Here is a 68837-nt window from a genome sequence, read left to right as displayed (position 1 = left end):
CTCTGAGCTGCAGGGAGCTGCTCCCCTGGCTGTTTCTCCTGGCAGAGCAGGGCTGATCTGCCGTGGCTGAGGGAGGCTGATAAGAGCATTATCTGGAGGTACAGGCAGGATGGAGCGAGGCAAAATCCTTCTCCTCGTTCCTAAAGAAGGGGAAAGGCCAGGCCAGGCCAGGCTGGGTGTTGCACAAATCCATCTACACATGGATGCAGCTGGTATTTTACCTGGGTGAGGATCATTCCAGCGCACACCGGTGGTCTTGTCCTTCCAGAGTTTATTTTCCAGCTGCATCATTTGGAGAACTTTAATTGCCCCATGATTAAGTGACTTTTGATTTCCCTCTCATCAAACGTAATCTCATTTGCTCCTTCTCCTTTCCCTTTCTTTCTTTTTCTTCCCCCCCACCCCCCACCCCTCCTGTAAATTGAATTAACATTCCATCTAATTACTCAGCCACTTCTCTAATTGCTGAAGGGACTGCTGGTTGTTGTGCTCATTTAATTAATTGAGACCCGCAATATTTAATGAGGAAGAGGATTTATTGGCTGGGGAGTTGGTGTGCAGGAGAGGGAGGTGGATGCCAGCCCAGCGGGATAGAAAAGGCTGGATCTTAAATCTTAAATTCCACCCCCCCCCCTTTTTTTTTGAGGTATAAATATGGTGGGGGGGGGGAAACCAACACTTTCCCTGCTGGTTCAGTTGCCGTTCTGGGCGGATCTTTTTTAATGCAAATATCTGGATTAAAACGCGTCATGTCCAGAGGGTGAATCCCCTCCACAGGTGACCCTTGGGATGCTCTCCTGTCCCTGCAGCAGCACCCGCGTTCCCAGCGTGCTGCTGACCCTCTCCGAAATCCCGGGGGCAGGAGCGGGGTGGGCTCCCGGTGCCAGCGCTGGGAAGGGTTGGCAGTGCTGGCCCCGGGGAAGGCAGCGCTGCGAACAGAGGCGCATTCAGGAGGGAGATAACAGCTCCTGCTGCCTGCCCTGGGGGCAGGTGGCTTTGGCTGCGCTCCCGTGGGGGATTTAAGGGATTCCGTTGTGTTTTGCATTTCTGTTGACTGGGAGCAGCCCATTCCTGTGCCTCCAAAGGAGGCTCCATGCGATTGGATGTGAGGAAGGAGCTTGGCACAGTGAGGGTGGGGAGGCCCTGGCGCGGAGTGCCCAGAGAAGCTGTCCCATCCCTGGAAGTGTCCAAGGCCAGGTTGGAGAGGCTTGGAGCAGCCTGGGGTAGTGGAAGATGTCCCTGATTCCTCTATCCTGATGCTCCAGGCCCTTCTCTCCAACTCCTTCCCATCCCTCTGGTGCAAAACCTGCCCCTGTGCAAGGCTCTGCTCTGGGCTGATGCTTCCACATGTTGCCATCATTTCCATATTCCCTCACACCCCCAGCCAGCCAGACGACCCAAATGTTTTATCTGCAGCCTTGCCAGGCATCTGGAAGTTCCAGGCATCCCCATTTCCGTGGCAGAGGCTTTTATAAAAGCTTTGAAGTGAAGCCCCAGCAGCTCTCCCAGCGCTGGCAGCGGTCGGAGGCCGGACTGGGCTGGCAGCTCCAAACCTTCAGCTGGAGCTGGAGTCACAGGATGGCTCCGTAATGTGGGATGGCCCCGCTCAGAGCCCAGTTTTTTGGAGGATTTTACCAGGCTGGAATGTGATGGAGGGGGAGGAGTGAGCAGAGCTCCGGGGCTGAGCCCTCCCGAGCCCCCAGGGGCAGGTGAGCGCTCCCGTCCTGCCTTGCCAGGAGCAATTCCCGAGGACATTTCCTAAAGTTCTTCTCCCCTGGATGTGGTCACAGATCCAATCCTGTCCCTCTTGCAGCACAGGGGATGAAGCTGCAAGAGCAGATCCTGGGGTTCCCCGTGGCTGGGGGTGGCAGAACAAGGATTATTCCTGGTGGGAACCTTCCAAAAGGAGCCCGCGTGCAGCTGGGGCGTTCCTGGTGGAATCGAGAGAGCTCAGATGACGCTCTGAGCATCCCTGCTCTGCCAGGGTGGGCACTGGAAGGAGTTTGGGCATTTGGGGGTCAGGGCAGTGTCCTGGGGGTCAGGGCAGTGTCCTGGGGGTCAGCACTGTTCCCAGAGCCAGCAGCTATTTTGGAAAAGACCTCAGGAAGGCCGGCTCTGCTCTGGATCCCATGGATCCCACTCCTTGAGCATCAGCATTCACCCCTTCCCCAGCAGGCGCTGCTCCAAGAGCAAGCATCACTCGCCTCTGAGAAAATGAGGCTGCTGAAATCCGGTGTAAAATGTCCTTGGATCTGCTGCTGATGGGGAACATCTGGTGCGTGACCTTAACGCCCGAGGAGGTGTGAAACGACCCTGCGGAGAGATCCCGGCAGCAGGCAGGATGCTGTACAGTGGCTGTGACAGCTCCGGAGCACAGCCCTGGGCAAAATCCCCGCGATTTTGATTTTGGGGGCTGCCCGATGGCCGAGCTCAGGTGGAAGTGGGAGAAATGCAGGCGGTGTGACAGCGCTTCTGTGCTTGCCTCACCTCTTTCAGCTCCCCATGGCTCTTTTCTTTTAAAATCTCTGTATCCCCATCCCTTCCAAACATCCCAACAGGACGGGCACACAGGGAGAAGGTGCAGGACACCATGATCCTGGAAATCCCATCTGTTCCTCTGCCTAAACGTTGCTTTTGGGGACTCCGTTTATTAGAGCTTGAACTTTGCATCTGTTCACAGTGCAGCGTGTGGCTCCAAGGAAAGAGATGGATCTGGAAAAAGGCAGAGCCACGGCTCTCCTGCATGCCAGAGTGTGCCCAGGGCTGGAGGAAAAGGGAATCGTAAATGTCAGTTTGGGGGATGATTTCTTCAGAGCTCGATTTCGCTGACACGGAGGCACCAGGTGTGAGTTTGTGGGTTTTAAGTTGGGCAACTCCCTGGCGGCTCCCCTGGTAGGGGAGACTTTCTTGGAGTAGTTTTGTGTTAGGAACGAGAGATGTATTGGACTTTTTTGGTCTTCAGCTTCTGTTTATCGTTATGTTATTAAAATTTTAGTACGCTCTCTGTGTTAGACTCTGCGTGTAGGAAAAACAGTAGAAAAATGGCTAACAGTTTTTTGTTGCAAGGCTTTTGAAGTCTAATTAAAAACTAAGCTACCCAATTAAGAAGTGACATTTAGATTATTTTCCTTTCTAACCCAATAACTGACCCCTAAAGACCCGCAATGCGGATTTTTCTACTCAATTACAAGATACCACCCAAACCTAAGAAGAAAGAGGAAGAAGAAGAAAGAAACTTAAGACAACACCCTATATCTTCTATCTTGAACTCATCTATAACATACTAAAAATCCTAAAACCTAAATTTCTCACCCATGTGACACACGACACTACTCTCTACAATCTCTATGATATATTTCACACTTTTGTGGTTTCTGGTTTACCTCGAGGCTTTGGAAGTTTTCTCCATGAATGAGGGTCAAAGTCAGCGCTCCCCTGGGGGTCAGGACACCCCAGAGCAGACAGAGAAATGTTCCCGGTGCCCTGGGTTTTCCACACATAAAAAGAGGACGAGATTGCCTCAATCCCAAGCGGAGAGCGCTCGGAACTCACGGTGGCAGAGGAGGGGTCGCCGTGCACAGACCCCACGGCAGGAACCGCTTTCAATTAGGGATTTTTTTTTTTTTTTGGCAGGTTCCCAGTTTTGTGTCAAAAGTCTTCTTTTAGCTGGGTCAGCCTCATATGTGTAATTGAGTCCCTGCTGAGTGGCGAGGCGGGAGGGTTGTCTTTGCTGGGAGGAAGGTGGAGGACTGTTCCCCACAGGAGAATTTCCCATCCAGCTCAGAAAGCTGCCTCCGAGCTGGATTTTTCCATTATCAAAGGGAAAAAAAAATAGAAGTTTTTTGGATACCACTGGATTTGGGTTGAAAATGAATTTTTTTTTTCAAGATGTACGCCAAACAAAAAAAATAGGATTAATCCAAGGTGTCCCTCTGCCACTTATCCAGGCTGGATTCCAAGATCCAGCTGGTTTTGGCTGGTGCAGAGGGGGTGAGGCAGCCCAAGGGCAGGGAATGGGACATCCATGGATTTCTGTTGTCCCGGATATCCGTGCCCTGCTCTTGCTCCCGCAGGCTGGGCTGTGGCTGAGCTGGAGCAGGGTCTCCCCTTAGCTCCTCTTTAGCATCCACTGAAAAAAAATTTTAAAGCCTTTTTTTTATGGCCGGCAGAGCCGGCCCGGAGCCTCCCCCATCCCCGGGGATTTAAAGGAGAAAGTCATTATTTAACTGATTTTTGTTGACTCTCTGTGTAAGAGTTGCCATGGCTCTCGCCCGGCACACCTCTCCTGGCTGGAAAATCGGGGTTTGGAATGGGGAAAGAGCGAGGCAGGGCTGCTGCCGTCACCTGCGGGGCCAGGCGGGGACCCGGGGACAGCCCGGGGACAGTGCCCTGTCTCACGCCTCTCTTTGCTTTGTCGGTATTTCGCACCATTTTGTCGCAATCCCCACATTTTTATTATTATTTTTTAAATTATTATTATTATTCTCCAGCTTTTCCCAGACAGGGCTCCGGGTGTCCCGAGCTTTCACGGCCCATTAGGATGTGGGAATGACGTCCCCATGGCCGGGTCACGGCTCGGGGCTGCCGAGCAGAAGGGAATGAATTATGAGCAGCCTCGGGCCGGGCTGCAGCTTCCAGCGAGGGTGGGATTGCTCGGGATGCAGCGTTCCTGGAGATGCTGGGATGTTGGGATGCTGGGACCCCCGTCCCTGCTTGCTGGGAGCTGGAGTTGGGCTTTGCTGCTCTCCGAGGATTTTTCTCCTCGTCCACGGGCAGCCCCTAAACCCCGCTCAGCCCCTGGCACCGCTCAGCCCCCTCCTTAATTAATTTTGCAGACTCCACAGCCGGATTTGATGAAAAACATCCCACAAAAAGCCAATGAACAAGTCACCGAGCAACACTGCGGCCTCTTCTAATGATATTTTCTTTGTGGTTTTGGTTTGGAATATCTTCCTCTCAACTGAAGGAAGCCGCCTGCCTCTTGGACTGCAACGATTTGACTTTATCCCTTCATTTTCTCTCGTTCCTAAACACTCAGTTCCGGCACTTGGGACTCGCCAGGAGTTTGAAATTGGCCGTGGCACAGGAGGGTGTCGACCCCTTTCCTTTCTCTCCCTCCTTCCTTCCCATTCTTGCACCATCCTTGTTTGTGCCACCGCTGATGCACTTGCATCCCAAATTCCTTGGGATTTCACAAAGCCCAGCTCATCCCACGTGTGGCTCTTTGCAGGGACCTCTGCTGTCACCAAGAAGGATTTGTCCAGCTGGGACACGACGTCCGTGTCCAGCAGCACTTTCAGCAGGTGTCACCTCGTAGCTGCATCCTTTGGGAAAGGTCTTTTATCCAAAGGGATATGTGGGAGCCACCCCAGGCACGCTCCTTCCCTGGACCAGTCCAGCTCCCTCCAGTATGGTTGTATTTTATCTGTGGAGCTCTGCAAGGATTTTGTTCCGTCATCCTGGAATTTTTATGACTCCTTTGTGTGTATATAATGTGATTGCCCTGGAACAGAGGGAAATTAATCATAGTTCCTTTGTTAGTTTTCAGGAATTTTTAATGTCTATGTTTTTGTTCATCTGTCATGTCCAAATGTGGGGTCCATGGGCTATTTGACATTTCAAATGACTTAATTGCTTAGATTTTTTCCCCTCGGTGTTTACGGACACTTGTTCCTCGTGGGTTTTGTGTGTGACATTCCATACCATGGATTTTCCGCCTCGTTCCGATTTCTCACTCCATTCCAGTGGTTCCCAACATCCCCTCTGGATCCCCCTCACCTTGGGTCCCACCAGCCTGCAGCACATCCTTCCCTCTGCCGGGAATCCGGGGCTGTTTGGGGCTTTTTCAGGATGCTGCACAAGGAACGTGTCCGAGATGTCCCTGCACAGTGTCTGGTGCCCGGGCTGAGAGCAGCAAACACGGGGAGAGCAAAGGGGAATCTCCAGGATCAGCCTGCAAACATCCAGCCTGGAGACGCTTTAAATCCGAGTGGATCAAGGGTGGCTTGACTGGTCAAGGAGAGGCAGCCAAGCCAAACAGGAGCGGCTCCCAAACCTCCTCCACGAGCCAGAGGCTCCCAGTTACACTCTGGATTTCGTGATTTCGGTGCTGATACCAACCCAGCTAGACACAGCTGGGTGAGGGGATCGTGGAACATTCCCCAGATCCCACAGGGATCATCGAGCCAGGACGATCCCAACAATCCCACCGTGACAGGCTGACATTTTGGGCTCTGAGCAAACACCGGGGGATAGATGGAAGCTGCCTATCACCAGCCATGTTACACGCGTCATTAGCAAAACGTTAATTGAAACAAAAGTTGCAAATTGTACCAGGCTGTGCTGCCTTTGCTGCGGCTCCGTAATGGCTTCGACACTTCCTTGGGCACGTTCGCTCCTTCTCCACCGAGGCTGCTTTGCATTAAGCTGTTTGTTTAGCAGCTACTGGGCTTTTTGGCAGGACAACTGCTGCCTCCCGAGGGTTGTGGAGCAGGAGGGGGTCCCGCAGTGCTGCCCCAGAGCAGCTGGACACGTCCAGGTGAACCCTCCTCATGCCAGAGAGAAGAGCCACAGCGCCAGCGCTGCTGCCCACCCCACCAGCAGCACCCTGCAGCTCAGGCCAGGGGTCCCTGGCTCCTGCCAGGGCTGTGGGGAGCTGGAGCAGCCATGGGTCAGGCTCCTTGGGCCACTCCGGGGAAGGTGTCCTGATGGGCCAAGGTCACCCGGATCCCAGAGCCCTCGGTGAACCCCTCCAGCCCCGACATGTGCTAAAGGAAACAGTCCCAGCGTATTAATACTTGCAAAAACAAACACCGGGGAGATGGGAGAAGGAAGGAGCCAGGCATTTAGGGAGCGTTAAGTCTCTCCTCTCTAAACTCTGATCCCTCTGTTTCCTACAGCCATTGACTCCCTGAGCATCCCCGTGCCAGGAGCAGCCTCTGGAAAAGTGCCCGAGCAGGTCTGGCCCAGCCTGGCTTCACTCCAAGGGGCACCTGCACCCCTCTCAGAGCCGGATTTGCCTTTTTTTGGGGGTGTCTTCAGCATCTCCAGCACTCACATTGCAAAGCAACCTCCTGATTTCCAGATGGGAGAGCGAGGAGAGGAACCAAAACCACGGGAGACGTGGCATGGCCACGGGAGATGCTGCAGGATCAGCAGCTCGGTGAACCTCCTGGTCTCCTGCCTCTCCTCAGCACTTCTCACGGAATCCTGGAATGGTTTGACTTGGAAGGCTGGGTTGGAAGGGGCCTTAAAGGCCATTTCTTCACTGGGAGGGTTGTCCATGGTGGAGTCACCACTGAGGGATGTAAGGGATGTGCAGAAGAGGCCCTGGGGGACAGGGGTGGAGGAATGGCTGAACCTGACGATCTGAGAGGGCTTTTCCAACTTAGGCAACTCAAAGACTTCATGAATCCAACCCAAGCAATTTGGTTCTCACACAGAAAGTGAAAAATCACTGCTCATCTCCCAGGCACTCATCAGCCTGTCCCGGCTGGCATCGACCTCCAGCCTGTCCCGTGCCAGGCGCCGATCCTGCCGCACTCCCGGCGCCCTCCCTCTGTGAAACCCGGGTGGGGAAAGCCCCGATGGAAAACCCAGAGGTGACAGTGCCGGAAAGCTGCTGACGGCCCCGCCGTGCCCTGCTCAGCCCGGCCTCAAAATGCCCCCAATGATCATGGGAGGGATGCGCCCATGGCCGGGGGCGTTGGGTACCGCTGCGAGGGGAGATTTGGGCACCGAGCCCGGGCTGCCCCTTGCCCGCGGCGGGCACCGGGTCCAGGGGCAGCGCCGAGGGGTCCAAGGGTGGCAAACAGGGGGAAGGGGGTGATGCCGTGGGCAGAACCGGGGTTCGGGGCTGGTAGCACCGGGGCAGTGTCGGCGCGTCTGGCTGAGCCCGGGCGGGGCGGGACTGGCACCGGGAGGGACCGGGGCGGCACCGGGAGGGACCGGGGCGGGGCCGGGCGGCCCCGTCGGCTCCGCTGCGAGAAGCAGCCGGTGCCTCCTCCGGGGGAGCCGCGGACTCGTCTGGTTGCGGGGCGCGGGCGGCAGCGGCACCGGCACCGGGAGGCACCGGGGCGAGACGGGCACCGGCAGCGGCACCGGAGCGCAGCCCGGCTCGGGACCGGGCGGGGCGGGGGAACCGGCCGGCTCCAAACCCGCCCCTCGGCGCGGGAGGAGGCGGTGGCCGAGCCCCCCCGCCGCGCTCCAGCCCAGCCAGACCCACGCCAGCCCCGCGCCGCTCGCCCATGGCGACCCCCGGCCCCACGCGTGCCCCGGCCCCGGCACGGAGCCGCCGCTGAGCGCTGCGCACCGGCACCGGCCCGGCGTCCAGGTAAGCGCCGCGGGCGGCCCCGGCTCGGCAGCGCCGGCCCCGGGCACCTGCCCGGCCAGGGACGCTCCTGCCCCGCGGCACCGGGAGCGGCTCCGGGGGTCCCGGTGAAGCCTCTTTCCGCCGCTCTCAACCCCGGGGCTTCGCCGCTGTTTATTCCCCGCCGCCCGCGCCCGGCGGGTCGGATGCTGCCACCGCCGAACGGGGCAGAACCGGAGCCTTCGGGGTCCCCCGGGGATGGGGGGAGCGGGGGGAGCCAGCAGCGTGCCGGGGTCGGGGCGGCCTGTGCGGCCGCCGCAGGACTTTGCTTCATACTTGGAGCCCGTCCCGCCACGCAGGAACACAAACACGGCGCGGGACGGCTCCGGGAGCGCGGGAGGGAGGAGATGAGTCCTGTCTAAATATTAGTTTAAGGAACGGAAGGATCTCCAGCCGGCATCTCCAGCCCCGTCACCTTCTCCCAGCCCCGGCCGCGCCGCTGGTGCTGACCATGTCCAGAGCTCCGCTGGGGCTGGGGGGTGATTTTCCCCCCATCCTCGAGGGAAGGAATTTCCCCCTCTCGCCGCGGTCTCTCCGAAGGCTTTAACAAAACAAGGCAGACCTCGGGTGTCTTTATTGCACATATATGGTAGCTTGTAGCCAGCACTGATTTAAATCCCATCCTCGCTCCGGGAGCCGCTCCGCAATCAGGCGCCGGGTGAAGGGCACGGTTTATCCCAGCGGGAGAAGGGGCTGGTGCCTGTTGGAGGCGCCGTGTGAGTCCTGGCTGTGTGCTGAGATCCCCGATCTAAAGGCAGGATCCCAGTGGATCCCAAATTCATCCTCTCGTGGCCGCGGCTGCTCCTGGCTTTAGCGGCAGAAGCCTCTGCCTGGCACAGGGCAGAGAAACCGAGCAGGGAAGGGGCGTCTCTGTGCCGAATTTTAGGGTGTGTGAGCGCTTTTACCCTTTGGTTCCGACCCAAATCTGCCCGCTGTGGCAGCTGCAGATGCCGCACTCGGATCTGCTCCGTGCTGTGGCAGTGCCCCGGTGCGAACGCCCTCGGTGTCACCACCGGGCTCCGGGCTCGTCCTGCGCCTCCGTCCCCGCAGCTCCGGGGCTGGGGGGAAGGATTACACGTTCCCGTTCCTACATCCCGGGTTTTTAAGCAGCGCTGGGTGTCGGAGGGCCGGCTCGGGCCGGTGCTGCCCGGCGGAAGGCGCACGGGAGGTGTGGCGCATCCCGGGAACGCCGGGCTGGGCCTCCCGCTCTGCCAGCGGCCCGTGCGCGGCGGCGGCGACCTCACAGCAGGATGTGGCACCGGGGCCAGGCTCCTCCGGGCTTTTCAAGGGCAGAGCCCGGCACCTTCCAGGCCTCGTGGTTGCGCTGGAAATAAAAGGAGCTGCTCCGGTTTGCTGTGGCACAGCCCGGGGGACACGCAGGCGCAAGGGACGGGCACCCCCGGGTGACCGTGCCAAGAGTGGGTGGTGCTGGGCCCGGCTGTGGTGGCACTGGGTGCCCTCCCATGGCATTGCCATGAGTCACATCGTGCTCGGCCACCTCCCTCCTGGAGCCCCCTTGGGCCATGCCGGGCGTGGGGGCTCCAGGATGAGCTTTGGGGTTGATTCGCACCTTCGGGGGTCTGCAGGGGTGGATGTAAGATTTGCAATATCCCCTTTTTGAGGTCAGGGTACCTCTCATGAGCCCTAAACACAGCCCAGCCAATCCCAGAGCAGGTGGCACCTTGGCTGTCCCCAGTGCAGCATGGGGGGGGGTGGGGGTGGCATTCAGAGCCCTGGCTTCTCCCCACCCTGTCGTGCTGAGCCAGGCCTTGCCCTCACAGGGGTGGGTTTGGGGGGCACAAAGAGCTGGCAGCTGCCTCTTGGTGTCACCCCTGCCCGTGGAGCAGCTCATGGCACCCAGCAGGGCGAGGGAGATGCTGAGGGGAGCGGAGAAGGCCCTGTGTGGGTTGCCATCAGGAGGTGAGGAAGTACAGGACTGGTGAGGGCTTTACTGGTGTGGGTTTGTTTTACTGGTGTGGGCTTGTTTTACTGGTGTGGGCTTGTTTAACTGGTGTGGGTTTGTTTTACTGGGATCACTTGGCACCCCAGGAGCGCAGCCATGGGGATGGCCCAGATTCCTGGTCAAGGTGAGCCACCTGCTCCAGCACCACCATTAATGGCTTGGACTGGAGAAATCCCACCCAACTCAGATTTTTCTGGGATTTGGCCAGTCTGGAGTAGCATTTCCCTGTGAATCTTGGGGAAGAGGAAGAGAAGCTCCCTCCTGGCCGTGCCAGGCGTGGCGCAGCGCTGCTCTCGTGCACGGAGCATCGCGAGCGCGTCGGAGCGAAGCCGCCCCCTCTGCGCCCGCCGTGGGAAGGGAAATGCCACGAGCAGCTCCATTCCCATCTCTTCTCCCTCACGAAACCCAAAACAGGCTCACTTTGCAGCCCGGCATCCCAGAGCTAAATTGAAACAATCTCGTTGCCACCGTGGTGTTCTCCGAAAAGCGTTTCCTCCTGCCGTCGTTCAAAGGCCGCGCCAGCCCCTCGCAGGCGATGCCACTCGCATCAGCGCCGGCTTTCTGGGGTGTTTTCATTCGGATGGAACCACATTTAATTTGTTTTCCCTCAGCAGAGGCTCCCTTTGAACCGGCTCCAGGCGCAGTGTTGGAGGGGAGGGAGGCAGGGCAGCTCCGAGGGGTCGGCGGCCCCGCAGCAGGAGATATCCCAGGAGGGGAAGTTCCTCCTCCAGCATCGCTCCCAGGCTGCAATAATCCAAAGCAGGAGTTGCATTTTTCTCCGTTTCAGCAGCTTTTTTTTGCAGGGACCAGTGGTGCTTGGGCAGGGTGATGAATCCCATCCCGGAGCTCTCCCGGGCTCTGAGGATGGAGCTGATTCAGGAGCAGGGTCCTGGTTTTGTGGCTCCAGGTTTTAGGGAGTTCCTTGATTAAATCCTGGCCTGGTTTAGAGGTGGTTGTAAACCCAGCCCTGGTCCTTCCCAGTGAGAAAACCAACTTTGCTCCGTGGTTGCTGTGTCTGGGTCTTGCTGGCGATGGCAGTGATGCAGAAGTGACCAAGCCCCATGGCTTGTGGGGGCCTTTTTGCCTTTAATAATGTTCATTTTGGCTGAAGGAGCTGTCTGGGAGCCCAGGGTGTATTTATTGCTGCTGTTGTCACTCCCACCAGGGCTGTGGGATTTGCTGATGGCATCTGGTGGCCGATGGCACGGTGACACAGGGTAGACCCTGGTGCCCTGGAGTGGAGCAGGGTCTGCAAACCAAAATCCCAAATCCTTGCAGGGTCCATCCCAGTGGTTGTGCTCCCCAAGCTGTGCTGGGAGGAGCAGGCAGGGAATGCTCCCAGCAAGGTGCTGGAGCGGCTTTGTGCTTTTCCCTGGGTTTTTCCCTCTCTGCTGCCTTCCCAAAGCTGTGTCCTGGTGCAGCACAGGGGGATGCCAAGGCCAGCCCAAACCTTGGGAGTGAACCAAAGCACATTTACTGCTGAAGGTCCCAGCTGAGAACACCCATCCCATCCTCCCCGGAGGAAGGGATGGCCTCTGATTTAACAGGGCAGCTGCTGTCTTCGTTAAGTGGTGTTGGCTTATTAAAAGCACATTTTTGAGGCTTAGCAGCTCCTCAGAGCCATCTGGAGGGACGGTGCCAGCGCTGGAGGAGGACGCAGGAGGAGCAAAGCTCTACTGAGCCAGGCTGGGCACCGACAGCATCACCCTGAACCGGGGCAAAACCCCACCTGTTTGGTGTCCAGGAGAAGTCTGGGGAGGGAAAAGGAGAGGTTGGAAGGATCCAGGCAGGATTTGGGTGGTGTGAACCCTCTGAGCATGGACAGAGCTGTGTCCTGGCAAAGCATTGCTTGTGGTGGCATCTCCCTGACAGAGGAGGGATGGGGAGGAGAGGGGGAGGTTTGGACCCCACCTGTCTCCAGAAGCAGGTCATGGAATCATGGAATGGTTTGGGCTGGAAAGGACCTTGGGCAGGGACACCTCCCACTCTCCCGGGTTGTTCCAAGCCCTGGCCTTGGACACTTCCAGGGATGGGGCAGCCCCAGCTGCTCTGGGCTGTGAATCTGAGGATGGTCGATGTTTTCTGTCCCTGACCACCAGCACAGGAGCTGCAGCAGGACCAGCTGCCAGCCCCATTCCCACAGGCAGTGACAGAGAAATGCCCCAATCCGTGTTTTGCTGGAGTTCTTCAGCCGTGCCATTATCTTCCAACAGCACTTTCCTGAATTTCATGTTGCTCTGAGCAGCCTCTGGTCTGGGAAAGGTGGAAAATGGTCCTGCAGAGGTGCAGATTGTCCCTGTCTGTGCCACCTGCCCCTCCCCTCGCTGCTGGTGGCAGCTCCTCTGCAGGAGTGTGGGCAGGATTTGTGTGGCCGTGTTCCAGTTGTAATTGGTGTTTTTATGGCACCAGGAGAAACGATGCCAATCTTTTACCCACAGCTCAGCTGGGTCTGAGCTGGAGCCCTGGGAGAGGCCAGCGGGGTGGGAAGGGCAGAGTGGCCACAGCTCTCCCGCCCCACTGATATCTGAGATGGGAGCAGAGAGAAAACTTTGCTTTTTAGGAAACCATGTGGCTCTTCCCAGTGGGAAGGAGAGATCCCAGCAGTTTTTCCCTGCAGTGACAGGAGAGCTCAGGCACGTGTCCATCCCCCCGGTATCGCCATCTCCGCATGCAAAGATCCAGCTGACCCAACCTGCTGCCCCTTGGAGACCCTCCAGCTCTCCCCATCACCTCCAGCCCCATTTCTCCCAAGCATCTCCCAGTTCTGGGATCCCTCTGGCTGAAATCCCCGTTCCCAGCTCGCCGCTGTTGCCGTCCCGGGCGGAATTCCTCATCTGCTCTCTCTGCAGCAGCGCTAAGTGCTTCAATGTGTTGGCAGTTGCCGCTGGAGTCGGACGGTAAATCCTAATGGGATCCCAGTCCCTGCTCCAGCCAAAACCCACTGCAAGGGTTTAGTGCAAATTGGATTTGCAAACCTCGCTCGGGTCTCGGTGCCCTCAGCAAAGCGCCCTAATCCCCGGAGGACGAGCTGGCTCCTTCTGTGCAGCCAGGAGCCCGGGATCTGTGGGGGGAGAAGAGAGGGAAGAACAGGGGGAATTCCCAGCTCGGCATCGGCATCACCTGTGCTGCCCGCTCGGGAGGCTGCTGAGGGATGTGGGTGGATGCTCATTCCGCAGGGATGCGCCTCCCCCGGCCCAGCGCTCCTCCCGGCCCGCCCCATCCACCCTGCATCCTGCAGGAACGCTGGGTCAGGGCAGGATCTGTTTCCCCGGGGATGAGAATGGGAATTATTCAGGTGGGAGCTGATGGGATCGGGCCAGCACACCTGAGACATGTGGAAAAGGCAGTGGTGGAACCCCGGGAAAACCAGGAATTAATACCTGGAGTCCTTCAAGGTGTTTTTCCAAGGGGGAAACTGAGGCACCCTGCGGCACACTGAACTCCCCGAGGGATTTGGGGAATCCACAACGGAGGAAACCCTACAAAACAGGAAAGTGGCCAAGCTGTGCTGTGGGAGGTGACCCTGTCGTGGCAGCCCTCCTGCCTCTGGCCTATTTCTCTCTCCTTGATCCCACCGAGGGCTTTTCCTTTCTTGGGAAAAAGGAGATTTTGCCCCCAGCACAGCTGAGGCAGCTCTCAGATACCAGCGGTGTCGAAATGGGCCCAGAGCAAAGCACATCTGGGGCCTGGGCTCCGTCTCGCTGCCAAAATTTAAGCTTTTAACCCTCTTTCCCGAGGCACTGGGATTGTTCAAACAAGCCACAGTAATTAGTTTCCTCTGACAAACCACCCCTTTTTGGCATCGAGAGGTTTATTAATTCCGGGGGGGGGGGGGGGGGAGCATCGCTCCGGATCCAAAAATAATTGACATTCAGAGTCCAGGTTTTGGCACGAGAGGGAAAATTTGGGCTGGAAAAGCAGCATCAGGCGTGCAGGAGACTGGCACAGCAGCACCCAAAGGCGCCCAGCAGTGGGTGGGGGGTCCTTGGCTGGTGTTATCCCTGATTTCCTCCGTGGCCACATAAACCATTCTGGTTTTGGTGGGATTTCAAGCGATATAATTTGATTTTTTTCTGCCCTTCAGCAAAAGGGGTCTGTCTGCAGGGAGTTTTCCTGCAGTCATCCCCACCTCATTCCCCGTTTTGGTGTTATTCACCTCGAGCCACGCTCCGCTCCCGCTGCGGCCCCCGGGCAATACCCTGAGGAATTTTATCAGCAATTAATCTCTAATTACTCACCTCTTTCCGTGAAGGGCGGCTCTCGCTGCTGCTTAGACCTGACGGAATCGGCTTAGGGAGGGTTTGGGGTTGCTGCAGCCTCGGTGACCTTGGCGGGGCTGTCACACACCTTGCAGGGTCAGAGGGGACACTGGGCTGGGAGCACAAACTGGGAGCACAAACTGGGAGCACAAACTGGGAACACAAACTGGGAGCACAAACTGGGAACACAAACTGGGAACACAAACTGGGAGCACAAACTGGGAGCACAAACTGGGAGCACAAACTGGGAGCACAAACTGGGAGCACAAACTGGGAACACAAACTGGGAACACAAACTGGGAGCACAAACTGGGAACACAAACTGGGAGCACAAACTGGGAACACAAACTGGGAGCACAAACTGGGAGCACAAACTGGGAACACAAACTGGGAGCACAAACTGGGAGCACAAGCTCAGGCCACACCGCCCATGCCCACCCCACAACGACTTTTAAATGCTTTGGCTGCTTTTTAGCTGGAAAGGGAATAAATATCCCCGAAATGCTCAGGGTTTAATGCTGTCTCTCAGAGCTGGGGGGTGTCGGGGGGGCAGATCTCGGCCAGGTGTCCCCCCAGGCTCTGCACAGACACCCCCAGGTGTCCCCGAGCCGGGCTGGGTGACACTGCAGGGAGCTGTGCTGCATCAAACCACGCTTTTATTTCCTGCTGATTTATATTGCAGCTGCATTCCCAGCCTGCGGCGTGTCCCGGCGAGTGCCGGGGACGGGGATGGGGGGGGGAACCAAGGGAAGCCGAGGCTGGAGGGCAAGCAGAATCATTATCTGCCCTTGCAGGGATGAGCTGAGCCCAGCCGGAGCTGAACTGGGACTGAACTGGTCCCAGACTGGTCCCAGCAGGGGGACAGAAATCCCCGCGCTCGGCTCCGCATCCAGAGGGATTCCTCCCGCCGGGCGCCCGCTGCGGATCCCGATAATTAATGACATGAAAGCCCACGCGAGACCTCCGGGGAAGGAATCAAAGGCTCCGCTGCAGCTTCCCAGGGCATGGATTTATCCCTGCGGGCCGGCAGCTTCCCCGCATCCCACCGCCGTGCAGGATGGAGGGAACGGGGACCCCGCGGGACACGGTGAGACGGGTCAGCACCGCCCCGGTGGCTGCCCCGAGGGTTCCGTGCACAAATCCAGCCCCAAAATGCGTCTGGATGGAGCTCCTGGGGGTGGGGAGACACGGGGGGGGGGGGGGGTCGTGGCCGTGGGGTCTCTGGGTTGGGGCCACCGGAGCTGCGCTCGTGCCGGGATTTCCATCCCGGGAGATTTGGCTTCTGCCCGGGCAAATGGGCTCGGCTCGGGCACGGGATTCTCTCCCTGCCATGCAGGGGTGGCTCAAGGTGCCCCTTGGCCCTGGCACACATTGGGATTTTCCTTCCCTTTGCGCCTTTCCCTCCTGGAAGAGCTCCCGGACCCCTCTCTGGCAGGATTTGTTCTGTTCCCATTGGCTTTGGGATTTGGGAATTTGGGACAGGCACCCCAGTGCGGGGTCTGGCTGTGCTGAGGGGCTCTGAGGGGTCCTGTGCCTGCTCATTCCCAAAGATGATGCCCTTCGGTGCCTGGGATGTGGATATGGATGGCTCAGTGTCCCCAAATCCCTGCCTTGTCCTGGTGCCTCCTCCTTGGAGCTGGTTTGGCTCTGCCAAATCCAAAATGAGGGAAAATTTCAAACCAGGTTGGGCAGGACTTGGAACAGCCTGGGATAGTGGAAGGTGTGGAAGGTGTGGAAGGTGTGGAAGGTGTGGAAGGTGTCCCTGCCCGTGGCAGGGGTGCCATGGATGGGCTTTAAGGTCCCTTGCAGCCCAAACCAGTCTGGGATTCTGTGATTCTATGGACTGGTGGGAATTTGGATGTGGCCACAGCAAGAGCTGCTCCGTTGGATGGAATCTCCTCAGGCTTCCTTCTCCAACCACGACCTGGCGTGGCCACCACCCCAGCACCACGGGGCGCCCTTGGCTGATCCATCCCCATCCCACCAGCTCCGTGGGGGAGGCTCTTCCTTATGATTTCCACCGTGTTGAGGGGGTTGGGGTGGGTTTGTTGCTCTCCAGCTGTTTGGAGAGATGTAAACCAAACCCGCCGTAATTCAGCTCGAACGTAAATGTCATGGCAGCGTGGGAACGAGGGCGTTTGGCGTGTTCAGCCCGGGGGCTCTGGGAATGCTGGAGCTCCTCCTGCCCCACAACATCCCATCTCCCTCTCCACCATTCCATCTCACTCTCTCTCATCCCATCCCACCTCCCTCTCCTCCATCAAATCTCCATCTCCACCCTCCCATTTTCCTCTCCACCATCCCATCTCCTTCTCTCCCATCCCATCTCCCTCTCCTCCACTCCATCTCCCTCTCCCCCATCCCATTTCCTTCTCCCCCATCCCATCTCCCTCTCCCCCATCCCATTTCCTTCTCCCCCATCCCATTCCCCTCTCCCCCATCCCATTTCCTTCTCCCCCATCCCATTCCCCTCTCCCCCATCCCATTTCCCTCCCCTCCATCCCGTGGGTCCGGGCCCAGCTCCAGTTCCCTCACTGGGGTCACACTCCACCCCAAACCTTTCCCAGAGGAGCAGGGCTGCATCCCAGGGCTGTGACTGTGCCTGGTTTGTGGTCGGCCCTTTGTGGGGGGGACTGGGGGAAGCTGAGGAAGAGCTCTGGAGCTGCTGGGCTGGATTTCACTGAGGCAAAGCAGAACCATGTGTCCCACGCTCTGCTCTGGTTCTGCTTAGGGGGACTGGGAAGAGCTGGAGGGGGAGGAGGAGGAGCAGGGATGAGCTGAGGATGCCTCGTGGTCATTGCTGGGGTTGGCATTCAGAGCTCGAGGCTGTGCCAGCGCCGTGCTGGCAGCGCTGCCAGCGGGGATGAGGTGTCCCTTGTCCCCAGAGCAGAGCTGGAGATGGAAACAGGGGCATTTCCCCCTCCTTTGTGCACCCACTTGCTGTCAAAAGAGCAGGAAAATCCAACAGGTCCACCTGGATCAGGGTTAGGGGCTTTTATTTCCTCTCAGTGCTCCCCGTTTTGGGGCCAGTTTTGGCACTTTGAGACCAGTTTGATGCAGGGGCACTGCAGGTTCCAGTCCTCCCAGTGCAGCACCTGCCCTGGCCAGCAGTGTTGGACACACCGATGCTTTTTGGGAAGGTTCAGTCCCCAAGAAAGTATTTTGGGAGCTTGTGGTAAATTTTGGGGAAGGTCTGATGCAATTTTGGGAAGGTCTGAAGGAGTTTTGGGGGAAAATCTGAAGGAATCTTGGGGACAATATGAGGAAGTTTTTGGGGAAAATCTGAAGAAGTTTTGGGGAAAATCTGAAGGAGTTTTGAGGACAGTCTGAGGACATTTTTGGGGAAAATCTGAGGGAGTTTTTCATATGGTCTGAGGCAGTTTTGGGGAAGATCTGAGGCAGATTTGGGAACAGTCTGTCTCTCCACCACCCTCACCCTCTCCAGGACAACCCAGCCCCATCCTGTGAGCAGGACCAGGCGTTGAGCTGGAGCTGCTGCTGGAGGAGCAGCGTCCGGAGCTGCTGCCCATGGAAATTGTTTAATTCCTGCGGGATGAGTCACGAGGAGCCGGGATTTCAAAGCAGCTTGGCTCCCATGTAAGGCACTCAAATAAACAGTGTGTGGCAGGTGGAAGCTCTCTCTGATGTCCCATCAAGGCCTCCGTCTTTCCAAGTGTTTTGTGTTGCCAAAAATCCTTCGGCCACACCGTGGCTTCATCCATTCTTGAGGCTGGGCTCTGGAAAATAATGAATCAATGCCCGGAAACATGAATCGACGGAAAATTTATGGCACACTTAGAATATAATGTCTTTTGGGTCCTCTGCTTTGAAGCATCAGCGCTGAAAGTTTTGGCGTCTCCTTCTTTCAACCCTTCAGCGAGGAGGATTTAAGGAAAAAAACAATAATAAATTCACTTTTCTCCCTCACCTCATGACTCTGTGAGCTTTGAGGAATCTGTGGATATCGGAAACAAATCCCAAGAGTCTGCTGGAAAAACGGGGAGTGGGGTTGAAAAACAAGAGCGAGGGGAAAAAGTGAGAGTGTGAAAAGTGAAGGACGCCAGAGAACCCCAAACCTTCCACTTTTTGTGGGCAAAAAAATGTCTGTGGGGATGGAGTTGCTGGATTTTGATTTATCAGGAAAAACAAGTGGAAACACCGTCATCCCTGGAAGCGTCCAAGGCCAGGTTGGACAGGGCTGGTCTGGGGCTTTTTAGAGCAAAAGAAACCAACAGCAAAGCCTGGAATAACTTTGTTGTTATTGTTTTGCACACTGGAGCTGGGATTTGAGTCTTTCGAAAGGTCACAGGCGAGTGGGTGGGGGCCAGGATTTCTGGCTGCCGGAATGGGAGGCTTTTTTATGGGACGTGCAGCGAGGCTGGAACCGCTCTCCTAAAATTTTATGGGCCTGCAAGAAGCCAGAGGCCCTTTCTCAGGTGGTGGGATCGAGTGTCACAGCCCTGCTCCAGCCCCAGCCTTTTCCTCCCCCGAGCAGGACAAAGGGGGCTGAGCCCCCCTGGGTGATGGAGGTTCAGCTCAGGGGTTTGTGTGATCCCACTGCTGGTTGTTCACCGTGGAATTCGTCTCCCAAAATACCCAACCTCAGCTGTTAAAAGCTGTTTGTCCTCCTGGAGAGCAGAACAAAGTGTCCTCTCCCCCCCCAAACCCTCCCCTGGGGCTGCTGGTTTTTCACAAATCCTTCATTTCCACTGATTTTGTCCAGGAACAAACTGGGCTTTTCCTGGTCCTGCACCACTGAGCACTGATCCTGCTGGGAAGGGTTTGGATGCCAGGGAATTTTTAGTGCCTGTTCCCTGCTCCTGCTCTTATTTCCAGGGTGAAATCTGAGCTGAAGGCACCTGACTATCATGGAATTCCAGAATGGGAATTTAAATATCCGGTCTCACCCCCTGCCGTGGGCAGGGACACCTTCCACTGTCCCAGGCTGCTCTAAGCCCCATCCAGCCTGGCCTTGGACACTTCCAGGGATCCAGGGGCAGCCTCAGCTTCTCTGGGAAATTCATTCCTGGGCCTCATCACCCTCCCAGCCAGAATTTCATCCCAATATCCAACCTATCCCTGCCCTCTGGCAGTGGGAAGCTGTTCCCTGTGTCCCATCACCATTCCCACAGTGTCCTGTCAGGATGATGAACGTGGATGTGAACACACCTGGCATCCTCCATCCTCCTGCATCCTCCTGCATCATCCTCCATCTTCCTCCATCCTTCTGCATCATCCTCCATCCTCCTTCATCTTCCTTCATCCTCCTGAATCATCCTCCATCCTCTCCCATCCTCCTCCATCCTCTTCCATCCTCCTCCATCCTCCTCCATCCTCTCCCATCCTCCTCCATCCTCATCCATCATTCTTCATCATCCTCCATCCTCTCCCATCCCTCTCCATCTTCCTCCATCCATCCTCCATCCATCCTCCATCCATCCTCCATCCATCCTCCAGCATCCTCCATCACTCTCCTGCAGGATGGGGAGCCCGGCTCTCCCTTGGCTTGATGGGATGAGACCTGGTAGCAGACGGGGCTGGCACCACTCCCCTCCAGTGCTCCCAGTGCTCCCAGTGCTCCCAGCGCTCCCAGCGCTCCCAGTGCTCCCAGTGCTCCCAGTGCTCCCAGCGCTCCCAGTGCTCCCAGCACTCCCAGCGCTCCCAGCGCTCCCAGCGCTCCCAGCGCTCCCAGTGCTCCCAGCACTCCCAGCGCTCCCAGTGCTCCCGGCGCTCCCAGTGCCACCAGTGCTACCAGTGCCCCCAGTGCTCCCAGTGCCCCCAGTGCTCCCAGTGCCCCCAGTGCTCCCGGTGCTCCCAGTGCTCCCAGTGCTACCAGTGCCCCCAGTGCTCCCAGTGCTCCCAGTGCTACCAGTGCTCCCAGCGCTCCCAGTGCTCCCAGTGCTCCCGGTGCTCCCAGTGCTCCCAGTGCTACCAGTGCCCCCAGTGCTCCCAGTGCCCCCAGTGCTCCCGGTGCTCCCAGTGCTCCCAGCGCTCCCAGTGCTCCCGGTGCTCCCAGCGCTCCCAGCGCTCCCAGTGCTCCCAGCGCTCCCAGTGCTCCCGGCGCTCCCAGTGCTCCCAGTGCTCCCAGTGCTCCCAGTGCTCCCAGCGCTCCCAGTGCTCCCAGTGCTCCCAGCACTCCCAGTGCTCCCAGTGCTCCCAGTGCTCCCAGTGCTCCCAGTGCTCCCAGCGCTCCCGGCGCTCCCAGTGCTCCCAGTGCTCCCAGTGCTCCCAGCACTCCCAGTGCTCCCAGTGCTCCCAGTGCTCCCAGCGCTCCCAGTGCTCCCAGTGCTCCCAGTGCTCCCAGCAGCCTCTCCCAGCTCCCATTCCCGGTGTCCAGGCCAGCGCCGCCGCTCCAGACCCGCTGGGATTCCATCCTCTTCCCTCCTTATAAGGCCAAACGATTCTTTTTCTGTCTTGGCATTGTTTATAACGTTGAAAATGTTTAGACTCTGGCTGGGTCCTGCAATGATCCTGTAACCTACAGGGTACCTCATTCCTGTTGGTGGACAGGGAATTATCTGCATCCCATAAAATCAAGGGATGTGGTGATGAGGGGGCGGTCACAGCCCTTCATGGTGTTTTCTACAATAAAAATAAAAGCAAACCTGTCGAATTCCAGTTTAAAACAAAAATTTCCCCCCCAGTAAATACTATAAAAGTGGGATTGTGTTTTTCTCTTTTTGTCCTTTTTTTCCCCTTTCTTTTTGTTTTTTTTTTTTTAACATCCCCCCACCCCCGAAAATTTATTTTAAAAGGAAAAATATTTGGAGTTTGCAAGGAGCTGAAAAAAAATATAGGAGCCAAGAGGTGGAAGGACAGGGACATCAAACCCATCAGAGCCAGGGGCTCCTCCTGCTGCTCTCTGCTTCCCAAGGGAACGCGCCGGGGAAGAGGTGTCCCAGGTGTCCCCAGGTGTCCCCAGGTGTCCCCAGGTGTCCCCAGGTGTCCCCAGGTGTCCCTGGGGTGACAGGAGTGTCCCTGTCCTCAGCCACTGCGAGGAAACCTGGATGGAGGGAGGGGCAGCAGGAGCCCACCTGCCAGGGCAGCTGTGTTTGTTGGGAAGGGGTGGGATGAGGCCACCAGCTTGTCCCCAGTGGTGTCACCTCATCCCCATTGGTGTCACCTTGTCCTCATTGGTGCCACCTCCTCCCCATTGGTGTCACCTTGTCCCCATTGGTGCCACCTCATCCCCATTGGTGTCACCTTGTCCCCGTTGGTGTCACCTCATCCCCATTGCTGCCACCTCATCCTCATTGGTGTCACCATGTCCCCATTGCTGCCACCTCATCCTCACTGGTGCCACCTCATCCTCATTGGTGCCACCTCATCCTCATTGGTGTCACCTTGTCCCCATTGGTGTCACATTGTCCCCATTGGTGTCACCTTGTCCCCGTTGGTGTCACCTCATCCCCATTGCTGCCACCTCATCCCCACTGGTGCCACCTTGTCCCCATTGCTGCCACCTCATCCCCATTGGTGCCACCTTGTCCCCATTGCTGCCATTTCATCCCCACTGGTGCCACCTTGTCCCCATTGCTGCCACCTCATCCCCATTGGTGCCACCTTGTCCCCATTGCTGCCATTTCATCCCCACTGGTGCCACCTCATCCCCACTGGTGTCCCCTTATCCCCAGTGGTGTCACCTCGCCCCCACTGCTGCCACCTCATCCCCATTGCCACCACCAACCCCAAGCCACCTTTCCCACCAATCCAGCACATCCCCGGGCTGCCCCTCGTGCCTCAGTTTCCCATCTCAGCACCGTGCTGGTGTTGGGAAGGGAGGAGCTGGAGCCAAGGGGATCCCACAGGAAGGATCCCCCATCCCAAGCCACAGGGAGGGAGGGAGGGAGGAAGGGGCTCCGGGGGCTCGGGGCACACATTAAGGATGTTTGTTTTGCCTGTTTTGCAGAGTTTCAATGTTCTGACTTGCTCTAAGATGAAGGTATGGAAGTTTGCAGCCATTGCATCGATGCTCCTCAGTTCCGTGTTATCCATTTTAGTTTGTAGAGACATGTTCAGCGGAAGCCGGGAATTCAGCCCCCTGCCTTCCTCGCCGTCTTCCTCACGGGATTCCTCCTCCTCCTCCTCTTCTTCCTCCTCCTCCTCCTCCTCCTCCTCGCTGCTGGCGGCTCCGCGGAGATCCCCACGGGCCCTGCAACGCCACGGCTCTCTGCTGGCCCAGTGTAAGCTCCTGCTCCTCCATCCTGGGGTCATTGTTCCCCCCGCCACCCCAAAGATCCCCCAAATCCCTGTGGGGTCATTCCCTGCCCTCTCCTGCATCCAAACATTCCCTTTAGGAGGGTCTAAACAAGAACTTGGGGCAAGAAGGAGGCACTGAGCACCAAACTTTGGTGTGAACACAGCAGCTCTCCACAGAGGGAAATTCAAACAGCTCAGTTCCAGCAAAGGAGCTGCTTTTATTCCCTTCCAAATGGCTCTTTTTTTGGTAATTTTTTTAAAATTTTTTTTTGTTCCATGCTATTTTTTACAAATGGAAAATGTCAAACAGGAGCTGAAGAGGAGGGCACGGCAGCAGCTCCCCCTGCTCACCCCTCGGTGCTCCCTGAGGGCTGGAAATCCCCACGTGTTTGTTTTGATTCCAAACCAGAGGAACTGCTTTTTTTGGGTGGAAATTTGGAAATCGATGACAAGCTGTCAAACCACGCTTTCCTCTGTCTTTCCTGTGCCTCCTACAGAGCTGAGCTGGAATAACCCTGGATTTAGGGTTGGGACAAAGGGATGTGGGTGTTGCCAGCAGTGGCTGGGCACAGTTTGTGTGTTGGCTGCTGGCCCTGGGGTCTCAGGGGCAGCCCTTGGGGTCTTGGGGCCCCCAGACCATAGTGAAACAGTGCAAATAGCAAATTTATTGGGGTTTCTCCCCAAATCCACCTGCCCCAAGGGACCTCCGTCCTAGGGGATATTCACCCACTCCAGGGAATTTTCATTCTGGGGGATGTCCTCCCACCTCAGGGAATTTCCATCCTGGGGATCAGCCATCCACCTTAAGGCACCTGGAGGATCCTGAGATCCTCATCCATGGAGGATCTCCCATCTCAGGTGACCTCCATCCAGGTGCATGTTAACCCACCCTGGGAATCTCCATCCTGGGAGTCATGCACCCCAAGGAACTTTCTTCCTGGAAGATGTTTACCCACTGTAGGGAATCTCCATCCTGAGGTTATCCACCCACCCCAAGGCACCTCCATCCTGAGGTTATCCACCCACCCCAAGGCACCTCCATCCTGAGGTTATCCATGCACCCCAAGACAATTCCATCTTGAAGTTATCCACCCACCCCAAGACAATTCCATCTTGAGGTTATCCACCCACCCCAAGACAATTCCATCCTGAGGTTATCCACCCACCCCAAGGCACCTCCATCCTGGAGGATCCCAAGACCCTCATCCATGGAGGATCTCCCACCTCAGGCCACCTCCACCCAGCCCAGTAACCTCCACCCCCCATGGGGACACCCACTAACGGCGTCCCCTCCTCTTGCAGACAGCGCCTTGCTGGAGAGCTACACGGAGGGCGAGATCCGCCAGCTGATCTCGGCGCTGGTGGAGCGCTACCGCCAGGCCATGAACTCGGGCGGGCACGAGCTGCCGCTGTTCCCTCGCGCCGGCAGCCGCCGGAAACGCGCCCGCGCCCGCCACAAACCCTGCGAGCTGCGCGAGCTGGAGGTCAGCGTCAGCGAGCTGGGCCTGGGCTACGAGTCGGACGAGACGGTTCTGTTCCGCTACTGCAGCGGCACCTGCGAGGCCGCCGTGCGCAGCTACGACCTCTCCCTCAAGAGCATGAGGAGCCGCAGAAAGATCCGGAAGGAGAAGATCCGGGCCCGGCCGTGCTGCAGGCCGCTGGCCTACGACGACGACGTGTCCTTCCTGGACGCCTACAACCGCTACTACACCGTCAACGAGCTGTCGGCCAAGGAGTGCGGCTGCGTGTGACGGGGCCACCCGGGCAGAGGGACCGGGATGGAGGCTGGAGTGGCCGGAGGAGGAGAGACTGAGCCGCTGGCGTGTCCCTCGGTGTCACCGTCCCGCCGGCCGCGCAGGACTAGAGACGTGGCCGCGGCCGTGGCGGAGGCGGTTGGAGCGGTGACGGCGGCTTGAGGCTGTCGTCCCCTCTGCGGGTGGCCCAGAGGTCCCTGCTGAGGTGACAGTGGGCGTGCAACGTGCACAGGGCGTGTCCAGCCCTCGGCGTGCACGGGCTGCACTGCGTGTCACGCGTGTCATGCGTGTCACGCGTGTCACAGGCCACGTTACCTGCACAGGGCGTGGTGCAGTGCAGGTGTCTCTGCCATGGGGGACCCGCACGTGCCAGGGGTTCTGTGCCAGGGTGTGGCACGGGGGTGTGGCACGGGGGTGTGGCACGGGGGTGTGGCACGGGGGTGTGGCATGTGCAGGGGGTGTTGTGAGCAGTGCCGGTGCTGTGTGGTACTGGACAGGGTGTGCTGCACGCTCAGGGTGTGTTTTGGGGTGTGCTGCACACCTGGGTTGTGTTTTGGGGTGTGCTGCACAATCCAGGTGGGTTTTGGGGTGTGCTGCACGCTCAGGGTGTGTTTTGGGGTGTGCTGCACACCTGGGTTGTGTTTTGGGGTGTCCTGCACAATCCAGGTGGGTTTTGGGGTGTGCTGCACACCTGGGTTGTGTTTTGGGGTGTGCTGCACAATCCAGGTGGGTTTTGGGTGTGCTGTGCACTCGGGGTGTGTTTTGGAGTGCTCTGCACACCTGGGTTGTGTTTTGGGGTGTGCTGCACAATCCAGGTGTGTTTTGGGGTGTGCTGCACAGCTGGGTTCTGTTTTGGGGTGTGCTGCACACTCGGGGTGTGTTTTGGGGTGTGCTGCACGCTCAGGGTGTGTTTTGGTGTGTGCTGCACACTTGGGTTGTGTTTTGGGGTGTGCTGCACACCTGGGTTGTGTTTTGGGGTGCATGACAGGTTCAGGGTGTGTCAGGTGCCCTGTGCTGCCCCAGGGTGGGAGTTGAATCCTTCTCTCTGTAGCTTTGGGGTTTTGTGACCACCCTGAGCTGCTGGGGGAGGTCCAACCGCCCCAGGTCTCGGTGTCTGGGGACACAGAAACGCCGACAGTGGTTTGTGTGTGGCTCTGACTCCCTCTGGCTTGTGCCCCTTTTGCCACCGTCTCATTCCTGCAGCCCTGGGGCTTTTCTTCTTAAAACTCGGGATAATCTGAAGTAACTGGATTAACCTCCTGTGCCCCTGCCACGGGCAGCTGGGCCGGAGCCCGGCCACCTCCAGGGAGGTGACAGAACCTCCCCAGGGCCACCAGCAGAACTGCAGCATTTGGCGGTGTGGGCAGGAGCATCTCTGGTTTGGCGTCTCCCAAAAATCCCCCCGGCTCTCCCGGGAGTATTCCCCATCCTGTGGTCGGGGCTGGAATCCTGCAGGAGAGGGGACTCAGTCCTGGGTTTGGCTCCGCTCGCATTTACAGCAGTGTCACTGCTGTTTACTCAGCGGGGAAATAAATGAGCCCGCAGACTTTCACATTCCCTGGGCAAGCTCGATTTGTTGCCTGGGATTGATGGGTTTTCTCCCCTTGGCTCCCTTCCCAGAAAAAGCAAATCATAAACAGAAGGAGAATATTGGTGTCATGTCCTGGGCATTAACCAACGCGAGGGAAAACACTCCGTGTGCCACCCCCCCCCACCCCGGCGTCCTGGCTCCTCTCTCCAGACAAACAGGGGGAAAAAATCCCTTGTGCCTTCATCCCGAGGAGGAGGAGGGCTGCTGGTGGTGATCCCAGCTGGTGAGGGTGCTGCAGGATTTGGGGGAGCAGGATGGCATCCCTTGGGATGGGATGGGATGGGATGGGATGGGGTGAGGGGCAGCATCTCCAGTGTTGGACCAGCCACATTCCCGACCTCCACACAGGGCCAGGCTTTTGGGGGAATTTTTTTTTTTTCCCTTTTCCTTTTTATCCAAACGCAGCTCTTGGCTGAGCGGAGCCAGGGTGTAGTGGAGGAATATAAACACCATCCTTCAGCAGGGCTGGCAGCCCGGGAAGGCAGCCTGGACTCCGTAACACGGAGTTTTCCCCGGATTTTGGGAAAGGCAGGAGGCAGCTGCGCGTGTGGGGCGTGAAACCTGCACGCGGGAAATGGGAAGTGAGAGCGGATAAACTCCACGCTCCAGGTGCAGCTCCCGAACCACGGTGTGGGTTTGCAGGCCTGGAAATGGGAAAAGTGGCCCAAAATGATCAGCTGGAGGATGGGAATGGCAGATGGGCAGCGGGAGCCGCGCCGGGCTCGCAGTGGATAAGCGGCTCACTCAAGTTTAAGAAAAAAAAAAAAAGCACCCAAATCTAATAATAATAATGATGATAATAATAATAATAACTGTCCTCTCAAGGGCTTGGGTGCTTTCCAGGCCTCGCTGGTAATAAAGCTAAAATTAGTTTTGTTGCAGTAAAAAATAAAGGAATGGAAGCAGAGCAGGGAAGGCAGGGAAGGTGGTGTGGAAGCAGTGCAGGACCTGATGCTGCAGAGGAGGATTTGGAGCAGGAGCTGCCTCTGCTCAGTGTTTGCACCCTGGTTTGGGACAGTTTTTTGGCAGAATCCAGGGATTTAGGGTGCCTTGATGGTGGGCACCCAGCCCAAGGGACCCTCCTCTCCCCAGCGTGGTGGTGGGAGCCGCAGGAAGACGAGGGGACAAGGGAGGAGCAGCTCGTGCTGGGACATCTCCCAGCTGCCAAAATCCCCCATTCCCAATGCAAATCCATCTTGGAGCCCCCAAAACCGGGAGGAAAACCTGACTCAATGCAATGGTGTGTTAAAACCAGCAGGAATAGCTTCAATCCATCATTTTTTTGCTTTTTTTTTTTTTTTTCTTTTTTAATTTCCCCCTGCTGCCAGTGGAGCTCCGGCCCGTGTGGAGGGGATGTTCCCCATCTGCCTCACGCTGCTCCTGCTGGGGTTTTTTGGGAACAGCTGGGATTTGCAGCCGCAAAACTCCCCGATGGGGTGAGCTGGGGCATCGTGGTGTGGCCAAAAGGATGGATTCTGCTTCCATGTCTTTTTCAGGGCTCCTCCTCCTCCTCCTCCTCGTGGAACTCCTCCAGCTGTCCTGGTGCCATCCCGCTGCCAGCCGGCCCTGGAAATGTGGTTCCAATCGAAAGGCTGAGGTTTCCCTAATGCTTTCCATTTCTCCAGCCCCCTCTGCTGTAATAGGAGCTGGAGCTGTCCAGAAGAATGCCTACAATGCAAAAAAAAAAAAAAAAAAAAAAAAAAAAAAAAAAAAAAAAAGTGGAAAATTCCCTCCTCAAAGCCACAACAGAATCTCATCTGGCTCCTTCCTCAGCATCCCATGTGCTGTGGCTAATATTAATATTATTATTATTAATAATAATAATAACCAGTGTGGAACAGCTGTTGAGGGGACTTTGGGGTTGGGTTTTTGTTTGTCCGGGGCTGCAGCTCCTCCTGAGAGAGGAGGGTTTGGAAGAGCAGGAGGTTTGGAAACACGAGGAGATGTTTAAAATGCTCCCGGTGGTTGTGACAGTGCAAAAATCCCAGGGTTGTGCTCTGCCAGCCCTGCCACGGTGAGTTGTGGGATTTCCAGTGGGTTTTCCATCAGGACACGCTGTGCTTGGGGAAGGATCCAGCTCCAGCTCGGGATCAGATCCACACATCCCACAAATCTTTCAGGATCCCATTTGCTCCCAGGGTCTCGCTGCCAATTTGGGATCCACGGGGGGGAAATTGGGTCCGACATCGTCGTTTCCACTCGATGAAAGCGCTCGCAGAGAGAATGTTCTGGGTTTAAACAGCTCCAGGATCCTGCTGGGGAGACAGGATTTTCCCAATTTATCAAGAGAAATGATATTTTGGTGGGATTCAGAGCCTCAGCTTTTTCTGCCTGTTGTAAATTGGGAACGGGGCTGCCACGTGTTTTTCTTCTGGGCTGAACAAAGCGTGGCCTCGAAGGGGAGGCCCAAGAGAAAGGGGGAGAAAAGGGGAAAAGGGGGGAAAACTAAATAAAATAAAAAGGAGGGAAAACGGGGGAAGAAAAAAGGGAAAAAAGGGGGAAAGGAAAAAAGGAAAAAAGGGAGAAAAGAAAAAAGGGGGGAGGAGAAAAAATAAAAAGTGGGGAAAAAAGATGCAGGAGAAAAAAGGGAAAGGGGGGAAAAGGAAAAAAAGGAAAAAAAGGGAGGGAAGGGAAAAAAGGAATTAAAATGAAAAGGTGGAAATGGGGGAAAGAAGAACAGGTAAAAAAGGGAAAGAGGACAAAAGAGAAAAAGGGCAAAAAGGAAAAATAATAAAGGAAAAAAGGGGGAAAGGAAAAAAGGAAATAAAAAGAAAAGGAGGGGAAAGAGGTGAAAGAGAAAAGGGGAAAAAGGAAAAAGGGGGAAAAATGGGGAAAAGGAGAAAAAAGGAAATAAAAGAGGGGAAAGGGAAAAAAGGGAAAAGGAAAAAATGGAAAAGATAAAAGAGAAAAAAAGAAAAAAGGGGGAAAGGAAAAAAGGGAAAAAGAAAAAAGAGAAAAAAGAAAAAAAGGGAAAAGAAAAAAGGGGAAAAGGAAAAATGGGGGGAAAGAAAACAAAGGAGAAAAAGAAAAAAAGGGGGGAAAAGAAAAACTGGGAAAAAGGAGAAAAAAGGAAATAAAAGAGGGGAAAAGGAAAAAAAGGAAAAGGAAAAAAGGGAAAAAGATAAAAGAGAAAAAAATTTTAAAAAGGGAAAAGGAAAAAAGGGAAAAAGAAAAAAGAGAGAAAAAGAAAAAAGGGAAAAAGAAAAAAAGGGAAAAAAGGGAAAAGGTAAAAAGAGAAAAAAGAAAGAGGGGGAAAGAAAAAAGGGGAAAAGAAAAAAGAGGAAAAGGAAAAATGGGGGGAAAGAAAACAAAGGAGAAAAAGAAAAAAGGGGGTAAAAGAAAAAAAGGAGAAAAGGGAAAAAAAGGGGGGAAAAGAAAAAAAGGAGAAAAAGGAAAAAAGGGGGGAAAGGAAAAAAGGAGAAAAAGGAAAAAAGGGGGGAAAGCAAAAAAAAAAAAAGGTAGAAAAGGGGGAAAAGGGGCAAAGGGATTCCTGTTCCAGCGCCGCCGGCACCATCCGGATTTTCCTGTTCCCCTCCGGAATCGCCGGGCCCGTGCCCGGCTGCAGAAGTGGATGCAATGCATCTGTATTTTGGATACTGCTATTTATTGGAAGTAAATTATGTTATTTATTTAGATCCCAAAGCGCCGCCTCCCAAACGCCTCCCGCGCTCGCTCCCTTTTTTATGTTATTTATTGACCCCGACGGTGCCAAGTGCAGTTTACATTTATTACATTTGTACCATTTATCCTGAACCTTTGTGGGGGGAGAAATAAAATAAGATAAAATAAAATGAAATAAAAAGCTGTTTGATATTATTTTTTTTTTAAACAAGCCTGAACTCGGGTGTGATCTGTTTCATCCTCATGGCAAAAGTGGGAATAAAAAGAAGGGTTTTAATGGATTTCTCCTCTATCATGGGGTTTTTTTGGGGGAAGGCACAGAAATAATCAGATTTGGCCCTTCTGGAAAATGAGTTTCCAAATGGGTTGGCTCAAAAATGTGAAAATTCTGAGGAAATCATGTGAAATGGGAAGGGGAAAGGGAAAGGGAAAGGGAAAGGGAAAGGGAAAGGGAAAGGGAATAATCTCTGTCCTTCAACACCACCAGTCCCAGACCAGTCTGTCCAGAAAAACAGAATTTATTTTGATTTTTATTCCAAAATAGGCTCAAACCTGGCACCGGAAAACAGAGAACAATGGGAGGGGGGTGGTGTGGAAAAAGGATAAAAGGTTTATAGGATTTTTTTTGGGAATGGAAAAAAAGGTCTGTTTATATTCCCCCCTCATGCCACCCAGAGGCCTGACAGGCATGGCCGAGTCAAACATTCCCGCTCCGAGCTCCACTTTGTAAATATTTTAGGAAGAATCTTTGGAGAGCCATAAATCTCCCCCCGTGCGCGTGCACGGCGTGTGCACGCTCCAGAAAATCCATGAAAAACCCAAATCCTGCTGCCAGCCTGTCCAGAATCAAATAAATAAATATTAAAAAAATCGAGAAATTAAAGTTTGATGATCCAGTGGGAGAGGGTTGCTTGGAAAAATCGGATTCCTCCAAAAGCACACACGCAAAAAAAAAAAAAAAAAAAAAAAAAAGAATAAAAAGAAATTTAGGATGAAAACAGCGGTCGCAGGGAAAAAATGTGAAGTTGGGAAGTGTTGGGATCAGGGATGGTTTTGGGTGTAATTCCTGGGAAATGAGGTGTGTGTTGTCAACTTCCATAGTGTAAGTGGCAAATTTTTGTTGCTTTAAGTAAAGCAGTTTCATTTAAGCCCTGGTTTAGAATTCCCAGCTCCCAGATGATGTTTAGTATTCCTTTGGTCATTTTGCAATGGAAAAAAGGAACGAGGCAGGAAATGGGATGGTCAGTGTTGAACCCCACTGTTGGAGCTTCCCAAAATCATTTCCCAGTGAGAAAAATCCCTTGGAGCTTCTCAAAATTAACTCCCCGTGAGCAAAATCTCCATTTGGCTTGTGCTGATACACAAGCAGAGGGGAAATGAGGATGGCAAAGGGTGGTGATGGAAAAAAGGGATTTTTGATGGTCGTGGTTGATCCTACAGAAGGATTGCAGGAGGAACAGCAGCTGGAATTCTCGGAAATGTTTGTGAAACGCTGCTGATGGAGCAAACAATTGCATCCCTGTGTGCACTGCTGGGCTGGGAGCTGATTTCCCTCATGGAAAACCCCTGCGGTCAGGACAGACCTTTGGAGGGCTCAGGGATCAACAGCCGGGAGAACGGAGTCCAGGGCATCGGTGGGGATGGGGAGAAGGTCCTGGGAGCACCCAAAGGTGGCCAGGGAGAGCCCAGGGCAGAGCAAGGGCAGGGTGGGGCTGCAGGACTGGGAGAGAGGGACTGGGAGAGAGGAGAGGGACTGGGAGAGAGGAGAGAGGGACTGGGAGAGAGGAGAGGGACTGGGAGAGAGGAGAGAGGGACTGGGAGAGAGGAACAGGACTGGGAGAGAGGAGAGGGACTGGGAGAGAGGAGAGAGGGACTGGGAGAGAGGAACAGGACTGGGAGAGAGGAGAGAGGGACTGGGAGAGAGGAGAGAGGGACTGGGAGAGAGGAGAGGGACTGGGAGAGAGGAGAGAGGGACTGGGAGAGAGGAACGGGCCTGGGAGAGAGGACCAGGACTGGGAGAGAGGAGAGAGGGACTGGGAGAGAGGAGAGAGGGACTGGGAGAGAGGAGAGAGGGACTGGGAGAGAGGAACAGGCCTGGGAGAGAGGAACAGGACTGGGAGAGAGGACCAGGACTGGGAGAGAGGACCAGGACTGGGAGAGAGGAACAGGACTGGGAGAGAGGACCAGGACTGGGAGAGAGGATCCGGGCCAGCTCCTCCTGCAGCCAGAGCAGCAGTCTGGCGGTGCCATCCCTTTCAAGGACAGCACAGAGTCCTCGGGAAGGGTTTGTGGTGGGAATTGTTCTTCCACCTTCCCCTCCTGGCCACTTGCTCTGGTTCTCCAAACTCTGGAGCTGCTCCAGAATTGTCCAGAGGGGCTGAAGGTGAACTTCTGCGAGACTGGCAAAACGAGTTCTTCAGGGAGCAGCCAAACCCACCCCAAAACTCCTCTTCCATTCTCCAGCAAAACAAAGACATAAACACCCCACCACTTCCTTGTCCTTGTTCACTCCCAATGCTCCTCTTGTCCCTCCGTTCCCAGCGCGTCCAAATCCCGGGAAGCTGCAGGAGGACAAAGGGGGCGTTGAGCCCTCAGCAGCTACACGAACCACGCGGCCAGGTCGGGCACGGCGCGGTACCGGGGCTCGGTGGTGTGCAGGAAGTGACAGGCCCTGCAGAGCCGCAGGGCCCAGCCCGTCCCCAGCACCGGCTGGAACCACCGGCGCCACTGGAAGTAGCCCCGGTACCTCTCGGCGTCCCAGGCCAGCTCCAAGAGGAACCGCGCCAGCTCCCGGGCGCTGCCGAAGTCGTCGACGTGGATGAAGGAGTCGGGGGGCAGGAAGCGCTCGTAGTTCTCCCGAGGAGGCCCCAGCACCACGGGGACGGCGCCGGAGGACAGCGCGTTCCTCCAGAGCTTCTCGGTGATGTAATCCTGGTGCTGGGAGTTCTCGAAGGCCAGGTAGAAGGTGTACTGGGAGATGGTGGCGAGGAGCTGGTCGTGGGCCAGCAGGGTGTGGTTCTTGCCGTAGACATCCACGGGGATGTGTTTCCTCAGCTCCTGGTAGTACCTGACCCGGCGCGATTCCTCCCGCCAGTTGCTGACCACCCAGGCCACCAGTTTGGATTTCTGCGGGATGGTGACGGGCTGGGGCTGCCTCAGGAGCTGCAGCTCCCCGTAGGGCACGAAGATGTCCGAGTCCCGCCGGTAGGACATGGTCAGGTTGAAGAGGTCGTTCATGTCGCTCAGGTTTGAGGAGTGGCTCGGAGACTCCATGTTGAGCCAGATCCAGGACTGGGTGGGGAGCCGGGGCAGCCGCGCCAGGCGCTCCCGGTCCCGGCACACGTCGCGGTGGTGCAGGATCACGGCGTCCGCCTGGCACCAGTGGCTGCGGCGGACGGTGAAGTGACAGCGACAGCCCGGGCAGCTGAGGAGCTCCGAGCAGTCGGTGAAGTTGAAGTGGAAGCCGAAGGGCCACATCCAGAGCAGGATGGACAGGCCGCGGCCACCCCTGGGCGGGGTGCTGGCGTTCCCGCAGCTCAGGAATTTCTGGGCGGAGGGAACGGGGTAGCGATGCTTCGGCTCCAAAGTCCTGAACGGACGGAGGGAGATGATGAGGCCGAAGATGGCGCCGGAGAGGAGGAGGATGGTGAGGAGCTTCTTGAAGGAAATCTTCCATCCCTCCCTGGCCTTCATGGGTCGATCTGCAAACAGCAGAGGAACAGGGGGAGGAGGAGGATGGACGGAAACCCAGGAATCGCAGGGAGGGCGGGAGGGGGCCCTGGGGTCACAGCTTGGCGGGGACAGGCAGCGTGGGGCCCTGGGGGACATCGAGGTGCCAAAGGGACGGTCGCTCAGCACCGGGGCTGGCACATGGAGACCCCAGAGCTCCCCAGAGCCAGACTCAGCTGGCAGCCGCGGCTTCTCCTTCTCCTGGGAGGAAAGCGGGCCTGGAAGGCCTCGGCCTACAGGGGCCGCCATTTTGGATTGGCCGCCATCTTGGATTGGCCGCCATCTTGGATTGGCCACCATTTTGGATTTGCCATGATAAATGTACACAATACACACTGTAAAAAAAAAATTTTTTAATATATATTTCTATATCTATATCTATATCTATATCTATATCTATATCTATATCTATATCTATATCTATATCTATATCTATATATCTATATATCTATATATCTATATATATCTATATATATATATCTAGATCTAGATCTAGATCTAGATCTAGATCTAGATAGTGTATAAATATAAATAAATAACTACAACTAAACTATAACTAAACTATAACTATAAATATAAATCCACCTATAAATATAAATATAAATATAAATATAAATATAAATATAAATATAAATATAAATATAAATATAAATATAGCTATAAATGTAACTATAACAACTATAAATATAAATATTCTATAAAGATATATATACCGTGTAAATGTAAATACAATAGAAATAGAAGTACTATATCTATTCTATATATACATCTATAATAGATAAAAAGACAGATGTATATACGTATAAAATGCCATATATGTGATACATAAATTTTATATTTATGTGATGCATAAATTTTATATGTATAGTTCCACATATTTATTTCTGTAGATATTTCATTTATATACATATAAAATACTGTACATAGCACATAAATTTTATATTTGCAGTTTTATATCTGTGTATTTTTATATCTGTATAGTTAATATAAATATATATATAACATACATATATTATGTATATTAATATATACAGAAATATTTTTTAAAAATTATGTAATTCATACACATAAAATACCATAGTATATACATTATATAAAAGTATATTTTCTACTTCTATACAATATATACCAGTATGCATAAAGGAGTGTACAAATATATATATTATTTTAATTTAAATATATATACATCATTTTATATATTTTTGTATATATCTTCTAAGTGTATATTTATATATATATAAAAATTTATACAGCTATGCAGCTTTTATTTATCTATATAGTAAAATATGTATTTATACATAAATGTATACACATATATACACCTTTTATTTATATATACATATAATAAAATATATTATATATACTATTACAACGAGCCATGGGTGTTTCCTTCTCTTTCCATTGATGACTTCATCAAATATTTCAAAGCAGCTCATCTGTACTCACGGAGGAGCCAGAGATTCTCTGTGCCAGGGCCTCCCCACCCTCACAGGGAAGGATTTTTCCCAATATCCCACCCCAAACTCCTCCAAGGACAGGTGAAGAGGCCTCGTGCATCACAGGGGGGGACAGGGAGAGGTTGGTTCTTTGCCATGGCCACAGGGAATGGGTCCTGCACTGAGCTTGGCTTGGATGTAAACCAGCCCTTGCGTGTAATTACCACGCTTAATTAGCTCCAGCTGTAAACGTGGATGGTTGGTCTGGAATTAAAGTCACAGGGAGAGCTTTGGTACGGGTTTGAGGTGGTTTGGACAGGCAAGAGGTGCAAGTTCCAACACGGCGTGGAAGATCTTGCATTCCAGGCCTTCTGTGTTTCCTGGGGGTCACCTGTGTCCAGGTGTCTCCTGCAGGCTTGGGAGCGCTCAGGTGAGAACAAAGAATACGCCATGGCCGGAGGGATGGGGTTGTAACTCATGGTTTGCTCACCCCGAGCTCACCTGGCCGTCCTGAGGTCTAACCTGGCCACGAGAAGGAACCAGAGGTTCAACATTCTGCCTAAAAATCCCATACCTGAGAAACTTCCTGTCCTTTCCCTACAGCACAGGCTACGAGTGGCTTAAAGATTTGAGTTTCCAGCCCCAGGGGAAGCCTCAAGTGTCAGGACCCCAGAGCAGCAGAGAAGAAACCTCAGGCAGGTAGAAAATTCAAGACTTTTGTACCCCTAAAACCAGGACCACGAGGAGCTCGAGCTCAGCAGGGTTAATTAACACAAATGAAACAAACGAGCAAGCACGGGGAAGTCGTGGAAAGCTGTTCCAGAGCTGTGGAGTGAGGATTGTTCCCAGGGGCAGACGTGACGTGCGGGGAGGGATGGCTCAGTCCTGAGGGCGAGTCTGGAGCAGGGACAGAACAAAGAGCCCGTTGGGGGAATGGACTTGGCAGGGCCTGGCGGGGCTGACATGAAGAGTTATTGTTTTCTGATGAATGCTCTCACTAATCCCCACGTCTGAGGACAAATAACGCTGTGTTTTGGAGGAGCTTCCTGGTTCCTGCCCTTCCCGGCCCGATGGATTTGGATGCTGAGCTCTCGCCCAGGTGAGCCCAGGGAGGAGCAAGGGCTGAGCTCACAGAACTCACAGAATTCACAGAATCACCAGGTTGGAAGAGACCTTAAAAGATCACCGAGTCCATCCCAGCCCCAACACGTCAACTGAACCCTGGCACCCAGTGCTACATCCAGGCTTTGTTTAAACACATCCAGGGGTGGTGACTCCACCACCTCCTCGAGTTCCCTCTGCCCTGAGCAGCCACCGCTCACGCCGGGGTGACAGCAGGGACAGGACAAGAGGGGATGTCCCCAGGCTGTGCCAGGGTAGGGTCAGTTGGAACATCAGGAGGAATTTCTCCATGGAAAGGGTGGGCAGGCCTTGGCAGGAGGGTTTGGAGTCCCCATCCCTGGAGGTGTCCATGGAAGGAGTGGAGGTGGCACTCGGTGCTCTGGGCTGGGTGGGGATTGGTCACAGCTTGGACTCGGTGATCCTGGAGGGCTTTTCCAACCTCAGGGATTCCGGGATTCTCTGAGCAGGTGGACAGATGAGACCACTGACCTTCCAGGAGGTCCCCAAACCACAGTGATGGGTTTGCAAACACACTGGATTCATGGACTTTGTTGTCCCTGGAGTGACCCAGCCTGGCTCCCAGCTCCACTCCTGGCTCCACTGCAGCATCCAGGCTTTTTGCTGGGAACAGGCTCTGCCCTCCTGGACCCTCCTGGACCCTCCTTGGGCCATCAGTGTTTGAAGGGCATTGTTTGGCACTGCCAGATGAGAATGGGAAGGTTTTAGAGCTTTGTCCTGGCTCTGTTCCCGTTCCCCACTGCACATGGAGCATGGGAAGAAAATCCATAGCCCAGGACTACTGTAAATCCATAGCCAGGGCTATGATTTATCTCATCAGTCACCCTGTCCCAGGAAAAGAGAGACTCCAAGGGAACAGGGATCATAGCTCACGGCCCCAGAGAACGCTGCTGGTACCAAGGAGTTCAACGTTTGCATTAAAATTAACTGAAAAAAAAAAGAGTTCCTCCAACTCCTTTAAAAACCTCCTGCAGGGGTTTTCTATTCCCTTTCTACCCGGAGAATAATTCTCCTTTTCCCTGCCCCAGTCACTTTGGGGAGGGCAAAGCAGTGGGAGGAACGCAGAATTCCTTTGTGAAGACTCACCAGGGAGCTCTGCCTGGACGCTCACAGCTGTGGTCTCCCTGCTCAGGCTCCTCAGAATGTTTTGCTGGGGCTTTCCAGGAGCCAAGATGTTTTGGGAGATGATCACTGATAGGCAGATTCCAGCGTGGATCCAGTGGGAGTCCTGGACTGTGCACCTGAGTAGAACCGGGATTGGGCTTGTCCAAACAGAATGCCCCTCGTCACCCTCAGCTTTTCTCCCTGCAGACAGAAAATAAATGTTAATAGGAGCTCCCACCCTGCTGAATTTCATCTGTGGGTTTCCAGCATTAGGGAAAGGGATTGGGGAGAAGGGAGGGGCCCAACCCCACAACAGCAACAGGTCCCAAGCCCTGGTTGGCATCCAGAGATGAGCTCCGGCTCTTCCAGGCTCATGGCGCAGCTCAGGAACAGCAGATCAAAAAGAAGAAACCATTAAGAACAAATTGATCAATGCCTGATCCAGAACCCGTTGATGTGGGCAGGGAGGTTGGGATGGGAGCCTGGGGTTGGCCAGCAGCCCTGAGCACCAGCAATCCCCCAAAATCTGCATCCTCTCGGGCTCCTGGAGTGGCCCAGACCTCATCCCCACTGTCCCTCCCCAGGCTGCCCCGTGGCTTTGCTCTTTATTATATCCCAGATCCTTTATTATATCCCAGATCCTGTGCATTTCCCAGGGTCTCAGCTCATCACGGAGCTCTCCCAGGGAGGAATCACATCATTTTTTGGGAATCAGGGAGCTTGTGTGTCTCCATCTGTAAATTCAACAAAAAGCTGTGCTCCCTGGGACAGCTCATCCTCCCTTCCCTGCTCCAGAGCAGCCCAGCACTGCTCCCCACAACTCTCCCTGTCCTGCCCATTCCTTCAAATCATCAAATTCCCAGCTCCAGAGCCAAGGTCCCACATTTCTCAGGGTTTGGTAATCGGCATGTGATGCTGTCAGGGTTGGGTTGAAAACAGCAACACCTCCAAAACCCACCCTGAGCCTGGAGAAGGACATCATCCACAGAGGGACCAGCTGGCTGAAACACACCAGCCAGGAGGGATCCAGATTGGTTTTGGAAGCTTTTGTTTGGCTTTAAAATCCAGCAGGGAAAGATCTCACCTCTTTTTTCCCCCCTCTCTGAACGCCTTCAGCACCAACTTTTCTCACTCTGTGGCATTAAGAATGCTCTGGGTAACACAGCCATGAGCGTGGAGGGCAAACCTGGGCACTTCAGAGGCAGCTCCAGAACCCTCCCATCACCCCCAGCCTCCACTTCCAACCTGGAGGGGGATAAAATATTCCCAGCTAATGGGTTTCCATATAAATATGAGGACCTGCCCTCCCCACCGGTTTACTCAGCGCACTGACCCCTGTCTGGGTTCACAGGGAAGCTGTGGGAGGTCCCCAGGTTTTCCAAAGGAGAGATGGACACCCAGGAGCTGATTGATGGAGCCAAGAGGGGCTCTTGGAGGGGAGCAGCGCTGGGGAGGGATTACCAGGAGATTTAACAGCTCAGGTGGATTAAGGGTGATTTGTCAGTTGTCTGCCCTGGGTCTCCACCAAAAAAAAAAAAAAAAAAAAAAAAAAAAAACCAACTCAACCAAAAAGTGGCCAAAACCCAACCAAAAAGGGCTGAAAAACATTCAGGAGGTAAAACCACAGTTGGCCTTGGGGTTTGAAGGGTTGAGGCGCAGCTGTGGCTCTGGTGGGAGTGAGCAGTGGGTGAGGCAGGGGTTCCCTCCAGCAGCCCTAAAAACCCGAGGCTGATGCCTCACTTTTCTGCTCCATGGAACCCCCTGAGCTGGAAAGGACCCACAAGGAGCCTCGAGTCCAGCTCCTGTCCCCGGGCTGTGCCTCCATCTGCCACCACCACGGGTGTGACCCCAGCTCCCAGCCCAAACTGGGCCCCGTTTCTGCAGCTCCCTCCCGACAGCTCAGCTGGATCCCAGCCCTGTCCTTCCAGCAGCTGCCCCCAATGAGCTCCAGATGGGGGGTGGGCGTGCAGGGGCTGCTCTGGGGGGAAGGAGGAGGCAGCCGAGGCTGCTGCTGCTGCTTTTATCTGCCTGGCTTTGTTTATGGGAAGGGAATCAGTGCATGGCTGCCAACGGCTGACTCTGGCGAGGGCACCCCTCCAGGAACACTTTTACTGCCGTCACGTGGAGCCCCCCCCTCCCCTTCCAGCAGCTCCCCAGCACCACCAGCCGTGGCTCCGGAGTTCAAAGAGTGGCCACTGATTCCTGGGGAAGCTCCCAGAGTGTCGCAGTGGGTGGCCAAGCTGCAGGGAGAGCACGGCCTGCCCTGCTCAGACACCTTCCCACACTGTGCCCTCCTTGGGTGCAGAGCTCCAGCTGGCTCTGGGGCACCCCAAAGGCTCTGAGTCCCACCCTGACTGGAATCCTGCTGGTGTGAGGGTGGGCAGGCCCAGCTGGGGCTGCCCCTGGACCCCTGGAAGTCCCCAAGGCCAGGCTGGACAAGAGCTTGGAGCCACCTGGGACAGTGGGAGGTGTCCCTGCCATGGCAGGGGTGGCGCTGGATGATCCTTAAGCTCTCTTCCAACCCAAACCATTCCTCGGGCTGCAGGAGGCTTTTCCCACACCTCAGAGCTCCTGAAGGCCCTGCTGTGGGGACGAGGGACCCAGGGTTGGGTGCTGCAGAGGAAAATTGCCACGGCAGCAGAGCCCTGGGGCTGCAGAGGGCAGAGCTCACCTGTGCTGCCCATGGATGTCCTGCTCCTGGAGAGCTCTGCTGGATTTGGGGCAGGGTTGGAGGCCAAAAACTGGCAGGGGCTGAAGCCCCAAGTCCCAGCAAAATGGGGTTGGTGTGTTTTCCCTCACAGCCCTGCTGATGGATAATTGGACTGAGAGCAGCCAGCATCTGCTCAGGGTTATTTATTGCCTTTAGGAGGCGAGCTTTATTGGGAATTAGTTTTGTTTTATCTTATTTTTGGTGCCTGTGTTGGGTCTGAGCTGTGGAAACATCTGGATGCACCAGCATCCCCTCTGTGAGGCGTCAGATGTTGGCCAGGCAAAGGCAGCCCTGGGCTGGGCTCTGCCAGGAGAGCATCCTGCACTTCCCAGGCTCCACCAGGAGCTCTTTGCCAGTTTGCCAAGGGCTTGGAGGACACAGGGAATGGCTTCCCACTGCCACAGGGCAGGGTTGGATGGGATATTGGCAAGGAATTCCTGGCTGGGAGGGTGGGCAGGCCCTGGCACAGGGTGCCCAGAGCAGCTGGGGCTGCCCCTGGATCCCTGGCAGTGCCTGAGACAGTGGAAGGTGTCAGTGACACATCCAGGTCAAATCCCAGTGCACAGAAACACCCTCTGGGCCCATCCTCCTCTCTGAGCCGTTTTTCCCTTACTTCATCAATCAAACTTCATCAAATTGAGGATTTTTCCCCCTTCAGTCCAGCCGTGAGCCCTTTTCCACAGAGCTGCTGCAGCAGGGCTGGGAATGAACTGGGCCAGGAGCTCCCCCTTTCCCAGGAGACCAGGCCAATTTTTTTTTTTTTTTTTTTTTTTTTTTACTCACTCTTATTTACTACAGCTCTGCCAAGAAGGTGCTCAGTGTTTTGCAAACCCCACCAGAGTCCGTCTGCCTGGGGATTTGATTCAGGGCAGCTCCTTGCACGGGCTGGCACAACCCCAAACTCCTGCTCTCAGCCTGTCTGTTTGGAAAGGGACTCAGCAGAAATGAGAGCAGCAAGCAGAGCCTGGGCTGCTGGAAGATGTCCCTGCCCATGCCATGGGGTGGGACTGGATTGTTGGAGTCCAGGACACCCCTCTGGCTGCCCTGGCTGGCTCAAGACCCGGGCAGGGGGCTTGGAGACCTTGGCATGAAGTCAAAAACACCTGTGGCTTTGATTTTAGCCAGTGGAAAAAGCTGCCAAATTTGTGTGAGGAATTACAAGCCACAAGGCTATGTCAGTTTGTAGGGTTCCCTTGGGACTGCCAGGGCAGCACAGGTTTGAGGTGGGGGCAGCTTGGGTCTGGGACATATCCTTGTTTATTCGGATTTTTGGAGGTGCCCGGCCACTCAGGGCCACAGGCCCCTGGAGACAAAGATCAGCCTCTTTCCTTGGGAAAGAAAAATGTCCAGCCCAGGTTCCTGATGTCAGTTTTTGGGGTTCCCTTGGGACTGTCAGGGCAGCACAGGTTTGAGGGTGAAATATATTACAGAGAGTAGTATAGTATGTCAGTATATGAGGAATTTAAGTTTTAGGATTTTTAGTATGTTGTGGATAAAAACAAGATGAAAGGTATAGAGTGTTGTCTTGTGTTCCTTTTTCTTCCTTCTTCTTCATAACTTTAAGTAGTATCTTATAATTAGGTAGAAAAATCCTCGTTGCAAGTCTTTAAGGGTCAGTTACTGGGTTAGAAAGGAAAATAATCTAAGTGTCACTTCTTAATTAGACAACTTGGTTTTTGATTAAGCTTAAAAGGCCTTGTAGCATGAGATTGTTAGCCACTTTTGTGCTGCTTTCCTACATACAAACTCTAGTGCAGACAGCGTGCTGAAGTTTTGATAAGACAACAACAAGACAAAAAGCTAAAGGCCAAAAAAAAAGTCCTGGGCATCTCCTTTTCCTGACACAAAACTACTCCGAGAAAGTTTCCCCTGTCAGGGGAGCCCCCAGGGAGAAGCCCAACGTGGGGCCAACGAAGCCGGATTTGTCGGGTACACGGAAGCAGACGTGGAGGGGGAAATGTGGTTTGGGCTCGTCAGCTGCACTCGCTCAGAGGCAGCCACAAGGTCCCTGCACATGTGCTGGGGGTGGCTCACAACCCCCCCTTTCCCCCAGGACCCCCCTCCAGCCTCGTTCACACCAGCCAGGGGTGTCTGGGGGTGTCTGCAGCGAGGTCCCGGCAGCGATCCTGCTGCTCTGCACTCCCCAAACGGGGTCAAGATGCTTCCCCTGCTGCCTCCCCACATTGCTGGGCAGGCTCATGGGCAAGGAAGTTGTTTTAGCCCTTAAAAATGCCTTAAAGGCCAAGCTGGATGGAGCCTGGAGCAACCTGGGATAGTGGAAGGTGTCCCTGTCCATGGGGTGGAATGAGATGAAATTTAAGATCCCTCCCAAGCCATTCTGGGATTCTGTGGTTCAACAGCCACGTCTACAGTGAGAATGGAACAACATCCTGAGCTCTGCAGGCTCCATGAGTCACCTCAGCACGGAATTCCTCCCCAAAAACCAAAGGACCTTCAGCCATATCCCTCTCCCCCTGAATCCATCAGCTGGCTTCTCCGGTATCACTCTCCCTCCTCCATGTCATCAGGAAGGAATTTGGGCTCTGTTTGAGAATCAGAGAGGGATCAGAGCAGCAGTGGAACCCTCTGACCACAAAGATTTCGGCAGGGCTTTCAAGCCTGCCTCGCTCATGTGGCCGCTGGCCAAGGACCTGCTCCTGCCCGGGCATCCCCAGCCCCACTCATAAATCAAAGCATTCCAGCCCCAGCCTCCTCTCTGCATCCATGAACGCTCACAGAGGGATCTTCTTTAAAAAAAAAAAAAAAAAAAAAAAAATTAATCTGGGCAATTGTTCAAAAATGTTAAAATTACCTGCTCCTTTTATTCTCTAATGACAGCCTGTGGAGGAGTAATTTAAGCCAGACATGAAAATGTCTGGTTTAAGGTTAAAAAGTCCCCCAAGCTGAACTTTATCCAGCAGCAGCCATGAGAAATCAACTCAGCCCAGTGTTAATTTTTGGTTCCTCTTATTAATGAAGCCGTGGAGGATCCCAGCCTGGGGGGGTCCAGCTCTGTGTTATCCCAACTTCACATCTTCAGTGCAAGGTTTAATCTGGTTTCATGTTTAATGTGGTTTTATGTTTAATTTGTTTCCGTGTTTAATCTGGTTTCATGTTTAATCTGGTTTCATGTTTAATCTGTTTCCGTGTTTAATCTGGTTTCATGTTTAATGTGGTTTTATGTTTAATTTGTTTCTGTGTTTAATCTGGTTTCATGTTTAATCTGGTTTCATGTTTAATTTGTTTCCATGTTTAATCTGGTTTCATGTTTAATCTGGTTTCATGTTTAATCTGTTTCCTGGAACCAGAGCCTGGTGAGGATTGAAAATCACAGAATCATGGGATCATTAGGGTTGGAAAAGAGCTGCAAGATCAAACCCAGCCTGTGACTGAGTGTCCCCACTCCCACTAAACGTGAAGTGCCACGTGGATCCCTCTGGATCCTCTGAATCCCTTCCAGCTCAGGAGATTCCATGAGTATGAGGATGATGATGGTGACTTGTCCTTGTCTCCTGCAGTGATATTTCTGGGAATCCTCCAGCCCTTGAGGAAAAATCACCACTTTAGGTGCCGAATTGGTAACGTGAACATTTCAAAGCAAGGAGACAAAAGTGCCTCCACCCCCAGCTGGTTTATTCCAGCGGTTTTCTGGGAATTCCCATGGTTTCTCCTCAGCCATTACTCACTCCCTGCCTGTGACACCTCAGTGGGGAATGGGGCAACATCCCCAGCAGCTGTGCCCAGCCCGAGGGAGCACATCCCGAGCTCCCTGCTCGCTCCACGTGGGTGCCACGACCCCGAGCCCTGAGTGCTTCCAGGTGGGACCATCCCGGCTGCTGCCGGGCCAGGGATGGGAGCCAGAGTCTCCCTGCGAGCAGATGTCCCAGAGGGAACGTTAGAGCCTCCAGTTCCCCCATTAAAAACGTGTTGGGAGGGATTTGATGACTGGGTTTGACAGAGGGAAGAAATCCCTGCGGGTCCTGGCAGCGCCGAGGATTTACGAGCTGGGGCTTCGCTTTGGGTTGCTCTGCCTGATCCTGGTATGTAGGAAAGGAGCAAAAAAAAAAACCCAAAACAAGGAGGGATGGTGTCTGCATTCCTGCTGCCTGAATCAGAGCGGTTTCCTGGCAGATCCAGGCCCTCCCCAGCTGCAGGGACTCGGGGAAGGTGCAGCGGTGGCTGCGCTGAGCGGGTCATCCCCGCCATCCTCAGAGCCACCTCCTAAACCAGCTCCACTCTCCCTCTCCTCTTCCTCAGGGCCGTGAATTCTCCCCCATCACTCGTGAACAGTTTTTAGGGATGTGGTGGAACTTTATCCCAGTTTGTTAAAGGGCAGAGTCTCCTTCCCAATCCTTTTCCTTCCCAATCCTTTTCCTTCCCAATCCTTTTCCTTCCCAATCCTTTTCCTTCTTTCCGACTCGGGGCGAAGGGAGGTTTGGGATGAACCCAACCTACCTCAGGTACCCCTCAGGAAGCTTTTCAGGTATGGAAAAGCATCTCCTGAGGCTGGGAAAGGAAGGCAGAGGAACCTCCCAGCCCTCTGCCTTCCTGCAGGGTGTGAACAGCCCCCGGTGAGGCTGGGATCCCTCACCAGCACTTTGCAATCCCCACTATTTATTGCCCCGACAGAGAATGGGAGCCACGTGGCCACCAAACGCCGAGGTGGGCTCTGAGGAGCCAGCCCAGGGCTGAGCATCTCCTCTGGGCCCTGGAGCTTCCTCCTCTCCCTCCTCACCTGCTCCAGCCCACGCCGCCAAATTCTCAGCGCTCCCACCTGGTCCCTCACTCCATGCCTGACACAGCCGTGCCTGGTGTTTCTCTTCCAGGCAACATAAAAATGAAAGGAGAAAAATTATAAGTTATTTCAAAGCTCTTTGCTTCAAAAACATCCAAACCAAATTTAGGCAGCGGAGCCATAAACGTTGCTTTTATTGCACACACAAAATTACCCTCTGCAATATGATTCCTCTCAATTTATGGTTCTCCCAGAGCTATTAATTCAGCCCAGGTCTTTTCTTCTTCTTTTTTTTTTTTTTTTTTCCTACTTTAATTTTTTTTTTTATTTCCCCCCTACTTTAAGTCAAATAATTCATAAATACTTCACTCTGGAGTGTGCTTTATGAGCATTATTATGATCACTTGAATGTGGAAACGCCTGTGAAGTTATTACGAGAGTTTTAATACAGCACAGACTCCCCAGAGGGGCAGAACAACTCCATCACACTCCAGAGGGAGCAGCCCTCTTGTGAGGCTCTTTATTTGCCCAAATAATCAGGATTCTGCAGCCCAGACATCCCTGAATCCAGTCAATCCCAACCCTGGGCTGGGTTTGAGTTTTGCTGTCGCTGGCCAGAGTGAGATGAGGGTCAGGTCTGCAGGTCCCCGTGAGATCTTCAGACCTAAACACAGGGAAAAAAAAAAAAAGGCTATAAAAATATTTTAAAAATAAAAAATGGTCAGAGGAGCACCAGCAGGGCCATTGGATTGTTGGATTGGGTGATCTTAGAGGTCTTTTCCAACCTGATTTTCTATGATAAAAGGTGCAGAAGAGCAGGTAAATGAATTCCTTGGATTTCCCAGGTATGAAGGAGGCCTGGAAAACCTGGATTGCCCTGCTCTGAAGGCAAACACAATTTTTCTGTCATCCTGGCTCTCATCACACGCTGCTGAAAGACAGAAATTCACTCACAGGGGTGAAAGTCAGAGCTGGAAACCTCTGGAGTATTTTAGGGAAAGAGAGAACCTGAGAGCCACAGCGAGATGGAAAGGGGAACTCACAGAATGAAATGGATTTTCTGGCACGGCTGAGCCTTTCCCAGGGTATCCCAAGCAAGGGGCTTTGCACATTCCCTGCATTCTGCATTTCTCCTCCTCATTCTCCCATGTAAACCCATCCCTGGGGGCAGCCAAACATCGGTGGGAGCGTGTTTGGATTCCCCAGGTGGGGCTGGGGGATGTCACCCCCCCAAAAACCCCGGGATCTTCCCCAAGACCACCCAGGCAGGGCTGCACAAGGAGCCCAGGAGCTGCTGCTGGAGCACCACTGCTCCCCAGGAAATCCATCTTTTCCCTTGGAAAGGACTCCCCCAGTAATTGCCCTCATATCTCCAAGGTGTCTCCCAGCCACAGAGGTGCAAATATTTATCCATACTTGGAATTGCAGCGTGAGGCCTGGCTAAGTGTTCCCAGACTCTTGAGCAGTTGTTGTTTTAAGACCTGAACCGTGGACACCTGGCTGGAATTAATCAGGGAGCAGGGAGAGAGCCCTAATTAACCCTTCCCACATCAATGCTGTGGGGCAGCCTGTGTCACCTGTCAGCAGCCTGGAAATCCCAAAGGCAGGAATGAATTCAGGGGCAGGATTTATCACCACGAGCAGCAGGAATGAATGTTTGTGAGCAGAGAATAAAACACAAGAGTGGCTCCTGTCAGCATCCAGGAGGAGCTGGAGCATCTCCTCAAGGGACAGGATCCACTTTGCACCGCGCGCTTTCGAGTGGGAAGATTTGGATAATTCAAGGAGATGGGGTATGAGGGAAAAAATTCCTTCATTAGATTGGATATTGGGAAAAAGATCTTCACCAAAAGGGTGGTGGTGGTGGAGTGCCCATCCCTGGAAGCGTTTAAAAAACGTGGATGTGGCACTTGGGGATGTGGTTTAGTGGTGGCCTCGGGTTGATGGCTGGGCTCCGTGATCTCAGAGGGTTTTTCCAACCTTAACAATGCCATGATTTCACGGCTCCGAGGATTTCACATCACCCACAGCTCCCCACCAAGATCAAAACCCCCAGCAAACCTTTGCAAAGGCATCGAGCCCACAGCCTCTCCCATTCCAGCTCCTCCCCAGCCCTGCTGGCTGACCCCAGGAGGGGACAAAAATCAGGGAACAGGGACAAACACTGGCACAAGGTTCCTTTCCCCCTTCACCGGGGAAGGAATTGACCCAAAAATCGGTTCTGTGCAGGGCCAGGAGTTGGAGCTGCTGATCTTTGTGGGTCTCCTCCAGCTCAGCCCATCCCATGGATAAAACAGCCTGGTGCTGGCTCTCCTCGATGGGTACCAGGACGAGCCCAGCTAAACCTGGCTTAAAACAGAGCCAGGACAGAGTGGGGACCCCAAAACTGCAGCTGAGGAGGGGACACCTCCTCCACGAGGCAGCAGCAATCCCAGCAGGCTGGGAATCCGTGGGAATCCTCCCCAAATCCATGAGGGAATCTTTGTTTTCTCTGCCACTCACCCATCACAACCCCGTGCTGCAGAGCAATCCCGGCTGTCAAACTTAATGCAGCACAAAACAAAACAAACTTTATAAAAAAACCCCAACTTTATATCCTAAAGCAGAGGGGGAAACCCTTCCTGGCTCTGTTCCTGCAGGAATCAGCCCCTTCCAACCTGGGAAAGCTGCATTAATGCCTGATGTTGGTTTTCACGGCCCATTTGCTCGTTTGCTTCAATTTCCCTCCCTCCACAACTCCAGGAACTGGAAAAATGTGGGGACAGAGTGGATTTGGAAGGAGCTGGGAGAGGATGAGGAGGAGGCTGGAGGAGGATGCACAGAGCAGAGGAAGGGGAGAAGCAGAAGAGCAGGGACAGAAAAGCTCCGAGGGAATATTTGGAGAGGAATTAGCGAGAAGGCGGCGTTGGGGTGGGGAGAGGACGTGGGTGGGATGGAGGAAGGGTCAGTCCCGGCCATCCATCCATCCCCACCTGCACCTGAGCTGCGTCAGGCTCCTCTCCTCTCCCGAGATGGAGCAGTTTGGGCTTCCAGATCATCCACAGAGCTGAACTGGCTGCCTCAGAGTCAGGAGCAGCTCCCTGGAGAGGAAAGCGGTGCCAAAGCAGCAGGAAATGACCCCAAAAATGAGCCAAGGGACGTGGTCCTCACCCAGGATCCCTGAGTGCTTCTCTTTAGCAGTGACCAGAACAAGGTCCAGAGACACCCAAGAGCAGGACAAAGGGATTTGATCTCCTGATATCCTGGATCCTCTCCCTGTCTCCCGCTCAGAGGAATTCCTGAGCCAAGCGCCCTTGGTAACCCCAAGCAATTTCCCCCCTCCGTGCCCTTGCCTGGATTCCTCTGAACCCAAAACAGCTCAAACACCCACAGGCTCCTCTAAGACATCCCAGAAGATCCAGCTGTGCCCTCAGGCCTGGAGAATTCCCTGTGAGCCCAGGTGGGATCTCACCCACCATCACCCCCTGGACACCTGCCCGGTCCTGCGGCCGCCGCCTCCCGCTCCAGCCAGGAGCTGGGAACAGAGCAAAGCCCACAGGAGCTGGACACGTCCTAGAGAAACCGAAAACACCAGCAACTTGCAAAATCTGCATCCTGCACGGACAGCCCCACCCGGGCAGGTGTGGCAGAGGACCGGGATCCTCCTCGACACCGAGCAATCCCCACCCCGATTTGGGGTCAGCCAAAACGCCCCTGGACAGCTCTGCCTCTGCCTTTCCCTGTGTTCTCCAGCCCGGGGAAGTCCAAGAGGCCAGGGGAGGGAGGGTTTGATGGGGTGGGGGTGAAGTTTGGCTCCCGGTGAGATGTAAACAAACCCCGGAGCAGGTCAAGCCCTGGTGCCCCCTGAGCACGAGTGCTTTCACTTGGAATAAACACCAGCCCCGGGTCAGGGCCAGAATCTCTCCCAGAATCTCTCCCAGAATCTCTCCCAGAACCTCTCCCAGAATCTCTCCCAGATGCTTTTTAGGGCCTGATTTAAGACTTCAAACTTAAACTTGGGGGGGGGCCAAGTAACCCCCACCCACTGCTTTGTCTCTCCAGAGTCAATTTTCACCCCCAAAACATCGTCTGAGGATGGTTCCAGCCCATCCAGCATTGCCTTGGACACTGCCAGGGATTTCTCAAAGCCTGGGCTGTGCAAACAGCTGCTCTGGCCTTTAGAGATTCAATTAAAAAATTAGGAAATGCAAGATTTTTCCTCTTTAGGCCAACCCAGAATGAAACCTTCCCATTTGTCCCAGCAAAACAGGTTTGTGGGTTTTTGGTTTTTTTTTTTTTTTTTTTTATTGTGTCAATGAAAACATCTTGTTCTCCCCAAAATAAAACATTTCTGGGTTTGCAAATGCATCTTTGAAGGCTCTTGTGGTCCCCTGCTTTTTTTAATTAAAGGCAGGCAGATTTCAACTGGGAAATGCCACAGCTCAATAAAAGGCAAAGCGTTTAATTTCAAGCATATCTCAAACAAAGCTGCAGCTTTTCATCCCCAGAAATACTCCTTTTGGTTTTGCTTCAAGTTGTAAATAATTTCAAAGGACCCAAAATAGCTTTTATTTTCCCTACAACAAATGTTTCATCTTAATTTCAGCGTGCCAAGCTTCCAGTGATTGGAGCCAGACTCTTCCCAGAGGTGCCCAGTGAGTGGACAAGAGGCCAGGGCATGAGTGGAGACACAGAAATTCCCTTTAAACAGAGAAATTTTATATTTTAGGGATTTTTTTTTTTTAACTTAAGTGTGGCCAAATGCTGGAGCAGACTGGGCAGGGCAGTTGTGGAATCTCCATCCTTGGAGAGAATCAACTCCTGACCTGGAGGAGGGAGCCCATGGGAAAGTCATGAGGGTCAACAAGAACCTTCCAGAACCTGAAGAGGCTCCAGAAGAGCTGGAGAGGGATTTGGGATGAGGGATGGAGGGACAGCACACAGGGAATGGCTTCCCACTGCCCCAGGGCAGGGATGGGTGGGGTTTTGGGAAGGAATTCCTCCCTGGGAAGGGCTGGGATGGAATTCCAGAGCAGCTGGGGCTGCCCCTGCATCCCTGGCAGTGCCCAAGGCCGGGCTGGAGCAGCCTGGGGCAGTGGGAGGTGTCCCTGCCATGGATGGGCTTTTAAGATCCCTTTCCACCCAAACCAGTCGGGAATTCTGTAATATCGGCTGTTGGAAAAACCACCAGAGCCTGTCTTTAAGGAGCAGCAGACTTAGGTTTTGGGTAAATTCACAAATCCTGCTTTTCCCTTGGAGAAATCCCGCGGGATTTTTTTTTTTTTTTTTTTTTCCCCTGCATCCATCTCCTGGTGCGCGGGGACCTCTGCAGCCCGAGCCGCGCATCGCCCGCGGCCGGGAGGGATCCGCGGCAGGGAGGGATCTGCTGGGACGGATCTGCTGGGACGGATCTGCTGGGATTAATCCACGGCAGGGAGGGATCTGCTGGGACGGATCTGCTGGGATTAATCCACGGCAGGGATGGATCTGCTGGGACGGATCCGTTGGAATGGACCCACGGCCGGGATGGATCCACAGCTGGGATGGAGCCATGGCAGGGATGGATCCACTGGGATGGATCCACGGCAGAGAGGGATCCATGGCAGGGATGGATGTGCTGGGATGGATCCACTGGGATGGATCCACAGCTGGGATGGATCTGCTGGAAGGGATCCACAGCTGGGATGAATCCACGGCAGAGAGGGATCCACAGCCAGGATAGATCCATGGCAGGGATGGATGTGCTGGGATGGATCCCTTGGAATGGATCCACAGCTGGGATGGATCTGCTGGGATGAATCCACGGCAGGGATGGAGCCATGGCAGGGATGGATCTGCTGGGATGAATCCACGGCAGGGATGGAGCCATGGCAGGGATGGATCTGCTGGGATGAATCCACAGCAGAGAGGAATCTGCGACAAGGATGGATCCACAGCCAGGATAGATCCATGGCAGGGATGGATCTGCTGGGAGGGATCCACGGCAGGGATGGATCCACGGCAGGGATGGATCCACGGCAGGGAGGGATCTGCTGGGATGGATCCCTTGGAATGGATCCACAGCCGGGATGGATCCCCCTCCGGGATGGATCCGCTGGGATGGATCCCCCGCCCTCCAAGAGCCGCTGACATCCCAGGTTCCTGCAGGCAGAAAAGGAATTCAGGGGCTCGGGGTCGCTGCAGAGTCAGCGCTGATCCCGATCAGCACTGCCTGAAAACGAGCAGCAAATCCAGGGAAATAAAAGGAGGATGGTCCCATGGAGCAGCGTCTCTCCAAAGTGTCACCCTGTCCTTTCCTCCCCTTCCGTTTGGGAAAAACACGCGGTCAGGTAACACAAAAACGATTTATTCCAAGGGAAAGCGCATGTGGAGGAGGGAGAGACCGGGAAAAGGTAAAAAAAAAATCTGCTTGGGAAAAGAGCCGGCACCAGGAGGGCTCCGCTCCTGCCCCAGCCTTTCCCTCGCCTGTTGTTGCCCCCTCCAGATCGGCAGGAGCTGGGCTCAGCACAGAATTCCCGGGATGGCAGCGCTGGGAGAGCTCCTCGGTGCAGCTGGGCACACCTCGGCACCCCTGCGGAAAATGGAGCCCCCAAAAAGAACATTTTCCCCGGCAAAAGGAGCCGCGCTAACGCCGAGCGTGCTCCGCGAGTTCCTCCGGGATCAGAGGGAGGTGGGACACGGAGCGCCTGCTCCAGGCGCGGCCAGCGGCCGGCAGATGGCATTCACAGCCTGGCACATCCAGGCGAGTGCTGGCCGGGCTCGGGTTGCCCCGGAAAGGAACATTTTTCATTGGGAAAATGAAGGGAAAAAGGGAAACATTCACCAGAGGCAGAGACGATGCTGTGGACTTGGACAATTCGCCTTGGAGCCATCAAGTGTCGGAGAATTCCTGGTGTCTCCTGTCCCCGGGATCTTCTGCCAACTTCCAAGAGACAATCCCAGACTGGATAGGGTTTAAATCCCACCCAGTGCCAGGGACACCTCCCACTGTCCCAGGCTGCTCCAGCCTGCCCTTGGGCAGTGCCCGGGATCCAGGGGCAGCCACAGCTCCTGTATTCCTGCCCAAAATCCCACCCATCCCATCCTCTGGCAGTGGGAGCCATTCCCTGTGTCCTGTCCCTCCCTGCCTTGTCCCCAGTCCCTCTCCAGCTCTCCTGGAGCCCCTTTGGGTCCTGGAAGCTCTCCCTGGAGCCTTCTCCTCTCCAGTGAAACCCCTCCCCAGCTCTCCCAGCCTGGCTCCGTGGGATGTTCTTTTCGGGAGAATTTTTGAACACAACCTTTTGGCAAGGAATTTTTTCCCCAAATCCAAAGCTACCCTCCCCTGGCACAGCTCAGGGCTGTTCCCTCCTTTTCTGTGGTTCCCTGGGAGCAGATCCCGACCCTGCCCAGCTCCCCCCAGCTCAGAGTGAAAATCTCAGCCCCTTTCCTTCACCTTTAGATTTGCAGAGGGACCACGGTGGGGCTCGGCTTGTGGGTGCAGTTTTGGACATCCTGGGAGCAGGAATTCACTCCCTGAGCAGGAGCAGCTGCCAGGTCTGTCTGTCCAGAACCCACCCAGTGCCCCAAACCAGCTCTGCAAGCTGGACCCCACATCCCAGGGCTCCTGTCACCTTCTCATGGAATGATGCACCCAAATTCCAAACCCCACATGCCAGGACACCTTTCTCATGGAATGATGCACCCAAACCCCACATCCCAGGGTTCCTGTTACCTTCTCAGGGAATTATGCACCCAAACCCCACATCCCAGGGCTCCTGTCACCTTCTCAGGGAATGATGCACCCAAATCCCAAACCCCACATCCCAGAGCACCTTTCTCAGGGAATGATGCACCCAAATCCCTCCCAGCCCTCCTGCAGGAGCAGCTCTGCCGCTGCCGAGCATCCCGGGGAACGCTGCGAGCAGAGGCTGTGCCCAGCCCTGGCAGCTCCATCCACCCACCCGGGCACGGATTTGGAGCCTGGCATCCAATTGGAGCGGCGCTGGCACAGGGAGGGCTCCTCTCCCTTCCCCTCCCCTCCCCTCCCCTCCCTTCCCCTCCCCTCCTCCAGACCCCCCTCGCCGCCCTCTCACACAAAAGCGGGGAATTATCAGACTTAGGGGAAAACCATCACAAAATACCTCGGAGGGGAGGGAAGGAGGCGGCCGAGGCAGCAGCAGCAGCCATGGAAGAGCACAAATAACGCCCTCGATCCATCCCTGGCGCCGAGCAAACCGCAGAGCAGCGGCTGCTGCGGGGAAAGCCGACCTAGATGCATCCCCACGCTCCTCCATGCGCATCCCCGTGCAGGGGCTGCACCTGCTGAGCTGCATCCATCGGGAGGAGGAATGCCGGGCCGGCAGAGAGGCAGCATCGCCTTTGTTCCCCACTGAGCACCAGCAGCGGTGAGTAGGGCTCTGGATGCCGGCAGCAGCAGCCTCCAGCCGGGATTTCTCGGCTGTCTTCTCCTTTTCTTCTCCCTCCATGATGCCTGCGGGGCTGGCAGGGAGCAGCTGCCGGCGGAGGGGAGGGGAGGGGAAGGTGGGATTTTCCAGAGCCTTGAGGTGTCTGGTGTAGGGAAGGCAGGAAAGGAGCCAGACGTGGCCATGGGTTCACTGGGACTACCCGGGAATGCCAATCCCAGGAATGCCAATCCCGGGAATGCCAATCCCAGGAATGCCAGCAGGGGAGGGAGCCCTGCAGTGCTGGCAGCCAGCTCTGCTGCTCCCAGTGCCTGGGATACAGAGGGATGCTGGATTCACTCGGGCCTCAGGTTCATCCTGAGCACAGGTTCATCCCTTTAAGGCCAACACAGCCGGATTTATCTCCTCCAGGTCACGCCCAGCCTCCAAAAACAGCAGGAAAAGCCCTGGGAAGAGCTGCACAGCCATGGGCAGGCTCTGCTCATGGGGATGGACAGAGCAGCCCCAGGGACCACCCTCATCCTAAAAAAAAAAATGTTCCTAAATGTTCCCAGCCAGCCAGTGCCTGGAATAATCCCGGTGTGAAGGCTGAGCTCAGGGGGAACATCCCAGCCCACCCTGCAGGGTTTGGGTTGATGCTGAATCCCCTTGAGGATGTTCCAGGGCAGATCGGGCCTGGCCTCGTTCCCTCGGGGCAGGATCCAGCTGGGAATGGGGTGTCTGCTCTCCCTGACCAGCCTGGACTGGTCCTAAATCCTGAGCTGGGCTTTGCTGGGAGCTGCAGGCCCAAGGAATTGGGTACAAAGGTTTGAATGTCTCTGTCTGGCAGCAGGAACCTTTCAGTGAAGCAAAAATAAATGTTTATTTATATATATATGGTTCTAAGGGCCCCTGGGGTTCAGAGTGGGTGAAATGCAGGATTCCTGGATCTGAACTTGTTCCCGAAGTGCAGGAGAAAGGCCAGACTGTGACACAGCCCCAGCCTGCCTCCAGCTGAGCTGCTCCAGGGTTTTGGAGTCTGCTTTGGATCACCTGGAGCAAGGCAGGAATGGGATTCCTCAGGAGTGTGGGAGGACATCCCTGTGAGGCCTCCTCACCCCCTCCCCGTGCCCGTGGGAGCAGCAGGGGCAGGAATCTCTCTGCAGAACCAGGGCTGGGACCTTCCATCCCACCCAGAAATGTGGGATCTGGGAATGTGCCAGGGCAGCCCGGGAGGAGCTCGCCCTGCCCTCCCCTCTCAGCCACATCTCCTTTTCCTCAGCAGAGAGGGGTTGATGAGGAGATCGGCGTTGCAGGAGAAGCAAGAAGGGAAAAATGTGTGGGATGTCAGTGCTGCTCCCCAGGGAGAGGAGCTGGGGTCCAAACGGATCCACAAATCTGCCCCAGGGCCAACCTCACCTCCTCCTTCTGGCCCAAAATGTGTCAAGAATCCAGAATTTCACTGCTTTTTTCCGCTCTCACACTGCTTTTCCAAGGAGTGTGGCTGCTCCCAGCTCGGGATGCTCCATGCCAACCTCTCTGCCTCCCCTTTCCAGCCTGAGCCCTTCCTGGAGGGATCTGCTGGCTCCAGCCCCTCCCTGAGAGCCATGGGGACCACGGAGGCCACGCTGCGGATGGAGAACGTGGATGTGAAGGAAGAATGGCAAGACGAGGACTTCCCCAGGTGTGTTCCCTGAAAAAACAAAACCAGGAGAATTTTAATTTAATTTTAATTTTGTTTTTTTTCTTGTGAGAAACCATCAGAGTGGGAGGGTCCATCCCAAGGCCTCAGAGGCAACAGGAGCCTGAACTCCAACAGGGGGGTCAGAATTTTTGGAGCTGCTCTGAGTGCATCAAAAATTCTGGGATGTTTTTGGCAGCCCTGTGTGGGCACAGAAGGAGAGAAAGGAGCTGGGTGTGGAGCACAGGGAGATTAGGATGGATAGAGGGATTCACAAAGGGATGGAGGGTGGATGGATGCACGTGGGAGTGGATTTCTGGATTTGTGGACTCCTTCCCAGGCTCTGAATCGAGCAGAGTCCCAAACAGAGCAGAGCTGCTGTGCCAGGAATTCCCCATCGGGATGCAACGAATCCCAGTGGGCGCCAGCCCTGTGGGAAGGGAGGTGTGGGGGTGACAGGAGGTGCCAAAGTGGCACCTTCCACCTTCAGATCCACTTCAGCAGCTGCACAGAGGTGCCAAAACCCATCCCCACCCCCAGTCCCAGCTCGTTCCCGCTTCCAGGCTGAATCCCCAGCACCCACCCCCATTCCCAGCTCGTTCCCACTTCCAGGCTGCCCGGGCTGGGGGTGGATTCTCCCTCCCTGGAGACATTCCAAACCCACCTGGACTCATCCCTGCTCCAGGTGACCCTGCCTGGGCAGCGGGGTGGCACTGGGGGGGTCTCTTCCAGCGCTGCCAGTTCTGGGATCTGGCTCTGAATCCTGCTGAGCACCCGGAGCCCCTGGTGCAGCTGCAGGTGCCCGGGGGCCCTCAGGGCTGGCCCAGCCCCCTGCAGCTGCAGCCACAGAGCCCCAGAATTCCCAGGCACAGAGAAAGGGGCTCCTGTTCCCTCGGGATGAGCCTGGCTCTGTTCATGCCAGCTCCAGCTGCATCCCCGTGTGAGCCCCTCTGTGCTGCAGCCCACAGGACGGGGTTTGTCCTTCCGCTGCCTCCCGGGGGGCTCGGCCAGCCCCGGCCTTCCCAGGGTGGATAGAATTCCCTCTGAGAGCAGAGCTGCTGGATCTCTGCCAGCCTCAGGCTCCCCCCGGCTTTTAATGGAGTGAAAGGAGAGAGAAGTGTGGGAAAGAAAGGGAGGGATGGAGGGATGGATGGATGGATGGATGATGGATGATGGATGGATGGATGGATGGATGGATGGATGGATGATGGATGATGGATGGATGGATTGATGGGTGGATGGATGGATGATGGATGGATGATGGATGAGGGATGGATGATGGATGGATGGATGGATGGATGATGGATGAGGGATGGATGATGGATGGATGAGGGATGGATGATGGATGGATGGATGGATGGATGGATGGATGGATGGATGATGGATGGATGGATGATGGATGGATGGATGGATGGATGGATGGATGGATGGATGGATGATGGATGGATGGATGATGGATGAGGGATGGATGGATGGATGGATGGATGATGGATGGATGGATGATGGATGAGGGATGGATGGATGGATGGATGGATGATGGATGGATGGATGGATGGATGGATGGTTGATGGATGATGGATGGATGATGGATGGATGGATGATGGATGGATGGATGATGGATGATGGATGGATGGATGATGGATGGATGGATGGATGGATGGATGATGGATGGATGATGGATGGATGGATGGATGATGGATGGATGGATGGATGGATGATGGATGATGGATGGATGGATGGATGGATGGATGGATGGATGGATGGATGGATGATGGATGGATGGATGATGGATGATGGATGGATGGATGGATGGATGGATGGATGGATGGATGGATGATGGATGGATGGATGGATGATGGATGGATGAGGGATGGATGGATGATGGATGGATGGATGATGGATGATGGATGGATGGATGGATGGATGGATGGATGGATGGATGATGGATGGATGGATGATGGATGGATGGATGGATGGATGGATGATGGATGGATGGATGGATGGATGGATGATGGATGGATGGATGGATGGATGATGGATGGATGATGGATGGATGGATGGATGGATGGATGGATGGATGGATGGATGATGGATGGATGGATGATGGATGATGGATGGATGGATGGATGGATGGATGATGGATGGATGGATGATGGATGGATGGATGGATGGATGGATGGATGGATGGATGAGGGATGGATGGATGATGGATGGATGATGGATGATGGATGATGGATGGATGGATGATGGATGATGGATGGATGGATGGATGGATGGATGGATGGATGGATGATGGATGGATGATGGATGATGGATGGATGATGGATGGATGATGGATGATGGATGGATGGATGGATGGATGATGGATGATGGATGGATGATGGATGGATGGATGATGGATGATGGATGGATGATGGATGATGGATGAGGGATGGATGGATGGATGGATGGATGATGGATGGATGATGGATGATGGATGGATGGATGATGGATGATGGATGGATGGATGATGGATGGATGATGGATGATGGATGGATGGATGATGGATGATGGATGGATGATGGATGGATGATGGATGGATGGATGGATGGATGGATGGATGGATGGATGGATGGATGAGGGATGGATGATGGATGGATGGATGGATGGATGGATGGATGAGGGATGGATGGATGATGGATGGATGGATGGATGGATGGATGATGGATGGATGGATGGATGGATGGATGGATGGATGGATGGATGGATGAGGGATGGATGGATGATGGATGGATGGATGGATGATGGATGGATGGATGGATGGATGGATGGATGGATGGATGGATGATGGATGGATGGATGGATGGATGGATGGATGGATGGATGGATGAGGGATGGATGGATGATGGATGGATGGATGGATGATGGATGGATGGATGGATGATGGATGGATGGATGGATGATGGATGGATGGATGGATGATGGATGGATGGATGATGGATGGATGATGGATGGATGGATGGATGGATGGATGGATGGATGGATGGATGGATGGATGGATGGGAATCATGGCATGGTTTGGGTTGGAAGCAGCCTTCTCTCTCTTCTAAAGGTGGGGATTCCTTCCACCAGACCGGGCTGCTCAGAGACCAGAGACAGGAAATCAAGGTGTAGAAAGGGAAATATTGTCGCAGAGCTCCCTAGAAAATCCAGGATACAGCTGGTCTGGCTCTGGGACACCTCGGCAGCAACCCAGGCATCACCTGGGAGCTCTGTCCCACTGTGGCCATGCCAGCAGCAAACTCCACGGCCAGCTTTCCAGGGAAATTTCTCCTGGAAAGCCCCCAGCACCACCAAATCCAGGAAAATACCCTGGAAATGATGGCTGGGAAGGGGCAGAGGGATGTGAGCAGGGCCAGGATGAGGCCGGAGCCCTCGGGAGGAGCCTCCTCCAGAGGGATTCGAGCAGGAATGATGCGAGACAGAGCCCAAACAGCCCCCAGGCAAACGAGGGAAAGCCAGCTGGTTCTACTCGCAATAAAAATAAATAAATTGTCCTTTTCCAGCCGCTTCCCCGCTGGAAGCTTTGGAATAATAGGGCAGAAGCTGCTGCATGTGGGACAGCAGCTCTCCAGCAGCTGATTTGCTGCAGAGCTATTTTTGCCTGCCTGCCATTAGCCAATCTTGCCCCGAAAAGCAGGGAAGGAAAAAAAAAAAAAATAGAAGGAAAAGCCACATCCTAGACACAGATCTGGGCCGGGAAAACAGAACCCAGCCGCTCCTTGGGGACACGGGGCGACATTCCCAGCGTTTCCTGGGAAGCCGAACCGCGGCAGCAGCTCCTGCCCGGCCGAGGAGGAGCCGGGGGAGCGGAGCGGGCGGATCCTCGCTGCTGCCGCTGCCCGGGCTTTGATCTCGGCCCGGCTCGGCTGGCCCGGGGCGGGGATGCCGTAACCGAGGCGCGGGCGGCGCGGAGCGGGAGCATGCTCATTCCTGCATCCATCCCTGCATCCATCCCTGCATCCATCCCTGCATCCATTCCTGCATCCATCACTGCATCCATTCCTGCATCCATCGCTGCATCCTTCCTGCATCCCTCCTGCATCCCTCCTGCATCCATCGCTGCATCCAGCGCTGCATCCATCCCTTCATCCATTCCTGCATCCCTCCCTGCATCCCGCCGTGCCCGCTCCATCCCTGCCAGCAGGGCCTGGCACAGGGCAGCGGGCACGGAGCGAAGCCCCGGCCCTCAGGAAAAGTGCTGCGCCCCCCCCGAATTTGGCATCGGGGCAGGAGGATTCCCGCGGGAGGCGGTGATTGCAGCAGCCTCGGGGAAGGTAAGCCAGGCTTTTTTCTCCACCTCTGCCGGCCGGGAGATGGATCCCGGCGTGAGGAGCAGCTGCGGGGCTGCCGCACGTACTCAGCGGCAGCTGCCCCCCCCTCCCCTCCCCGTCTGGATGCTGTGTCACCAAATCGTGCCAGGCACCAGCTCCAGGGATAAACAACCCCCAGGCCTCGGTGGGCACAGGGCAGCGGGAGCTGGAGGGGGCAGAGGGATTTTTTTTTTTATTCTGGGATTTTTCCCGCTGCTCCGGAGCGTCCTGGCAGCCCCCGGGGTCCTGCACGTGCCTTTGATCGGGTGCTCATCAATATGCAGTGAGCAGCAGCGGAGGATTATCCCTTAATCTGCATATTTATAAGGTTTAATTTGGCTGGTGGCCCCGGTGTCGTGGCAGCGGGGAGAGGAGCAGGGCAGAGCTGGGCTGGATCCTGTCCTCGCTGTCACCTCCCTGCCTGTCTTGTGGGGCCATCAGGCCGCTGGACAGCGACCTCTGCACAGGCTCATCCTCATCCTCATCCTCATCCCCATCCTCATCCTCATCCTCCTCCTTCAGACCCCTGGATTTGTCCCTGTTCCACGTTGTCCCAGCAGCAGGATTTTACAGCTCCTGCCTGGGCAGGGGGGGCTGCCAGGAAGGAGATGTCTTAAACAGAGATTTGACAACGTGGAACTGGTAGAGTTGGTGGGGTTTGGTCAAGAAATGTCAAACGTAGGTAATTCCAGGGGACAGAACAAGTGCCAGCTCCAATTAAGGGGAAAACCATCCGGGAGTGCCCAGGGTGAGGCTCAGCCACAGCGAAGGTTCCTCACCACAGTCCAGATCCAAATTCCCACTTCTCTGACTCCAGTGTGGGTCAGGAACAGCTCCAGCAGCTGCCAAAGGGTGCCAGCCACGCCCTGTGGGTTGATTTTTGCAAGGAAAACTTTTCAATCCATTGATGCCTCCAGCTGGAGGGGCCGTGATTTGAGGCAGGAGGGTGCAGGAGCTGAGCACGAGAGGCTGCAAATCCCAGGAAAGGAGTGGTGGCTCCAAAATAGGGGTTGCAGTGCTGATGCCTGGATTTTAGCATGGAATGAACCCGATTCCAAAGCTCAGCAGGGGCTGAGGTGGGGATGAGGTGACAATTTTGGGGTCACAGGGTCCCAAGCTGAGCCAGCACCAAGGAGCAGCTGCTTCCTGGGGAAGGCGGTTGTGGATAAAGCTGTGATGGATTGGGATGAAATTGGGATGAAAGCATCCTTCCCTGTGGGTTGTGGCCACCCCAGAGCACTGCCAGGGAACAGGGATAAAGCCCTGAGCACAGGGGGTGCCCTAAGGAGGAGCTCCAGGGCTCCTACAGGGAAAAAAAAAAAAAAGGAAAATACAAAAAAGGAGAAAGTTGCCGAGGTCATCTGGGGTCAGGATTTGTTCCCTGGCTGGATTTTTCATCCCTTGGGATAGTTTGGAGGTTAGTGGGGATTGCAGAGCACGCCAGGAGGGGAGCCCAGATCCTGGGCTGCTCCTGGGCAAATCCCCTGAGGATGAGGGTGAGAAAAGGGAAAGGGCAGAGCAGACACGGGGCTGTGTTTTTTCCCTGCTGTCTCCATTCCCTCGGAATGATTTTCCCCTCAACTTCTCCTGCTCTCTGCTGTGGTTTTTGTCCCTCTTATCCTGCAGGCCTCTCCCAGAAGAAACGGGGATGGAGTCACTGGGAAGCCCCACAGAAGATGAGACCACGTCCTGTAAGTACCAACTTCTCCAGAGCCCAGAGGAGAAAACCTTGGATTCTCCACCAAAAAAGAAAAAAAAAAAAAAAAAAAACTCATGTGGAAGAAGAAACCAGCAGGGATTTGAAGTTGTTCATCTTTCCTGAGAAGCTGGGGGAGGACACTGGGATCTCAGGGGTGTGGGCACGTCCATCCCAGCGCCTCCCAGTCCTGAGCCAGCAGCCTGAGGGCTCCAGATCCATCGTGGAATTATCCATGAGGTTGCCTTGCACTGTGCAAGGATCCAGGAGGGCTCCAGATCCATATTCCATCATGGAATTATCCATGAGGATGCCTTGCCCTGTGCAAAAATCCAGGAGGGCTCCAGATCCATATTCCATCATGGAATTATCCATGAGGATGCCCTGCCCTGTGCAAAAATCCAGGAGGGCTCCAAATCCATTGTGGAATTATCCATGAGGATGCCTTGCATTGTGCAAGGATCCAGGAGGGCTCCAGATCCATTGTGGAATTATCCATGAGGATGCCTTGCCCTGTGCAAGGATCCAGGAGGGCTCCAGATCCATCATGGAATTATCCATGAGGATGCTTGGCCCTGTGCAAGGATCCAGGAGGGCTCCAGATCCATATTCCATCATGGAATTATCCATGAGGATGCCTTGCCCTGTGCAAAAATCCAGGAGGGCTCCAGATCCATATTCCATTGTGGAATTATCCATGAGGATGCCTTGCCCTGTGCAAAAATCCAGGAGGGCTCCAGATCCATATTCCATTGTGGAATTATCCATGAGGATGCCTTGCCCTGTGCAAAAATCCAGGAGGGCTCCAGATCCATATTCCATTGTGGAATTATCCATGAGGATGCCTTGCACTGTGCAAGGAGCACACCATCCAGGAGCAGCACCATCTGTTGGAGTGCCAGGCTCTTTCTTGTTCTAAGCCCAGGGTGAATAAACCTCAGGGGACGTTTTTGAAGTTTATTCTCTTTATTTATTACAAACTTAACGAGATGTGAGCTCTCTCTAACAAGTCGAGAAAGTGAGCTAAAATTATGTTTATTCAAGGCTGTTTAAGCCTTAATTACTTAATAAACAGCTGATATCTATATTATTTATGCTTCTAACCCAATTATGATTACTCAAAACCCACAATGCAAACATCTTTTACCTAATTAGAGAAAACCACTTAGATTTAAGAAGAAGGTGTAAAAAAGACACCCAAAATTTTCTACCTTGGCTTTTATATATTACTAAAATCTCAAATCTGAGGGGTTTTTTTAACCTTGTCTGATCCCACAACACTGCCCAAACTACACACACACTGTCAGTTTTATTTTCCTTTCTACTCCAGCTCCTCCCAACACTCTGAACTTTAACGGGGCCCATCGGAAGCGGAAGACACTCGTTGCACCTGAAATCAACATTTCCCTGGACCAGAGCGAGGGCTCCATCCTCTCTGATGATTTCCTGGACACACCAGATGACCTGGACATCAATGTGGATGATATTGAAACTCCTGATGAGACAGATTCCCTCGAATTCCTGGGGAATGGGAACGAACTGGAATGGGAAGGTAAAAGGCTGGTTCTGGGTGAATATTTCCAGGGGTTGGGGTGGTTTTTAGCCTCATTTTAAAGATTTTTGACACAATTCACCACCAGCAGCTGAGGACTGAGTAGCAGAGGGAGATTTTAAGGTTATTTTAAAGTTATTTCTATAATATTTGCAACAATTAAGTTGCAACAATTTAATCTTGCAACAGAGCAAGATTAAAACCTGTCGGATTATACCCTTTTCTGAATGGTTAGACGAATTGACACAACATCATTTTTCAGAGTTATCGCAACTAATTTTACGTGTTAGCAAAAGAAAATTGATGAATAAACCCGCCCAGATGGAAGCTGGAGGTGAAACGCCATCAGAGCATCACCCCTGGGGTGACCAAAGCTCTTCCCAATTTCTCCTCAAGGCAGAACTCTCTTGTCGCTGTCGAGCAGGACGGGAACAGAGAGCTCCAGATCAGAAGGCAAAGAAAATGAGCTCTGATTTATTTCAAATATACCGCTCTGTATATAGAGGACATCGAGAAGAGTAATTTCATTGGTCTTAGAGTAAAAACATGTGTCACCATTGGTGTGCAGTGAATGATGCACAGTGGCAGAATAGATCTATAAACAATGTGAATAACAAGAGAGATTAGAGAATTATTTACATTCTTTCCCAACTGTTTCCCAGGCTCTTGCCTGGTTAGAAAACCTTTCTCTTTCTCTCTGACTGAGCTGAGAATATCCACACTCTCTGTCCCTTTTTTTTCAGATGACACCCCCGTGGCCACGGCCAAGAACATGCCCGGGGACAGCGCAGACCTGTTTGGGGACGGGGGGACAGAGGATGGCAGTGCCACCAACGGCCGGCTCTGGAGAACCGTCATCATCGGCGAGCAGGAGCACAGGATCGACCTCCAGATGATCAAACCCTACATGAGAGTGGTGACACACGGAGGTGAGGCCGCAGCCCTGGTGGCTTTGTCCCTCTGTGTCACGCTGGAGGGGACACCAAGGCTGGCTGGACGCTGTTTAGGGGGAAAATCTTTGGGTTTTTTTGGTACCTCTGCGTGGCAGAGAAGTATAAAAGTGATCAGATGGTGTTAAAAAATATTTAGTGATTGTGGAATTAACACCTGGAGGGGCTGAGCCAGTCCCTGAGATGCTCCAGGGTCCACATGTGTGCAGTCAAATCTATTTCCAAAATCCAAGCAAAGCCAAGGAACAAGCCAGCTTTAGAACCCCCAAATCCCTTCTCTGAACCCCAAACCCACATTACAACCAAAACCAGGAGGAAATCTCACAGAGAAAGATGCCTGAAGAGAGAAACGCCCACCTGGAGCTGAGCAGAGACACAAAAACCACCCCAGGGCCAAATTTCAGTGCTGTTTTTCCCCTCAGCTGTCACATTTTTCCCATTTTCCCCATTTTTCCCATTTCACATTCACAGGGAAGTGTCACCTTTGTGGTTTGTTTTTTTGTTTTTTTTTTTTTTTTTTTTTTGGCAGGATACTACGGAGAAGGTCTCAACGCCATCATCGTCTTTGCTGCCTGCTACCTCCCGGACAGCAACCTGGCAGATTATCACTACATCATGGAAAACCTCTTCCTGTGAGTGCCCCGGGAGGGACAGCAGCCTGAGGGCAACAACACAACAGCTTCCCTGTGCTCGTGGCATCAGGAATCCGAGCTGGGAGCAGCCTGGATGCAAGCCCAGCACTCCCAGTGGGCAGCTGCAGGCTGGAGCGAGTGGCACTGGTGGGACACCAGCCCCAGTTCTGAGCCCAACAAAGCCCAAGCGTTCAAATATTCCAGTTCATTATGCCTGGGATGGGCTCACATCCAGGCTGGACACCCCCCAGCTGGGAGCTGCTGCTGCTGCTGCTGGGCAGGGAATGGAGCAGGGCACAAACTGCTGATCCCCGAGGGACACCCCGAGAGACCAAACCTCTCCCCAGAGCTGCAAAGAAAGGGTCTGGAGCTGTTTCAGTCTCGGGGTTTGGGTGTCGAGGTGACCCCAAGTGTGTAAAAGTCCTCATTTCCCAGCCCGAGCACCCAAAGGAGTCTGAATGCACAGGATCAGCTTCTCAAGGTTGTTCATTTTCCCTTCTCTAGAACATTCTTTCTCTGACCTGCTGAGCTCTGTCCAGCAGCTCGGCCATGGCATTCTGTCTGCCCTCAGGGCAGTGTTCACATTTTATACCCAAAACTCTGTGTGCTGTGGTTACAATAACGTGCCAATGTCTGTCATTGATGTTGGACAGTGTGTCTGTGCCTTAAACCAACAGAAAAGTGTCACCAGCACAGCGAGACATGGAGGGCAAGGAGAAGGAGAAGAAGGTCAGGACACGCCCAAATCCCTCCATCTTGTCCTCTGAACCACATTCTAAAAAACCCCAAAATTCTACTTTTTCACCCTGTGTTAATTCAGCTACCACACTGCTCAAACCCTTGTGGTTTGTAATTCCTCACACAGAGCTGGCAGCTTTTTCCACGGGCTAAAATGGAAGCCACAGGTGTTTTTGACTTTGTGCCAAGGTCTCTGAGCCCCCTGCCAGGGTCTCAGCCAGCCAGGGCAGCCAGAGGGATGTGCTGGCTTCCCACATTTCAGGGTGACACACGGGCACTTGAAGAAATCTAAAGGATGTTTTTTGAGTCTCATTTGGGTCCCTTTTGGTCACCCCCTGGCAGGTACGTGATCAGCAGCCTGGAGCTGCTGGTGGCCGAGGATTACATGATCGTGTACCTGAACGGGGCCACGCCCCGCAGGAGGATGCCAGGCCTGGGCTGGCTGAAGAAATGCTACCAGATGATTGACAGAAGGTGAGAATCCTGCTGCTGGGGCCTCTCCATCATTCCCTGGCCTCTCCAAAGGGAAATCAGGTGCTGTTCTTCAACAGGAACGGGTCTGAGCCAGTCCTGCATTCCTTACCAGGTGATGGAATGGACCTCAAAAATCATCTCACTGCACTCCCCTGGCACCTTCCACTATCCCAGGCTGCTCCAAGCCCAGTCCAGGAATATTTGGGTTTCTAATGGTATTTCCAGAGAGCCGAGCACTTCCAGAGAGTGCTCCACATCCTGCTGAGCTGGGATGAGCTCCCCAAGGGGTTTCACCTGGACAGAGCCAGCTGGGGCTGGGCAGCACCTGCTGGAGCCCAGCACAGCACAGGGCAGTTTAGGAAATGTCCTTGGAATGTGACACTCTGTCCCCTGACTTGTCCCCAGGCTGCGGAAGAACCTCAAGGCGCTGATCATCGTGCACCCCTCGTGGTTCATCCGGACCGTGCTGGCCATCTCCAGACCCTTCATCAGGTGAGCACAGCAGCCCCAGGCTCAGCGGGGTTTGGGGTGGAAGTTTGGAACCACAGAGTCCTTGGAACCTCCTCAGTTTGGAGGGATCCACCGGGATCACCCAGCGCAGCCCCTGGCCCTGCACAGGCACCCCGACAATGCCAGCCTGTCCCAGAGCGGTGCCCAAGGGCCCCTGGAGCTCAGGCAGGGTTGGGAATGTGCCCGTTCCCTGGGCAGTGCCCAGCACCCTCTGGGGGAAGAACCTTTCCTGATCTCCATCCCAAACCCCTGAACCTTTCCTGATCTCCATCCCAAACCCCTGAACCTTTCTTTGATCTCCATCTCAAACCCCTGAACCTTTCCTGATCTCCATCTCAAACCCCTGAACCTTTCCTGATCTCCATCTCAAACCCCTGAACCTTTCCTGATCTCCATCCCAAACCCCTGAACCTTTCCTGATCTCCATCCCAAACCCCTGAACCTTTCTTTGATCTCCATCTCAAACCCCTGAGCCTTTCCTGATCTCCATCTCAAACCCCTGAACCTTTCCTGATCTCCATCTCAAACCCCTGAACCTTTCCTGATCTCCATCTCAAACCCCTGAACCTTTCCTGATCTCCATCTCAAACCCCTGAGCCTTTCCTGATCTCCATCTCAAACCCCTGAACCTTTCCCTGATCTCCATCCCACCCCCTGGCACAGCCCCAGCCGTTCCTTGGGGTTCAATCTCACAAATCAGATTTTAAGCTCACCCTTAGCCAAGGTGAAGCTGTCACTTGTCCTACATCCCTCAGATACTTCCAGCGACACCTCCAGAGGTGTTTTTAGGATCCACTGGGGTGGCACTGCCTCTGTTTCTCTCTCTCTCTCTGCCAGTGTGAAGTTTATCAACAAGATCCAGTACGTCCACAGCCTGGAGGAACTGGAGCAACTCATCCCCATGGAGCACGTGCAGATCCCAGACTGCGTCCTGCAGTGAGTGCCGGAGGGACCCTGGGGCTCTGGGCAGGGCCAGCACAGAATCCTGCCCGGGGTGCAGCCAAAATCTGTCAGGCTCGGGTTGGCAAGACCCCAGCAGTGTGAAAGTCCTTTTTTCCCTAGCCCGGCAGCCAAAGAACAGGTCTGGAATGCATGAAGCTGAGTTTTCAAGGTTTATTTCTTCTTATCTAAAATATTCTCTCTCTGACCTGCCGAGGTCCAGCTGGTACAGAAGCCATGGCACTCTGCCCCGAGCCCTGGGTGTCTCCCACATTATCTACCCAAAATTCCGTGTACCATGTTCACAGTTCCCCTACCAACACCTAAAATCTGTGTTGGACAGGGTGTCCCTATCCTAGACCAACAGAAAAGTGTCACCATCACACCCAGACATGGAGGACAAGAAGAGGGAAGAGAAGGCGAGGGCACGCCCAGATTCCTCCATGTTGTACCCCTGAATTACATTCTAAAAAAACCCAAAATTCACTTTTTTCACCCTGTACCAATTCCCTTATTACACTCCTCGATCCCTTTTGGCTTGTAATTCCTCATACAAGGTTGGCAGCCTCTCCCATGGGCTAAAATGGAAGCCACGGGTGGTTTTGACTCGTTGCCAAGATCCCTGAGCCCCCTGCCAGGGTCTCGAGGCGTCCAGAGCAGCCAAAGGGATGCTCTGGACTCCGACAAAAATCCATGGATTGGGAAGGCAGAGCCTGGGGCAAACCTGGTCTCAGGCAAGGAAGAGCCTCAGACTGTGGAAGTTTGGGGCTTCTGTCACCCTCAGCAAACACCAAACGGGACTAAAAGGGAGCAGCAGCGTTTAAAGGACGTTTTATTGTGGCACGAACATTTCTCTCTCTCTCAGGATTTTTTATTGAGGTGCACAGAGAGAAATGAAAGAGAAAACAATTTCTATTTCTGCTCCTTGTTTTTCTCTTGTGGAATGTGTTTGGAGAATTGTTTACCCAGAGTGAGTGCTTGCTTGGATCATGGTGGATTGTTTGGGCCTGACAGCCAGTCGGATCCACCTGTGTCTGGACTCTAAAGAACAGGGTCACAAATTAAAAGTTAGTTAGATATAATAGTTAGAAAAAGTAGCATGTAGTATTTAGTATCCTCTTTTATATAACATATTAATGTATTATAACATAATTATAATAAAGCAATCATTCAACCTTCTAAAATAGAGTTAAACATCATCATTCTTCCCATTAAGTTCACCAACATCTACAACATTTTATCTTTGTTGCAGGTATGAAGAAGAGAGGATCAAGGCCAGAAAAGAAAGGTAAGATGGATTTGGGGAGGGAGGGATGGAGAGTGGCTCCTCTCCAAACCCATCCACCACCCCAGAAAGGCTCTGGGGTCTCCCTCCTTCCCACTGGGGGACGGATTCCCAATGGGATTTGTGTTTCTAGGGCAGAGGAGAACAAAGACGTGGCTGAGAGGGAAAGGTAAGGACTCTGATTTCTCCTCTCCTCTGATTTCTCCTCTCTGATTTCTCCTCTCCTCTGATTTCTCCTCTCCTCTGATTTCTCCTCTCCTCTGATTTCTCCTCTCCTCTGATTTCTCCTCTCTGATTTATCCTCTCCTCTGATTTCTCCTCTCCTCTGATTTATCCTCTCTGATTTGTCCTCTCCTCTGATTTCTCCTCTCCTCTGATTTATCCTCTCTGATTTATCCTCTCCTCTGATTTCTCCTCTCCTCTGATTTATCCTCTCCTCTGATTTCTCCTCTCTGATTTACCCTCTCCTCTGATTTCTCCTTCCCCTGAAGAGTCTCTGGGGATGAGGAGAGCCCCAGGGCTTGGGAGCACCCTGGGATCCAGCAGGACATTCCCAGAGCGTCCAGGAGCTGCTAAAGGCTGGAGCTGGAGGGAAGGGAAATTTTGGAGGGGTTTGGAAGGCAAAATCCTTCAGCAGCAGAACGTGGGCGGCTTTGGCCCTGATCAGAGTGACACAGCCGCTCTTCTTGTCCCAGTTCCTGAGGGGAGCAGGGGCACATCCCCTGCATGAGCCTGAAGCATTCCAAGGAATGCCCAGGAGCTCAGGCCAGAGGGGGGGTTGGGTTGTGCTGAGCATGTATTATTTTATTATTTCATTATTTCATTATTTCATTATTTCATTATTTTATTATTTTATTATTTTATTAATTTTATTATTTCATTATTTCATTATTTAAATAGTTTATTATTTAATTATTTTATTTATTTCATTATTTTATTATTTTATTAGTTTAATATTTTATAAATTTATTATTTTATTTGTTTCATTATTTTATAATTTTATTATTTTATTTATTTTATTATTTAGTTCTTTTATTATTTTATTATTTTATTTATTTT

General features: G+C 54.0%; 3 protein-coding genes across 5 annotated transcripts in view; 2 read left to right on the top strand and 1 right to left on the bottom strand.

Moving 5' to 3' along the window:
• The first annotated feature begins 8271 nt into the window (after positions 1-8271).
• NRTN (neurturin) lies at positions 8272-24910 on the top strand. 2 transcript variants are annotated; one of them, XM_053966152.1, is made up of 3 exons: positions 8272-8332; positions 22500-22773; positions 24092-24910. In XM_053966152.1, exons 2-3 carry the CDS (start codon positions 22527-22529, stop codon positions 24538-24540), a joined length of 696 nt encoding a protein of 231 aa, XP_053822127.1. In that variant the 5' UTR covers positions 8272-8332; positions 22500-22526; the 3' UTR covers positions 24541-24910. The 2 variants fall into 2 exon arrangements, with proteins under 2 accessions (XP_053822127.1, XP_053822126.1); XM_053966151.1 differs by lacking the exon at positions 8272-8332 and adding an exon at positions 15611-15677.
• Positions 24911-32351: 7441 nt separating this feature from the next.
• On the bottom strand, positions 32352-33799 carry LOC128800689 (3-galactosyl-N-acetylglucosaminide 4-alpha-L-fucosyltransferase FUT3-like). Its single transcript, XM_053966085.1, has one exon. It carries the CDS (start codon positions 33782-33784, stop codon positions 32354-32356), a length of 1431 nt encoding a protein of 476 aa, XP_053822060.1. The 5' UTR covers positions 33785-33799; the 3' UTR covers positions 32352-32353.
• Positions 33800-52633: 18834 nt separating this feature from the next.
• ATCAY (ATCAY kinesin light chain interacting caytaxin) overlaps positions 52634-68837 on the top strand; it is a 22667-nt gene continuing 6463 nt past the window's right edge. The window contains exons 1-11 of one of the 2 annotated variants that reach the window (XM_053966120.1): positions 52634-52972; positions 54526-54653; positions 60629-60693; positions 62029-62250; positions 62994-63179; positions 63730-63832; positions 64913-65044; positions 65450-65536; positions 66392-66490; positions 67746-67781; positions 67912-67947. In XM_053966120.1, coding sequence (XP_053822095.1) covers positions 54577-54653; positions 60629-60693; positions 62029-62250; positions 62994-63179; positions 63730-63832; positions 64913-65044; positions 65450-65536; positions 66392-66490; positions 67746-67781; positions 67912-67947 — 1043 coding nt within the window. In that variant the 5' untranslated portion in view covers positions 52634-52972; positions 54526-54576. Of the gene's footprint in view, positions 52973-54525; positions 54654-58456; positions 58967-60628; positions 60694-62028; positions 62251-62993; positions 63180-63729; positions 63833-64912; positions 65045-65449; positions 65537-66391; positions 66491-67745; positions 67782-67911; positions 67948-68837 lie in introns of those variants that run through there. The other variant, XM_053966121.1, reaches the window with a different exon arrangement.

Source organism: Vidua chalybeata, chromosome 27 (genome assembly GCF_026979565.1).
Source record: "Vidua chalybeata isolate OUT-0048 chromosome 27, bVidCha1 merged haplotype, whole genome shotgun sequence".
NCBI classification, from domain to species: Eukaryota; Metazoa; Chordata; class Aves; order Passeriformes; family Viduidae; genus Vidua; species Vidua chalybeata.
This window is presented reverse-complemented; position numbering and strand designations above follow the sequence as displayed.

Bases quoted from the DNA above. Each gene is read 5' to 3' on its own strand.
- NRTN (XM_053966151.1), top strand. From the start codon at position 15,648: ATGGAGGGAACGGGGACCCCGCGGGACACG. The intron at 15,678-22,499 runs GTGAGACGGGTC...CCTGTTTTGCAG, and splicing joins CGGGGACCCCGCGGGACACG to AGTTTCAATGTTCTGACTTG. The intron at 22,774-24,091 runs GTAAGCTCCTGC...CTCCTCTTGCAG, and splicing joins CGGCTCTCTGCTGGCCCAGT to ACAGCGCCTTGCTGGAGAGC.
- LOC128800689 (XM_053966085.1), bottom strand. From the start codon at position 33,784: ATGGTGGCCAATCCAAGATGGCGGCCAATCCAAGATGGCGGCCAATCC.